The sequence below is a fragment of the Tachypleus tridentatus genome, chromosome 8 (assembly GCF_004210375.1).
Source record: "Tachypleus tridentatus isolate NWPU-2018 chromosome 8, ASM421037v1, whole genome shotgun sequence".
NCBI lineage: Eukaryota > Metazoa > Arthropoda > Merostomata > Xiphosura > Limulidae > Tachypleus > Tachypleus tridentatus.
In genome coordinates this window covers 124,056,682-124,117,529 of record NC_134832.1, presented here as the reverse complement: position 1 = coordinate 124,117,529, position 60,848 = coordinate 124,056,682, and the positions used below count along the sequence as shown (strand labels likewise).

At 33.6% G+C, this 60,848-nt stretch overlaps 1 protein-coding gene across 3 annotated transcripts; it reads left to right on the top strand.

The window, feature by feature from the left end:
• The first annotated feature begins 25,057 nt into the window (after nt 1–25,057).
• LOC143223400 (MOB kinase activator 3B-like) lies at nt 25,058–60,477 on the top strand. 3 transcript variants are annotated; one of them, XM_076451344.1, is made up of 8 exons: nt 25,060–25,356; nt 30,770–30,856; nt 32,794–32,944; nt 36,478–36,571; nt 37,685–37,818; nt 39,793–39,908; nt 52,063–52,149; nt 53,619–60,477. In XM_076451344.1, the coding sequence occupies exons 2-8, from the start codon at nt 30,854–30,856 to the stop codon at nt 53,664–53,666; spliced, it is 633 nt and encodes a 210-aa protein (XP_076307459.1). In that variant the 5' UTR covers nt 25,060–25,356; nt 30,770–30,853; the 3' UTR covers nt 53,667–60,477. The 3 variants fall into 3 exon arrangements, 2 of the variants coding, with proteins under 2 accessions (XP_076307459.1, XP_076307458.1); XR_013012901.1 differs by lacking the exon at nt 30,770–30,856 and having other exon boundaries at nt 25,058–25,356; nt 37,685–37,814; XM_076451343.1 differs by lacking the exon at nt 30,770–30,856 and having other exon boundaries at nt 25,061–25,356.
• The last annotated feature ends 371 nt before the right edge of the window (nt 60,478–60,848 follow it).

Below are 60,848 nucleotides of genomic sequence, written 5' to 3'. Positions count from 1 at the left end.
TGCTGGTTAAAAGTCACCACATAGACATATTGAAAAAGAAGTCTCCATGTGAGCCAGATATATCATGTCCCTGACACCTTATACTGACTTTTCTATACAGTAGAAATTATTAATCCAGTCGATTTAATTTTACCCATAATTATCTGGCCAGGTGTTTAAGGCACTCGACTTGTACACTGAGTGTCTCGGGTTTGAATCCCCCTCACACCAAACATGCTTGCCCTTTCAGCTGTAGGGATATTATAATATTGCAGTCAATCCCACTATTCGTTCGTAAAAGAGTAGCTCAAGAGTTGGCAATTGGTGGTGATGATTAGTTGCCTTCCCTCTAGTCTTACACTGCTAAATTAGGGACGGCTAGTGCAGATAGCCCTCGTGTAGCTTTGCGCTAAATTCAAACTAATAATTATCCTATAAATACGCCACGAATTCCCTTCCTGAATGATCTTAATTTTGATTGGCTCACAAAGGAATTTACCGACGTTTGACTGCTTCAACTGCACTCTTCTACCTCTTCGTTGGTGAAGCTTGATTTTGCAAAATGTATTTATTTCAGCTAGCTATGAAATATGAGGTTAGGGTATATGCTATGGGGTGGGAGTGGTATTAGTTGCCTAGTCATTTTTGACGAGTTATAGTGGGTACAAATAGGGTTCGGGCCACTACGTGTTTATTGTTTCCCAGCCGGCTTTAAGAGCTCTAGATTGAACGGAACACGTCGTTGGTAATAGACAGAACAAGTATAATGCGGTTGAAATACAATAATTATAAACTCTTCTATTTCTTAAAAATCCCGCGAGCGAATTAAGGATGAAGTGTTTAGTAATAAGCCTGATACGAATGTCTTATGACAAATATACTTGTAATGCAATACAATTATACAATTTTAATAAGAATCACTTTTATATTCTGTATTTCGAGAGCCCTGCATACTTTTTTAATTATTCATGGAATAAAGTAAGTAACCTTTGATATTGTATCAATATGACAATTGAGAATGTTGGTTTGTCATCAAAAAACTTGTATTTCAGGTAATTCTTAGGCTTACCGTTAAAAGCATTTTTCAAAAGTCAATCTATTATTTATAAATAACTTGCCAAAGTTCAGTTCTTCCTTTAATTAGTTGTTTGAAAATTAGTGCTAATAAGTGAATTGTAATGGTGTATATTACTCAGCAGAGAAGTAAATTTACTTCATGAAATGGAAAGTGTTGAGTTGTAAAGGTATTTTTATAATGAAGTTTTGTTTTCGAAGTTGCTGCCTATTCTATAAAGTTTCATCATGAATATTCTGAATCCATAAAAAAATACGTACTGGCTTTTCTATATATTAATATAATTTTTCACATAAAGCTAGATAAAGCATAAATAAACAACCGTCACTTTAAAAACTAAATTTTAAGGCAATTAGCTGTAAGTGTTTAAATGACAAACGAGTTCACTAAGTTTCATGCTAGAAAATTAACCTTCATTTTCGGTAATCTTATTTTATTACAAGCACTATGATTGTTGTTGTTGTTGTACATGCTCACTGGTCACTTTTCAACATCATCTTGTTTATTGATTTACTTCGACTATTTCTCACAATAACTCATGATTTCTTCAAGATAATTTGATATCATAAAGTAAACTTTTCCTGACATAATGCAGAGATGCCAATTATTTCAAATGACTGAGCGTAATGATTACAGACAGAACCCTTTATCATTTGCCGTTACTAGGCCTGACCAATGTCACTAAGGTGTTTATTATTATATTATTATTATAACTATTATTATTTATTACTGCTATAGACTGCTCATTTATGACTGTGTTTTGTGTATTTAATAAATAATTTTTTTTTAAATTCTTTTGAAATTAATTTTCATATTCTGAATTCTTACTGATAAATGTTATCATCTGCATCGTTTCTGTCTTAGCCTCAGCCTTTTATTGGTGAGATGCCGATTTTCTATGTTTGGAACAATCGTTTATTCCGCCATGCGCCACAGAAAAATTGATGTGACAAACTGTACAAAACGCATGACTTTCACTGACTTTCGATGCAATGACCGGATATTTTGCACTATACTCTTTCTTAAATTTTTGATTCACAGTTTTAGTCCTTTTATATTTGCCAGAAACAAGACAATCTGGAGAACGGGGTTTCTTTTTTTTCCATCTTGTGAACGATCGCATTAGTGTTTTTATACCACTTAGAAAACGAGAAATACCCATCTAGGCGAGCGCTGATTGGCTGACAAGCACTGATGACGTAACTATGGATTCCCCCCCACGTACCCAGTGTGGTGAAGCACCGCACTCAAACTATTGGTAGACGTCGGAGATACAAATATTTTTTATTATTTCAAGCAGAAACATGATTATCGCAAATAGCCATTTGGACTATGTCTTTCATTTATTATCAAAATTTATTTGTATCTCACTAGAAAATTTCCTTTCACCCCTTTCAAGCTCTGGGGGAACCATTTATTACTTTATTGTATAGGCCTATATAATATATAATAATTTGCAACAAGTCGTAATATTTGTCTGTATGAACGTATAGTCGTAATGTATACACCAAAATCGTAATGGTTGGCATCTCTGCATAATGTTTATGTATATCGTTATAAACTTTTTTAATTTTAAATCTTAGATACAAATTCTAGATAAACAATTTCTTCCAACCTTGAACTCAGCTAATCTTGATTTCAGGAATTGTCTCCCACAAGATGTCCTTTTACGCCTGATAGACTTGCCAGATAATTTAATGAATGAGTGTCAGAGGGTTGTCTGGTATAACGGTTATGTGTGTAATGAATGAGTGTCAGAGGGTTGTCTGGTATAACGGTGATGTGTGCAATGAGTAAGTAATGAATGAGTGTCAGAGGGTTGTCTGGTAAAACGGTGATGTGTGCAATAAGTAAGTAATGAATGAGTGTCAGAGGGTGGTCTGGTATAACGGTGATGTGTGCAATGAGTAAGTAATGAATGAGTGTCAGAGGGTTGTCTGGTAAAACGGTGATGTGTGCAATGAGTAAGTAATGAATGAGTGTCAGAGGGTGGTCTGGTATAACGGTGATGTGTGCAATAAGTAAGTAATGAATGAGTGTCAGAGGGTTGTCTGGGAAAACGGTGATGTGTGCAATGAGTAAGTAATGACTGAGTGTCAGAGGGTTGTCTGGTATAACGGTGATGTGTGCAATGAGTAAGTCTGAAAACTTAGTTTCCCTACTCTTTCTTAAGTCAATAAAATAACCAAAACACTTACAATAAAATATTATGCATAGAACAAAATAAAGGTAAGAAGAGACCATAAAAGATGAATTTTTTAAATATATATTATGAAAACATTTCAAAGAAAAATAATGATAAGTTGGGTAAAAACAGCAATAAAATATTGTTTTTTAAGACTTATAATGTAGGTACGTTAATAACTATAATTACATACGGACTTTTCTCAAATTATAAGACTCATAACATTCATGAGTAACTCAAAGGGGCTCATAAAAAGTGCCCATGAGTCATTCACGATACTCATGGACAATCCAATTCATTTATATGTATAAGGTTTGCTAGTTATGACATATTCAACCTTGTTATGGGCGATAAATTAAAAAAAAACTAATTCCAACGTGAGTGAATGTGGGCTCCAGTTTTCCAACACTGGAATGGAAAAATCCTGTAAAACTTAGTCTTAGTTTTCTTGACTTTGTTACATGAACCTCCCCCATGAGGACAGCATGTTTTGCGAATTACCTGGGTGCTGTGCAACGTGAATTTTACTTGAATTGACATTAAACAAAGCGACGTAGCCGTGTAACTTAAATATCTTATAGCACAAAGGAGTCTATATCTGAAGAAAATACAATTTCAAATCTGTCCTGTGACTACAGGTATCATAATTTCAGACACTCTTTTTTTTCTCAGTTTCTTTAAACTTCAAATAAATTCAATTCATAAACAATGCTCAGACCAGGGATATCTTATGTTTAATAAAATTGGAAACAAATGAATATGGATCACCTTGCAAAACAAGGAACAACCAGAAAGATACCTACAACGAGTCGTACCCCAGCCATGGTAGAGTCAAGTGTGGTGTCTTGTAACAGGTGAAAATCCAGTCGGTGGCACAACCCGTCCACGTGTCTCAGCCAACAATACACAACCTAATAAAGAAGGATCTCAATCTACAAAAAATGACAAAAGTGGTATGTACACAAGTTTTCATGACAAATCAATTCAGTTGTTGTATACTTTAGGCCAGTGGCGGATTTAAGGTTGTGTAGGCTCAGGGGCTAATAATTTTTGAAGGCCCTACATTCCGTGTAATTTTACATAGAATAAAATTATCTATGGATCCCCATTAAGATCATGGGCCCTTGGGCTGAGTTCCGTCTAGCCTCTACCTAAATACGTCACTGCCCTAGGCAGCTGAAAAATTAAATAGATACTTATGCCATTTCATGCAAATACACATTGGCTAAGTCACAAGATGTAATCCCTATGGCTTTCCGTGATACCAGACTTTTGAACTGGGTGCTGGGAAATCACGGTCATCATCATCATACACAGGTAGCAGTGGAAAAGAAAACAATGAGTACTTACGTGCTTTTGACATAATAACCTTATGACAGGGTTTTTTACAACAGAAATCACGCTGTAGTGTTATAGTCCAGATGTGTGATCATCAAATGGAGCATCGCTAGAAATGGTGACATGAACTGTAATGACGTATGAGGCTCTTAAAGCATTTTAACATAATATATTCAACTTTTGCATTTTAAACGTTTCACAAGCAGATAGTTTAGGTGGATGTGAAATGAAATTAATTTATACTGAAATTTACTATTTCAAATGAGTTATTTGATTTTTTCTCTCAAGAATAGTTTACTTTCAGTCTGTAGAAAACGTAAATGGAACAACAGAAATAAAAAAATTGTTCTTGTTATAAAGAATTACAAACATCACACAAAATGCATCATAATGAAACTGCAATATTTTGTAAAACCACGAGAAATATTAAGATAAAAATAACATTGAATAACAATTGTCAAACTTCCGTGTAGTCTCAACAAGCCTGAAAAGCTGTTTTTATGTTTCCAAAGATCAGTTATAAGAACTTTTGCATTATCTAACCTAATCCTATATGTAATTCATGTTTTACACTTTCAAATACTTGTGTAATCCTTGACTTTTTACAGTGCGCATTATCAAACCAACTTGTGCTGAAATTGTGTACATACGTCATTAAATATATGCTTTTGAGTGGTTTTGTAAAGAGAAAGCTTTGCTGACATTGTTTTAGCTAAAATCGCTACCAGCTTGGTACTTCCATAATTAATTTATGATATATCTTTATTCGTGTGTTTTAAGAAACAAGTTTTCATGCAGTTCCTGCAAGTAGTTATTTGTGTGCATATTAACCAGCTGTGAAAATGTTGTAAACGTACTAATCCTTTTACACAGGTAAAAGTTACATTACACGTTACAACCTTTGTTCATAAGTCTCAAACTAGTGTGTATGCATATCTGTATAGACTTCTAGGTAGGTAGTCTATTCAAACAGGTAAAGTAGCCTGTACATACTGGCTATGGGTGGTAAGTACTATTACATTGTACGTAGAATAATGATTGAAAGTATTACTAACATCAAGGGTTACCCAGCTAATAAAAAATGCATTATAATCTTTATAAGAAATATTGTGTGTAAGAATTGTGTATCATCATCAATGGGTTGAGTTTTAATTTTCATACATGTGAATTGTTTGCTTACACAACTACAATTTATGAAATACCACACTCAGGTTTTAGTTTAACTATAAAAGTGAAGTATTTCCTTGTCTATTTCTAGTTGCGTGTTTTCTTTATTGTTTCTCTCTTGCTTTCAGCTCTTTAACCTTTCCTCGATCAGAGTAGTCATTCAGATTAAAAGTTTGCCACTAAGTTGAAAGCATGCATATTGCTTTGTGATTAAAAGGTTTTCCTGGTTCACTTGCGATTGTTTTGTTTTTTTTCTCTTGATTTGTTCTAATTGTTCTTTACCTAATAGTCCTAAGCTTGCACTCGACACATATCCGTTAACTGCCTCTCAGATACCAGTTTATCTAAATACCACAAATTAATTAACAAATATAGTTTGACTGCCATTATAAATAATTACTAATTACATAACGTTGTAGAGCTATCACTGAACAAGGAGAGTGACAACGGAAGAAGGAACAGCAGGTGTTGTCTTGCTAGGATCCACTAAATTTTAGAGAAAGCTGAGAATTTCCAGCTAACACGTTATAAATGAAACTCCAGAAATGGAAATAAACCTGCAATGCAATGATAATATTGTTTTATCTTTTACAATATAATGATGGCAGTGATGGTGCACACTCCCACATATTGAGTCATTTCCTTGTTGACTTAACCCAAGGATGCAACAGTCATCAGGCTGTATGTATCTTTGTAAGAAGATGAAATGCTTTTTGGGTCATTTCTAGTAGATTTTAGTATATAATGTAGCAATATGAGCCATAATGTGAAAATCTGAAACTTATAAACCTACCAGCATTAAATAAAACATCAAAGAAGAAAGTTTAAAGCTAGCTTGAAATAGATGGGCTCAGGGAGAAACAATGCAATGCTTTTTGCTGAGTTTAAATGGTTCAGTATTTGATGCTCTAAAGTATTTGAACGAGGTTCAGTTTGGTAAGTGGAACATAACTGTGTCACAGATTTGATCCTGTGATGAACTGAGTGGTTCAGACGGTTGAGCTAAAAGCTTTAAGGTAAAAGTCCCAAGAGAACTTGGCTTCTTATGTGAATGCTTTGAGGAAACTGTATACGAAGGCATTTCCTACAATGTTTCATAAAGATCAATATTAGTTTCTTATTGATAGGTTTAGTGAATAATCACTGAGTAAACCCATGTGTCACTGTACTAGACTGATAGGCATCTTATTTTTCATGGAAGCAGTTTCAGTAGCGACATTGTTTCATGTAGTAACATCAATTTGCATGTCTGGATAAAAAAGGAAATCAGCAGCAGCAGTTGAAGTTAGAATGTAGCTCCAATCTAGCCTCCAGTTCCCCAGAGCACAAAAAATACATCAACCCATTGCTCCACCATCTCCTTTACAGAAAATACCACAAGACACTATGGTGCATGGTTTCACTAACCCATTTACCATGATTGCACCCATAATGTTTAAAATATAAAGCGTGTAATAAATTGGAAATAGGAGTAACTTATTCAACTGTGCAATGCATGATCACTGATTATGGGAATACCCATACTCTGTTTACAGACAGAACTATTGGATTCAAGCATCTTTCAGGTCAACACCACAAAAATGCAGAAAGACTGAACACAAGCATCGAATGAAGCAATTTGTACCGTTTTAACGAGTAGATCCTGAGTTAGCTTTGGCTGCTAACGTGATTGAATTCAGTAGACAACATGTGCATGATATTCTGGTCGCTGGTTTTTAGAACTATGCACGATATGTCACATACTATGTACTAATATGGTGCGTATATGCAACCTAAGTGTATTGGTTTATTGTGAATAATGGAGCAGCCAGGAATTTACTTGACAATGCAATGATTAGGAGCTCCTTGGAAAGCTACTACCTTAGCCATTTAGCACAAGCATTATTTTAGTGGATGGCAACAAACTAGGTAAGAAAACTATGACTTTTTATAACAATATCATGCACTGAATGAAAGTAGTTGTCTTTCAAAAGAGTTCAGGCATTAATATCTCAAAGGTAGATCTTTTTCTTCCAGTTTTGCATGATTTACAGGTGAACTCTGATTCTGTGACATGTCTATCAGAGTAAGCCTGCAAATAGTAGATTGAATTCATGCATCTTGAAAAGAATACAGTAATTTGAGAAGAGAAGAAGAGGAACAGACCTAGAGGAGTAATTTTATCTGCTTTCATGATTGGCTAAGACATCAACAACAATGATCTCCTGGCTATTATGTTTAAGATTAAGTACTTGATCAGCAGTTAGCGTGATCAAGTGATTGAAAATCAATTGCTGAAAGGGAGGAAGATTATTTTTTGTTTTTCGAGTTATTGAGTGGTAGTTAACTATCTCATGTCATTTCATCACTATTCAATTAGCTTATGGCTAGAACAGTTGGTTGGTTGAAAAATTTGAACTAAAACAGCATTGAGACCCGTATTTTCTGACTTATTAAACAATATTTCGTAACTCAGATGTCAGTCTTGCATCGAGCTGAGTTGCAGCAGGGCTTCTGTAGAGCAGATTGAGAGAAACTCTCTAAATACACAATTAGGACAGGTAAAGTTATCATATGAAAAGTTTAGGGAAAGTTATGTTGGATGCAATTATTAATGGTGACAGATGATTCTGATTAAGTTTTATAGGAAAAGTTGGCAGATATTTCAGATAAAAACTTACTAAGTAAACTTACAATATTGTAAGTACACTGACAGTATTTTAATTAGAGCTAATGTTCTACCTAGATGAAACGTAGGTTTCAAGCAAAAACTTTCATTTATATATGAATGTATGTGAAGGAAATAAAAAAAACCAACTGAAAACATAACCTTGATGACTTCATAATTGGCAATCGTATATATTGTGTTATGTCACTATACAACATCATGCCTAATGGTTTTGTGAGAATATACCAGTCTTCCTGAAGTGTAGTTAAAAGGTTGTAATATTTAACGACATGTGAAATTTACATAGAGTGTAAAAACAAAGTAAACTGTGTACTATTTTTGCTACGTGTTTGGTTGAGCTGTTTTATTTATATCTAATATGGTAGTTTTTCACAAGTTATAGATGGCACTGCTGAAGGGATAAAAATGGATATTTGGAGTGATTGCTGTGTTATAATTTTGTTGTTAGGCCCAGTGTGTGTAGTACTTTGAACAAATGACAAAATCACCGGTGGTCCGGGGTAGAAATCAGCTTAGCCCACCCACTCAGAGACTGATTGATGGCTCTCATGCCTGAATACACAATATATAGTGCTTTATTACACTCCCTGTAACTTTTTCCAAGGATTTGTATGCATCCTATTCATCCATTGTAACTCAACGCCCACCTAGAATTACTTACCTAGCTATGCCACTGTTTTGAACTGTATGTACGTACATGTATTTTATAATTTACAACTCGAAAGATTATCTGATGGATGTTTATAATGCCACTAATATAAAAAAAAAAAATGTCAAAAATGACGAGAAACCAAAACCCAACAAATCTGAGACCTTTAATATGCATTTGCACAGTAGTCTTGCCGGCTTTCCTATTGGATCCCACCTAGCTTGACGTCATGATGATATGGATGATGTGGTGTCACACACATTACACCATGCATGAGTTGGTCCTGCGATTTTCCTCCTTGACATGAAAGAAAAGGTTCAAACATTTAGGGGGTATTTATGCCTATATTTACGATTAAATTCAACTAAAATGTAAACGAGAAATCAAAAGAGAAAGTATTATAGGCTAAAAAGTAAAATTGAACTCGTGTAACTCACGAAATTCGGATAAATTGAGTGTGACCGACTGACTGACGAACCAGCACTTGGCTTTTATATACTTTGATAGTCTGCTACTGCTTATTTCTGCCTGTGATTATTATTTTTATTTTCATGAGATCACTGGACTTGAAATAATCCAAATTCAATAGGTGATGTATGCAGGTTTCGTTTTATTTTGCGCTGTTAGAATCACGTGTTGTAAACAACTGGCATATATTGCTAAATATTCGTCTTCTCGATATCGTTTTCAAACAAGGCAGCGGTTATTATTTATAAAATAATGTGTGATTTTGCTTATTTTTTCAAGTCAAACTTATCTTCACTCCTGCATTCGGGGTAGTCTAGATCAAAGGTAAAAAAGATTCAGATTCATTGCCCTCCAATGGCACAGCAATACGTCTGCAGACTTACAATACTAGAAACTGGGTTTCGATGCTCGCAGTGGGCATAACATAAATAGCCCATTGTGTATCTTTGTGTGTCCAACGTCAAACAAATAAACAAATCAGATTTATTCTACACCTACACACCCCCTCCAAGTGGACCTTAGCTCTGCTAGGGCAACTAGAAGGCTGTTTTTCTAAGATGGTTGGTGGCCAAATCATGATGGACTGGTGCAGCAAGACAACACAGTCTCTGGTACTGACCGGCTGAAAAATGTTGGATTTTACACCTAGGGGTTTTAAATAAGCATCTAGTGAGCAAACTGCGTATGCATTCACCTTGTTCGTGTGTGAGCAGCTAGTCGATTGCAACTTCAACTCTGTGTCAAAGGTTAAACTCCTGACCTTTTAGCCGCTGAACATCTTGAACATTTTCGTACTTGGCTTTTTACTGGAGCCACGAGTCATATGGAATACCCAGAAGTGTGCCACACTAAACAGACCTAAAGATGTCAGCGTAAAGCGTCGCTAAAACGTAACAGCATTGTGGGTGATGGTCATAGTCCAGTAACCACAACAAACAATGACGGGATTTTCAAGTCCCTGTTTCATCCGCTATTGGTAATGTGTTATGAGGCACAAGTAACACATTCAAGAAATATAAAGACCTACAGACACTTGTACCCTCCTTCAAGAACAGTGATGTGAGTGTGTACATAAGTCTACAGTTTAACGCTGTTTTGACTTGTGACATTTCTTGTATCTAGTTGTGTTATTATTTTGTTTCTCATTTAACCTTCTACTAATTTCCTTCTATCTGGTAACTTAATTTTGTTTGGCTTTATTTTGATTCTTTCAACTTTAAGATGTAATGTTTAAGTTTTGTTTTTAAAACCTAAATATAATGTCTAATTAGCCAGCTGCTATTGTGCTTTTTATCGAGTAATTTTACCAATATTTTACCAACTAGGCCAGTAATTTTTAGCTCCTAGGTGGCTGAGCAGTCAGTTTAAGAGCTTAATGACTCTAAAAATAGAGTTTCGATACTAGAAGTGGGCAAAGCTCAAGTAGCCCATTGTGTATCTTCGTACTGAACAATAAACAAAGTAACGTTTAAATTTAAGCTTCACGTCTAGATAGATGTAGGGAAAAGAGCATTGACATAGCCGAAACAGTTTCTAATTTCACCTTTTTATAACCAGCATAGAGCAGTGGTTTTCAACCACCGGTATGTAGGATTTCACGAAAATAGACAAACAGACAAAATATTCGTATGTAACTTGTAATGGTTTTCATGAACTTGCCACTTTTTAGCAGTCTGCGAGAGTTTTGGAAGACAATGAGTTGGTCCCTGGTCTCCAAGAGGTCGAGAAACGCTGTTACAGAATATATGCTTTATCACTACCATATAACTCATCGGTATTCAGGTATGTTAACAAAATTGTTTGTAAATTTCCGAACAGTTTCCGAATGTAGCTGGACAAATCTAACTTTACCGGATGACGCAAAATCGTAAACGTGAATTAATCCTATTACATTAATAAAGATTACACCCTGTTATCTTTGTTAGATAAATTTCTGGGAAGATAATCTATTCCTAGAGGCTTTGGATGGTTAGGGTTTATGTAGATAGTTCACTGTAATTGTTTTGTGATTAAATTCACCAGTCGATGGATTTGGGTTGAGTAAACCTTAAAATATTCAAAATCCTCTTCTGTTTGAAAAAGAGGAAGTGAATGTCGGATTCAACACTGGTTGATTTAAACTTGCTACGACTACATGTATTTGAACAATGCATAGCTACTAAACCAGACTGACGAGGTTTGTTTCCACTTACGTTATTTGATAACAGTAGTTAAGCATTGTCATGGTTAAAATATAGAACACTCCGATTAGTCTTTAACCGTTTGGAACAGTATAGTCACTTTTGTATAATGCGCTGACGCTATATGTCAATAATATCTTTCTGAAGTATGGCCTTCGTATGTATAAGTTAAACTCATTAATAGCTATTTTTCTTTTGTTCAATATAAACGTCCTATGATTAAGTTCATCTTAATAGCTTAAGTTACAGTACTTGTTGAAGTTTGATTGAAATCAACTCTTACTTGAAACTGCCCCCCATGGCTGTGGACTTAAATGCTATAAAACGGATTTCGATATCCGTGGTTGGCAGAGTACAGATAGCCCATTGTGTAGCTTTGAGCTCAACTTCAAACTAGTAAAAAACCTTACTTCGAACTATACAGCAATAAAACCCTACATAAATTGTATAATGGTCAGTAGAATTACTTAACAGATTGAGAAACGTCTAAATATAAAAAAAAATTCAATATGTCTTAAAGGAAAGTGGTGCTTGAAACCGACAAAAATTTGAAACAAATTTGACAAAAAGAAGGGTCTATATCTAAGTTATTATCCTTAAAGTAAACTGAAATAAACTCAGCACTGTTTAACAGAGACGGTTACTTTACACCCATGTTAATGATTGCTTTTAGTTGTTGACATGGTGTTTCCTTCCTATAGCAACAACTCCTTCATACTCTGTTGTACAGCTACAACTACATTTTTTTATCATTCAGACTTCTATTTGTCCTAGCACAGAAAAATAATTTTTATTCTACATTATGTGCTACATGGTGTGTTGTTTTAAATACTCTGTTTGTTACAACCAGTTTCCATTGTGTTTTATTCGCCTAGCTTAAAAACAGAAATATTTAAAATATATTTGTTCAATAATACATTTCGGTCTTGAGGTGATTAAAAATAAAGTTTTGTTAGATATACGAGTATATATATAAATCAGTAGGTTTTATATTTTAATACAATAATGAAATAAAAAGATTCGTTTATATTTATAATATAGACTACAGAAGCACGTTTAAAGTCCGCACCTTTACACAGAAAACAGTGGTGTGCATTTTCTTCCTTTCTGTTCTTAATAGAGAAGTTTTAAAATATTTCAGTTGGTCATGCATATATGTAATTTTCATATAATAAGTTATTTTCACTCTAGCTACCTATTGTTCTGTGTCTTCCTCAAGAATAACACTTCGTCTACCCGCAAAAGAAATAAATGTAAAGCTATACATTTTGTATGAAAGTAAAAAAAGGTTCTTTTTCCGCATTTGCCTGTCAGGTGACCAAATACTACGACGTGGACGCTCCATGAAATTTTTTCAGTTCAGAGCAGAAAAACAATCTCCAAGAAAAAAGCATAGACCAGCCTATAAACATAAGGCCTATTACATGTAATTTTAACATACCACTACCGAAACTACTTTCTGAATCGAAACTTCACATCGACCATTTCTCTACCCTCTACGACAGACCAGTAGATTCAAATATCAGCGAAAGGGGAAAAAAATCATTTTCATTTCCAGAGAAAAACCTCCCGCTTTTAACCGTCGGATCCAGACCAGATCAATAGCTTTAAGCAAGCAGACACAAACCAGTACACCCACAGATCATGCAAATAGAAAAATCTTCTAAAGTAGTTTAAACAAGGGATTTAAGCACAATTAATAATAAGTTTCGACCAGAGGAAACAATGTGCCTAGAGCAAAACTAAAATTCAAATTGACAATCAGTATAAATAATTAAATATACTTTTCTAATGTTTCCACTTATTAATATTAAAATATATTATTTCATCAATTGGGCTTCCTTGCTGTTAACGATGTTTTCGGCCATAATCCTAATAACGTACTATGAGGTTTGGTCAGCATAAATACATATATTAAGCTAACAATGCAAAATAATCTTTATTGTAAAAATATAATAATACATTGCATAAAATAGTATAACCAATAATGTTCGTGAAAATAATAATAAATAATGCAATATATCTTATTTAGAGAACATAGAGACACTAGTTGCTGTTTAAAATACTTTTGCAGACATAACTCTGTTTGGAAAATGTAACGGAAGTATATCATGCTCTTTTGTCTCAAATTCACTCTAACATGCCTTTTTACCAAAGAATATCCATTAAGCTACATTTTCTATGTAGTAGTAGAGACGAATGACAATTTATAAGCAACATGCTACTATTTAAACTCTGTTGAACTTGTAGAAATACTTGTTACATAGTACAACCCATAACTAATATTTATGAAGATACATTGTTTTTTTTAATAAGACCTGAATTGTTCATGAAAATGTAATAACGATAAATGTAATATAAAGAAAACAACATCCAAATATTATATACATTGTGTGTCTAAAGACTTTATTATTCTTACTATGAAATCACCAGTGGCAAAGCAGTATGTCTGCGGACTTGCAATGTTACAAATCAGGGTTCGATACCCATGGTGGGAAGAGCAAAGATAGTCTGCTGTGTACCCTTGTGCTTACCTACAAGTAATCAAAAACACTTACTTTGAGTGACTATGATGATAATTAGCTGAATGAAGACAACATTGGTGCAGATTATCAAGTTTTTGAACGATGATATCAATGACGCTTCCACCAGCCGAGTCTCAAGTCGATTTTTCTATTTTTATTAACTTCACCAAATGTTTTGAGTTTATGATCTTTTTTGTCTCACGCCCTCCATCTACAACGAACAGGTGGTTAAGACACTCGACTCGTAATTCGAGGTTCGCGGGTTCGAATCTCCGTCACACCAAACATGCTCGCCCTTTCAACTGTAGAGGCGTTATAAGGTTACAGTCAATCAAACTATTCGTTTGTAAAAGAGTAGCTCAAGAGTTGGCGGCGAGTGGTGATGACTAGCTGCCTTCCCTCTAGTCTTATACTGTTAAATTAGGAACTGCTAGCGCAGATAGCTCTCGTGTAGATCTGCGCGAAATTAAAAAAACAAACAAACCATCTACAGCGCTGGATTTTATAACCTCCCCTTTTTGTCACGAATACTTTCAATTGTAACTTTCATATTACGATTAGGCAAAGAGAAATTATTAAATTTCTGAGTACCCGTGGTCTTTAAACTTGAATCCCTACCGCGTTCAAACGAAAATCAAATAAACTCAAATTCTCAGTTTGGTAAGTGACGTTTGACTTCTTTCTTTAAATAGTGATATTCTCCTATAATATAACCTCTGACGCTAAGCAGGTCTTAGTGAATCTATTATTAAGTTCTTAGTGGAATTTAAAAAGGTTTTCTACTTGTTTCACTGATTGTTTGGGGATTTTAATAAATAATTGTTTTCATTGTGTCAAGTCTCTTTCTATTTCAAACTCAATCAATGTCGTAAAAACACATCTTAGTCGAATCTCCGGACCAATCTGATTAACTTATGGGGAAAGTAGTTTTATCTGCGAATGTTATAAAACTATAATAGAAAAGTGTACTATATACATTTTTTTTTCTGTATTAATATAATATTTGAAATGTTTTAAAATAGGTCTAATCTTAGCTGTAAACTGTCAAAATTTTGTGTTATGAAGTTCTGTAAGCCCTTAAGTGTTCTGAAAATGTAGAAAAAATAGAATATTAAATCATATTAAACTATAGCAACTTTTGATAAATTTTTGACAATTTAATCTTCTAACACTGTTTCGCGAGATTTTTTTATTTGTAAATTACAGCATGCTCAGTCCACAGAACCTTGTATTCTCACATTATACAAAAAAAAACATAGCGTGCGAATGTGGTACATAAAAGTGCAGACTGATAAACGGGCATCACACTCTAGATTCAAGAAAAAAGTCTACTTAAAAAAACAATTAAAGTACAGCAGAATAACACATAATGATAGCTCAGTAAGGTTGTGTAATTTAATGTTGTGTTAAGACTTTTATTGCCAAATCCTAATGGTTTAACGGTAAGCGTTCAATCTTACTACGCTAAAAATCAGGTTTCAATAACTGTGATGGACAGAAATATATATGCAAAAACGGCTCGTTTGAGTTGAGAAAATATTTTACATAGAAGAGCGAACAACGTTTCGACCTTCTATGTAAAATATTTTCTTAACCCAAACGAGTCGTTTTTGCATATATATTTCTCTACAAGTGGGTTTTCTCGACATCACTGATTGTGATGGACAGAGCCCATATTGTCCATTTTGTAGCTTTGCTCTTTACAACAACCAAATAAAGCTATTATTGCCATCTGTTGGCGAAACCCGTTAATATTAAACATGGCATGAGAGAGGATTGTTTGTTTGTTGCTGTTGAGCACAATCCTACAAAATGAGCTATCTGTACTCTGCCTACCATGAGTATCGAAACCTGATTTTTAGCGTTATAAGTTCGAAGACGTACCGCTGTGCCACTGGGAGGAGGCGAATACGGGTTTCAGAAAAGTCAATTGAAACTAATTGACTTATAATCATTGTTGTTACAAGAGCATACCAAACTATTGTAAAATAACAAATGTGTACATAATTGTTGCTTTCAACAATCTTGCAAGTAAATCCAATCGAATTCCCTTAGACCCAATGACTTTTCCCACTGCTAGTTAAACTTCAGCTTCAATTGAATGTTGTACGAACCGAAAATAAATAAATGAGCTGCAGGACAAATTATATTAAATAGAGAGGTTTGGTTTGTTTTGAATTTCGCGCAAAGTTACACGAGGGCTATCTGCGCTAGCCGTCCCTAATTTAGCAGTGAAAGACTAGAGGAAGGGCAGCTAGTCATTACCACCCACCGCCAACTCTTGGGGTACCTTTTTACCAACGAATAGTGGGGTTGGACGTCACATTATAACGTGTACAGGGCTGAAAGGACGAGCATGTTTGGTGAGAAGGGGATTCGAACCCGCGACCATGACATTACGAGTGTAGTGCCAAAGACAGAAGAAGAGTCTTCTAATAGTGTTCTTATTAAATATTAATTACAGTAAACTCTATAACTTTTACATAAATAACAAAATTATTTATTTTTATTTATTCTCCTTTTTGTGCGTAACTTTAATGCAGATGGGTAGGTTTTCCTTGTTCGTGATTAAGCACAAACTTCCACAATGGGATATCCGTACTCTGCCCATTACGGGTATCGAAACCAGGTTTCTAGCTTTGTAAGTCCGCAGATATACCTCTGCATTACTGGGGGAGGTTAGGTATGCATTGGATATGCTTCTCGCTAGTACAGCGGTAAGTCTACGGATTTAGGACTCTAAAATCAGGGGTTAAAATCTCCTCGGTGGGCTCAGCAGATAGCCCGAAGTGGTTTTGCTATAAGAAGACACATACACGCGCACCAGATATAAAGTGAGTGGGCACGCCCCTAACGGATGCAATTGGAACTGCTACTTTTAGGAATTTGTTTTTTGTTAATCGCAAAGCTGCATGAAAGCCATTTGTGTTGTATCCAGTACGGGTATCTAAACCCTAATTTTAGCGCCAAAAGTTCAGAGACTTGCGGCTGTGTTACTAACGAGTAGCTCATCAATAAAGCATATTACTAATTCATGGGGAATATTACTCGTTTTAACATTCCGTTTCTGAAAGGAATTTTGTTTCTAAGTATAAAAATAACTGGAGTATATGTAGAGGAACAATACTATCAAAATAAAATGCTTTAAATACATAGAATAATATCTGACAGTTGAGAAACTGTCAGAAAGAGAAACTAAAACTACAAATAATAATAATAATCTTGGAAATAAATAGTGCTCAATCATAACTGTTTGAATCTAAAGATAATAATAAATATTTGTGTATCATTTTATAGATTTAAATCGAATGACAAATTGAAATGTTATGAATGTGATGGGCCCCGGCATGGCTAGGTGGTTAGGGCATTCGACTCCTAATCTGAAGGTTGAGGGTTCGAATCCCCATCACATCAAACATGTTCACCCTTTCAGCCGGAGGATGTTATAATGTGATAGTTAATCATACTATTCGTTGGTAAAAGAGTAGCCCAAGAGTTGGAGGTGGGTGGGGATGCCTGGTTGTCTTCTCTCTAATCTTACACTGCGAAATTATGGACGGCTAGCGCAGATATCCCTCGTGTAGCTATGTGCGAAATTCAAAACTAACAAACAATGAAGAAATATTAAGAAAAATATCTATAGCAAAGCAATTAAAGACTAACATTTAATTCTTAGAACATTATGAAAGCCAGTTTGGAATTTCGTTACCTTCTTTTGGAATGCTGAAACCAAAAAGCAAAAAAAAATATCAGCTACTTGTACCTCATGTTTGATCCCCAGTGGCACATCGGTATGTCTGCAGACATACATCGCTAACAACTGGGTTTTGATACATATGTTGGGCAGAGCACAGATAACTCATTTTGTAGCTTTGAGTTTAAATTCAAACAAATCATCAAGTTTTTTCTAGACATAGTAACGACAGTACATTCTCATATACACGATATATAAGTTACTAGATCAACTCTTCTAGGAAGTTGTTTTCTGCTGGTTTAGTAAAACTGTTAATACCAATAACAGATGTCCTAAAATACATATTTACTTCTTAGTATTACACGTAAAGTTGTATTGATTGTATAGGCATGCATGTATTTATCACTAAGCTCAGTAGTGCCCAGTATGTAGCGATGGGCTAATACATATTATATATTGCTCATCATAGCATCAAAACTTAGGTTTCCAAGGGCTACTAAGAACTTCAATTTAACCAAAAACAAACAAAATACATCGCTAAAGAGGAGAAGAACTGGCTAGTAGTGTGACATCCATATGTTTTGCTGATTATTCTGATTCTGACGTCAGAAGGTTATGCCACCAATGACTGAATTGTTGTGATGACTTACAAACCAAAGTATTGCATTGTAACTTAGCTAGTTCAGTAGCAGTATCGCGCTACACTAATTTCAACGTATGATGTTCATGAAGACCACTCGTCAAGCTAGGCTAAAACCTTCATAGCGACTGCCATTCATTATAAGCTTTTCACTAGAACTATAGAACTATAAGACTGTCTCTGAAATCATAAGATACGTCATTTGATATTATTCCCAATGTTCGCACAATAAACCTCGTTATATTCTAACAGAATAGAAATTTGATAAATCGGCATGGCATGGCCAAATGATTAAGGCACTTGACTCGTAATCCGAAGGTCGCGGGTTCGAAATCACGTCACATCAAACATGCTCACCCTTTCAGCCGTGGAGGTGTTATAATGTGACGCTCAATCACATTATTCTTTGGTAAAAGAATAGCTCAAGAGTTGGTGGTGAATGGTGATAACTAGCTGCCTCCTCTCTAGACTTACACTGCTAACTTTGGGACAGCTAACGCAGATAGTTCTCGTGTAGCTTTGGGCAAAATTCCAAACAAACCAAAACTTTGATAACTTTAAAAGCATTATTCCTTATTTGTGGTTTACTTCCTTAATTTTATCTTTCTATCATTTCTTCAAAGGTATTTCGCCTTTTGACCTTTCTTAGGTTTACCATATATTAATTTTCCTTCTTTACTTCCTCCGCACTTGGTAATGGGTCTAGAATCCATCAAGGTTGTAATGTAACAATTAAAGACAGCATCTAAAAGTTACGGAATCATCAGATCAATTAATATATTGAAACATGAACTCACACTGATGATAGTTTACAAGTTCTAAAAGTATTTATTAGACAACTAGTTACATAAAATGGAAAAAGAAGAATCCATAAAACAACATTTGTGTCAAGTGTAACTTGAAAGGACATATTTTAAAGAACTGCAGATTAAAGTCGATGTGCGTACTAGAAAGGGAAAACTCTTATAATTTTTGGAAATATGGTCGTTACAGCTGCAGCTGTGAGGAATCAACAACTGTTTAAAATCAAAGAATTTGATGTATTTATAGGGAATAGTTCAGCTGAGAATACCTCTTTTATACCAAGTGAGATGAGAAGTTTATTGTTTAAAGAAACCAGTCCACGACTTGCACTGGTTTATTGATGAAAATCTTTGCAGTAGTCAGTCGACACTGGTTTTAAAAGTACAATGGTCCGATCCGACATGGTAATGAAAGACAGGAAAAAGTCTCCATATGTGAAAAAAAAAAGAAGAGTGTTGTGAAAATCAAATGGATAAAAATTTCCAGTGAGAAGAAAGTTAAAAGTTGCTTTTATTTTAGGAAACTCCTTTATGCCTCATAATGTGTGGGTAATAAACGTGGAGTAAGAGTGCATATTGGGAACTGACTTCATGCGGAAACAGATGCGAGATTAGGTTAATTTGAACAAGCTTTATCAGTCTATGATGTAAACATCCTTGTGCATTACATGATAATTATTACATCATAGGCTAACCTCCTCAAAACAACAAGAAAAGTGATTATTAACATAACAGAAATGGAATATCATACAGGAACTTGTTAAAAATAAATTCACATCTAACAACTATTTGTAATAAATAGAACCAAACATTCCAGTGTGTCCTTTTGAGGATTTGAAAGATAAAAATTTCATCATTAGGGCCATGAACGCAATAAACCATAAATTTTAAGTCAAATTTGAATGGAGTATTGCAAGATTCAGTTGTAGTATTTCCTCATCAAAGAGTAACAGAAGTAGTCACCTTAAAGGAATGATGTAAGATGTCTGATGCTAATCCTTTACATAAGGATAGCTTGTCAAATCATCCTACTCACAAGAGCTGTATGATCAGAACTGTGAAGATTGGATCATTTCTAACGGTTAGATAGCTTGCTCACAAAATATCAAAACCTTTTCCAGTGGAACTCATTACTTAGGCTGAACAAGTAAAATATCTCATGGGGTTTATACTAGAGATACATCCTCAATATGTCAGCTAGCCAGACGAATTCCATTTGCATAACATGCTGAGACTTTTAAAGGAATAGAAACCGTGAAAGAACAAGGAGTGACAAAAATGAGTACTACTTCTTGGGTATCAGTTATTGGTTTTATCTTGGATCCAACAAGCTCAATTGTTCCTTTAAGCATATCCATAATAATATTTCAATTTGAACTTTGAATCATGCTAAGTAATTAATTTCCACACATAACCTAAGGAAGCGCTCCCAGAAGGGTCACAGTTCTATTTTTATTCCTTAATATTTAAAGAATAACTTTGTAGCTTTAAGCAGTCCTTCTGTTTTACAATATACAATATCATATATTCCTACGTGCACTACAAAAAGAGATCGTTCCTTGATACCAGCAAGTACCTATCATATAATGTCCTGTATTTTAGCATTTGACAGCCAAATTATAGTTCTAGTCGTATTGTGTTTCTCTCTACAAATATCTTAATTAATGATTAATTAAGGTTAATTGATAAGACTTTTTCATTTTGTAAACCTCCTTGTCATCTCGTTTTTATTCAAACAGTTAATGATTCAAATCTATTAGAGACTGTTAACTGAGTGATGACTCACTCTGTCTCTCTATATATACAACCTTAACTCTTTGTTACTGTCCACCCTTGTAAATCCAGAACTTCCATTCTCACCATTTCTAAAATAACTTTTACCCGAACTACATTTATTACCTGTTTGCTTCCTTGATTTTTGTTTCTAATCGGTTGTTTCCCCCATCTAATAGCTCAGTCTTTACTAAAGGTAACTCTAATTTATCGTCAAATGAGCAAGCTCTGTCTTTCTGAGCCTTCTAAAAATAGTAGTAAATCACATAATTCTCAAATATAACCCAATACTGACACTCTGTAACACTCAATAAGTTCCACCTCACTAATCTCTGAACTACCTCTGACGAAAACTTATATTCTAGATATCACAAGCCGACAAACCAATGAGTGGGAATACGCCTATTGGTTGCACGCGTGAATTTTCAGATACAGTGGTTGTATATAGGGACGGACCATTTATTTAAACAAACAAAAACGAAAATAACTTATATATTTTTTTATTTCATCACTATTAAATTTAACTAGAAAAAGAAAGTTTGATGAGGGATGGCATATATATTGACAGCTTAGTAAATCAGTGATGTAAAGTGGCACTGATGTGAAGCCAAAAATGAAATGTGTAGTGACATTCATGCTTTAAGACACTAGATATATTGCGTTGGTATAAAAAGTTTATGAAAATAAAATATAAGTCAAAAGTGCAATTATAATCCAGCGTTTTTCATCTAAATAGACTATGTGGCATCGAATTGCCTATATATGGTAGTTCACTCGCAGCCTAAAACAGGACCGCGAGGTACATGCAAAATGAGATCTTAAAATTGCGTGGGAAACGTACAAGCGAAGCTATTTCAAATATATACATATATAAACTGATTTGATTTTAAATGGTTTGGTTTGTTTTGAATTTCGCGCAAAATTACTCTAGGGCTATCTGCGCTAGCCGTCCCTAATTTAGCAGTGTAAGACTAGAGGGAAAGCAGCTAGTCATCACCACCCAACGCCAGTTCTTGAACTACTCTTTTACCAACGAATGGTGGGATTGACCGTCGTATTATAACGCTTCCACGGCTGACAACTGAAAGGATGAGCATGTTTGGTGTGACGGGGATTCGAACCCACGACTCTTAGATTACGAGACGAGTGCCTTAACCACCAGGCGACTTAAAATGGATGTACATGTATATACTAATAGAAACCTGGTGGTAAAGTAATACTAATTACTCATTATAAGTAGTTAATATCAAGTAAAAGCAAGTTTCTCATTAAATTATAAGCAAATACGTACATTTTTATATATTAATATAAACTATATTTAGCATATTATTAAACCCCCTTTACTTTTCTTTTGTAAATTTGCTGTGTTTAGGATTTGGACCCTGGCTAGCGAAATAAATAGGTAGCGGATACCAACAAACCTTAAAAAACAAGTTGGGATGACTACAGTATGGTCTAAAAGAAGTGTACATACACACTGAAGTATGAAACATATGTTTGTGTGTGTGTAATTAAGCACAAAGCTGCACAATAGACTGTTTCTGCTTTGCCTACTACAGGTATCGAAACCAGGATTCTAGTGCCGTAAACCCGCAGATATACCGTTGTGTCATTGGGGACAAAACATATGTCATTTATAAATGTTGTTGTGCTCTTTTCTTTACCACGTTTCTTTGTTTGATTTGAATTTCGCGCAAAGCTACACGAAGGTTATCCGTGCTAGCAGTCCCGAATTTAGCAGTGGGAAGGCAGCTAGCCATCACTACCTACTGCCAATTCTTGGATTACTCTTTTACTAACGAAGAGTATGATTGACCATACATTATAACGCCTCCACAGCTAAAAGGGCGAGCATGTTTAGTGTGACTGGGAAACAAAACCGCAACCATCAGATTACAAGTCCCGTGCCCTAACCACCTGGACGCTCTTTAACACTTAAGGTTTTTTTAGTTATACTGATAAAATTCATGCAAGAATGGTAACAACTCTAACAAGGGTTTTATCAGAATAAATATTTCAGAGTCAGTCTCAATTTCTGACTTAATTGGGGTTAAGGAAAGAGACTGGACATAATATAAAACAATACATTAAACAGATATTTTACTTGCTTACAGAACAAGACAGCCCAGTGGTTCAATGGTAAGTCTAAAAGCTTATGACGCTAATATACTGTTTCCGATACCCGTGTTGGTCACAGTACAGAGAGATCATTCATAGTGTGTGTATGTACTTAACAGCAAAACAAATAAATAAAACAAGATAGACTTAATCCAGCATTCAGGTATTCTTAAACATCTAATGTAACCAGAAAATATAATAGTGTCAGACTAAGGAATTTTCTAGTGACACTTTTTGTAACACAGATAAGTAAATGACTGTCGATAATGTGTGGCTGCTTCAAGACTGGTTGCGACATTCTACAACGTTCAGCACAACACATGTGTCGAATGCGTGTAAACGTGAAAAACGTTTGGAAATTTTGGTGTTATATAGACTAAAAGAGAAAATATATAACATATGCTTATATATACAACATCTTCTAAGTGCTGGTTGCTTTTATACCTTTTACAACTGGAGGGTTTCAAGGGCAACACCATTGTGGGTAATTTCACATTTTTGCCTATGTAAAGAAACTACCCAAACATTTGAAGGTAGATACATAGTGGATGTCAGCAGGAATATGTGAATTTAAGTCTAATATCAGTGATATTTTTTTTATTCTTTTTGTATGTCTCGGATGTTGTTAGGAACTTTATAGCAACAAAATTAAACATCCAGAAGCAAATTAGTAAATGCGTTTAAAAAGAGGATGAAGTTCGATTCACTTGAAATCCTAAGGCTGAAACCACCTAACTTGCTCTATATTTAAAGGAGTGTGTTTTGTATTACTTACGAAAGCCGACTGTGACGTAACGGTTTACGTGATAAGCTACAATTTAGAGGGTTCTAGTCACGATATACCTCTAAACATGTACCGAATTTTAGCTATGTGAATGATATATAAAACACCTTCACACGGGCACCTGAAGAAAGGGGCAAGAGGAAATATTTACATATTATAACGTACCTTAACATCGTAGTTAAGTTAAATATTTTTAGTAAATTTTATTAAAGCTGTCAATCTTTGTTTGCATTTAAACACACATTACAGATACTATTTTAGTCTGTTGATTTACATTGAAAAAGCTGATCCCCTACATTCTCTTCGTCCCAGTAAACATGCTCGCTCTTTCAGCCGTGGGTGCGTTATAAAGTGACGGTCAGTTCCACTATTTGATGATAAAAGAGTAGCCTAAGAGTTAGCGGTAGTTGGTGATGACCTTCTTTCTAATAGTTCACTGCTAAATTATGGACAGCTAGCGCGGATAGCTCTTGTGTAGTTTTGCGCGAAATACAAAACAAGCCGAGCTCCTACATACATGTTTGGCCTCCTACAAATTATTTCTTTGGACATTCATGCCCTTACAGTCAATCTCCTTATAAACATAAAATGTGGACAACTAAGGATGACTTGGTATTTAAAGATTGTAGCTGAATATGTATATATATATCCACAAAACCCAAGAGAAAGAAAAGTAAAAAACACACATTTTATTTTTGAGGAAATAGTTGTTAAGTGTTGTCACTTTTGTAGCGTATGTTGCTATTGTTAGTGATAGTTTTCCCTTTTCCCATTGATTAGCAGTTCTAAATCAGGAATGATTTTACTTGAACATGAAAGGTGCTTGACCTGGCTCCTTAGTAATGCTTGCTAAAGTGTCTCAAGCGTGTCGTAGAATTTTTGCAATTATTAAGTAATTTTTATTTAGTAATGTTAGTGTGTTATAAATTTCATGAGTATTGTATATTTAAAATTCGATTTATTTTCTCCTGGATACATAGTATAACAACAATATCTGTCTGTCTTAATCACGGAGGGGGGAATGGCATCACTAGGCTTGCCATATGGACTTTTTTTAACATGTTTGGAACATTAAAAGTGTGAAAGGAGCTGAAAAATTTGGAAAGCACTGGTGCAAGGTGCTGTTTAATTTGAAAATACCAGTACTAGTAGACAATATATTACTTACAAATTGTGTGTATGTATATATATTTATATAACCACTTTTGAGTAATTGTGGAATATTAACATTAACGCCACCAACCGCACAGAACCTATCAAATATACTTCCTACGATGGCGAACTTTGTTGATATATTTCATAAGGAAAAAGTGAGGTTTAATTTTGTATCTTATTTTATACCTTTAGAATATATAATTAAGCCAAATTTGATGTTTTTATTTTTGAACATCAACATTAATGTAATGTGTAAGTTCACGACTTTTGCCTTAACTCAGTTGTCATATTAAAAAAAGACGTAAAGTGTAATTTCATTTGTGTTAAGTTCATTTTTATGTTTTGTTAATTAACATGCTTGTGTGAGAGGAAATTCAACCTCGTTTCGTTAGTGGTATTACCATTTTTAGTTTCCGTTCTTAGCCCGAATACTGAGGTACATACTAAATTTTGTATTTTGACATTGTTCTATCATTTTTCTTTCTTAATTTGGCGTGGTTCTGTTTGGGTTAATTTATATTTAATTACCAAGGGCAGTAGTTACAGCATAAAACAAAACCACAGCAGGTATCTTATATTTTTGGTGATCAGGTATGACTGACACTTGGTGTAAATACCAAAGTAAGTAAAACAAAAGATCATAAAAGAAAGTTTCATACTTAGTTACACATTGTGTGTATACATGGGAAATAAGTGGTGTACGTCAGTCAATTTTGATGTTTTCTAACCAAATGTGTCAAATGTTTACAGAAGTGTTAACTTACTATAACATAATAAAATATCATTGAACTTATTGTAAAAATGCTTGTATAGTACATGTACAAGGCTCATAAACAATGAAGAATTGCAATTATTTGAGGGCTTTATTATTGGTATAAAATATTATCATAGAAAATCCAAAAGGAAAGTGGATGTCCCAGGTTCAGAGAAGGTGCCAACTTGCCAACCAGTTACTTAATATTCTCTTGTAATTTTGAGTTTGGGAAAAGCTCCATATTTAGAATTGTGTACAACATAGACCACAACCCTTTATGAAGACTGTCTTGGGCTACTTACTTAAAGAAGGATTAAGTTGGAAAGGTTTCAGAGAAGGGCTACTACAGTGATAACTTAGCTAGAATGACTATTATATGAAGATGGGTTAACCTCCTTAAAATTAATTTCTAATGGGAAAATAATTGTTAAAGGGGATCTGAATATAATGTTCAAAATTATAAATGGGTTAAGTAGAATTAATGCATGATATTTTTCATGTATAATGGGAAAGAGTGCTAGGATAAAGAGATATCAATTAAAGATTTTGTGGTGTTGAAGCCATCTGAGATTTAGGCAATTTCATTTTTTGTTGAAACAGAGTAGTTTAACTTTGGAGTAAGTATCTTCAGAGGTAATAGATGAAATAAAATAGGGAGAGCAAAAGAGACAGTTTGATGAGTATATGGGAAGTCACAGTTGGATATAGACATACATATGCTTGATGAAATGAATGAGACAGCAGTTGTGGGCCAAGTGGTTCCTTGTTGTTTGTAGCTCGTATAATGTCAGAAAATTAGTACTTCACCAGAAAGCATCTTTTGCATGCCTTAAAATGTTTAATAAGCATGCAGGTCACACCATTCATTTAGTCTACAGTTTAAGTAATGTGCTGAATAGACATTATCATCAGTTAGGCTGAAGTAAGGGCAGATTGCATTAACATTTTGCAGCACAAAAGGTCCAGGTAATGGATGTCATTTGTGATACAATTCTATAGGATGTAGAGGTATGTAGATACAATGGCTGTCAGTCATGTCCTTGTATCATCAACATGTGCAGTATAAAAATAGTAGCATATTTTGTTCCATATTCTCTCCAAATGAATGTTGCCTGTTACATGTGCCTGGCGGTAGGTGTTATGTGATTTATCTGTAGGAAGAATATTGTTTTACATGTCATTTATAATTGAATATGTCTTTGGTACCAATACAGTTAAGCTGTTTTATGCATTGCTGTGACTATAATACATCAATTAGAATGTCTGGTATACTGGTTGGTTTTATTTAGTCTGTTTACTACTGCTGGTATATTGACCCACCTTCCTGTTATGGCTGTGAACATTTGTTGTGGCTGGTAATCATTTGCATGTGTTATGGATTATTGTCTATTGTGTTGTGGAAACAATTATGTATTTTGCTACCAACATTTTTCAGAGACTTGTAGCCAACTTGAATTATTCTGCTGTAATTGACAAGCTTCCATTATTCTGATGGTTCCTTATGAGAAAAATTAAGCTTTTATGTGCTTTAGCCATAATTCATAAGTACTCAGGACATTTTCAACTCTGTGACTTACTTCAGAGTGGACTATGACAAGATTCTGTAGACTACTGTCTGTAACATAGGCTAAATGACCAGTCATTTGCCTTTCAGATGATGTAATAGATCATCAGTTGTCTGATTTCCATAAAGGTGAACTTAAGGGAATGATTGAAATATTTGTACATTATGTTTCTTAACTTTTTTTAGTTATAATATTTTTGTACTAATTATTCTTTGTTATTCAAAATGTACAAAATAGTCTAGCAAATTGGCATTCTTACCATTGGAGAATATTTTGATTATTTAAGGTACTCTGGATACATTGAGGTGCATGCAAAAGTATTCTTGGTGCTTACTAAGCATGTGAGTGGTGAAGTTTTTAACATGTCCAGCTGCCATATTAACAAACTTCAGTTATTCTGAATACAAAAGTTTATAACAAAAGCAGTACCTTTATTTTTGAAATATAAAATTACACATCCATTACCTTCTTTAACATTCTTTTAAAAAGTGTTATTTCAATCTGGCAAGTAATAAAACAATTGCTTAAAATGTAAATTGGTTGACAAAACCTAATATGTTTATAATATGCTTATGTTTGTATTTTTCTTATGGATACTGTTGATTAAATGCATATACTCTAAGATTTTATTGGCCTTCGGTTGTCTTGCTATTACTTAAAATGAGCATTTCCTAAAACATTTTTAATGTGGCTTCTGATACAATATCTTACCTTGTTTCATGTCTTATACTGCCCTCTATCAGCACACATTTTCACTTGCCTCTAGCCTTGACACTCCCATTTATCTCTGCATACTAACATGCAAGTGATTATGTAGCAAATTTCCATTAGCAGGAGTGCAATATTACCCCTGTTGTAACTAATGCCCTATCTAATCTTGCATCTGTTAACAGATTCTTGATTGATAGTCTTATTGTATAGATGTGCTTTCACAAGTTTTTAATTTCTTCATTTTTCTACTTCAGTTATATTGTTTTTTATCAATTTCATTCTCTTTTGTGGCATGTTAAAAATTATTTATCTTCTCGTATCTTTCAATTTTGTAAATTTATGTACTTCTAATTTTAGGTAGTCACAACTACAACTGCTGTTACTGTGGTAGTGTGATTACAAACTCCATGAAATGAATTACCTTGTCATATATTAATTTTACTCTGATCACCCTTCTGGAGTCAAGGGTGGTGGTAGTGGGGCCCAGACTCCTCCAATTTGCCCACCTTTGGAGATCCCTGATGGCCAGTTCATGGGTTATAAAAGTTATTTTCAGTAAGTCTAGTCCTGTTTTTCCAGTTATTTCCACAGCTGTTTCACAATCCCATTTTCATCCCTCTTCAAGATTCCATTTTTTGCATGCCTGATTCATTCCAGAATCTTTCATTTCCACCTTTATATGAGCATTTAGCTGCTTCATGTCTCCTCAAAAGATGATGCATTCTTGCATCTTTTTTTTTTTTCTAGAATTATGTCATGGTGGATTAGCTTGTCAAAATGATGTTTTTTCTCACATCCACACAATTTTTTTTTTGTTCATTTCTGTGTGTTATTCAACTCCTTCCTTCTTCTGTGCCAAACCTATTTCACTTTGATTGTGAACTGTGGAATGTCTCATATGTAGCACCATATTCTCTCCCTCTCCCACTGTGTGAGAGGTTCTTTTGTTTAGTGACATAGGATTTTCTTGAAGCCCTCATTCCCTCTGGTCATGTCCTCATGTCATTGTCATTTGGTTTTGATAGACCTATGGAGCATTGCTCAGGATATTTTTAGATGCTCCTCTTTTTCCTCTGATCTTTTCTTCTGTCTGACAAGACAAGTTTAACTGGTGGTTGGGTCAAAATCATACTGTTGTAGGTGTTTCTCTTCCTCATCTGGATTGTTATGTTTTATAGATACTTCTTTTTTTCTGGTTTGTGAATGTATCTTGACACTCAGAAGGTTTTGGGGTGATGGTCTCTTTCTGGGTGCTCTCTTTATGTCAGTCTCTTGGAAATTCTTGCTGTTTGTCTAGCTGTACTTCATTTTTCATGGGCTCCAGAATTTATAATGTTTAGTCTTGTCTATCTCCATGCAAGGGGCAGTTGGTCTACAGCCCTCTGTTTTCAAACATTGATTCTTCTATGTTGGACCTACTGCTATCACTTTATTAGCATGCCAAATCTCTGTACTCTGAATCTTGTCATGGATCAGTTATCTCATCCTGACAAGATTCTCCCTGTGGAGTGGCATTTGGATTCATACGTTTTTTGGGTTTGTGTGCTCTGTGGGGTGTTTCAGATTTAGATGTTTTTGTCAATCTTCTCAGTAAACTACTTCCCTAATTTTAATGTCCTGCTTGTCATTGATGCATATGTTAAATTTTTTTCTTCTCCTATGTGTCCTTGCCATACTTTAATGCAATCTATGTAGCATTTTGCTGGTTGCTTCATATTGGCCACTTTTCTGTCACCCACTTTCTAACATGTATCATCCATCCAAACCTGTAATTTGTCTTCACAAGTGGCTTTATTTGGTCCCTCACTTGAAGGGCTGGACTTTCATGTGTAATTTTTTTTCATTTCTTATCCCATTAGTCCTTCCCCCATAGCAGTTTACCACTGTCCATAGTACACTTACTGCTGTTGGTCTGTCATGAGGAGTTTTAACTCTTCTTCTCTTGCAATTCCTCACATACTGTCATTTTGCCTTGGCTTTTTCAATGGGGCCTTTTGGTTTCTTCTGTTATTAACTACAAGGCTTGCATTTTCCAGTTATCAGTCTTACCTATGTTGTTTCATTCCTTCTGCTTTTCCCATCTACCCCACCCTACTTCCCTTCTGGATTAGTACCTCTACATGGTCTTCCATACTCTTCCCCCATCCTTCATTGGAACTTTTGTGTTCATTGTATCACCTTTCTTTGAAGTCCATGTTCATGCTGTTGTTTGTGTTCCAATATTTTCATTCAGATGCATTCATGACTGATGTTTGGTATGTTGTTTTATTAGTCCATATGTTCTTTTCTGATTATTCCTTTTTGCCAGGACCTCAGCTGCTCACGAGGATACTTCTATCTTCACACCCTTACCTTCCCTCCATCTCTCATCTTTATTGCCATTCTGATCCCATCTGCTTCTTTTGCCTGATTTGGGCTCTCCCTTCCACATTTTCTGAGTCCATTTGTTTCTTCTTTGGAATCCTGTTAATTTGCCTGGCATTTTTTTTTCTCTTGCTCCTAATGATTGCTGCCTTTTTCACGTTTTCTTCATTTCAGATTTGTCACCCTACCATGTCCATGACTGAACATTTTTGTCTTTCCTTGGGGGACATCATCAGTGCTATAACTATCTATTTGTAGATGGTAAGTAATTCACTCATTTTCTTTTTCTTTGCAGAGGCCTTTATCATATATTTCGTTCCCACTTTTCAGCAAGTGGTGCCTGACCAGGTATTACTTAGTTTTAAATTTGCACTGTATGACTTCTGATCATGTATCATGTCATGAGATTGTAACGTTGAAGCTCTTCCTACCTCAAACCTGATGTGCAATTCCAAATGCTGCCTGGTGTTGGTTGAGTAACTAAGTCAATGTGTTCTCTATGTTTTCAAAATACAATGTCATAACACATATCCAGGTTATATTATGTCCACCATTGAGATGGGGTGTCCTGCAGGACTGCTTGTAAGGTATACCTCATTGTGTTTTGGTCCACAATGTTTGTCCAAACTGTAAACTCATGGATTAATGTGGGTAAAGCAGATAAAACTATTGTCCATTTGTGAGGATCTGTAATATTTGAGGCTTTTCCTACCATAAACCTAATGTACAATTCAAAACACTTCTATATGTTGGTTAATTGCTCTGCTTTTCAAACTAGGTGTCATGGTCAACCATTGCACTTTCTCTGATGCTGTGGTCTTATGGGATCTCCAACACATTCCCCCACCCTCCTCTTCTAGTTGAGTTTGAAAGTACTTGTCACCTATCAGTTTCTAGCCATTAGGGTAATGAACCATGGAGGCCTATCTTCCTGAGTTTGCTCAATGCTACTCAGTTTTGAGTAGGGTAAGGATATTCTACTAGTGTAGAAAGTGTGAAGCACTTCCTACTACAGACCTGATGTACAGTTTTGAATGCTACGAGGTGTTTGAAATGGCACTCCACTATATATTGCAGTTTGTCTCTCCAGCACCCTTTTTTTCTCAAGATTAGGAGTTGGTTAGAGCCAAATCAACCGCATAAGTTCTCACATGTGTTATTTGGATGGTTACCCTCCTTCTACCATAGACTGAATTGAAAATTCCACATTTTGCAAGGTTTTGGACTGAGAATGGACACTCACCTGGGCCCTCCAACTTTCTGGTGGGTCTAGTATCAGTTGCGTTGGCAGTGGACTCTTGGTGCAGAAGCTCCTTTTACCTGTGCAAACTTGTTCTTGAGATGACAGATGAAGAAACCTCTTCCTATTGCAGAACTGATGTGTGATTCCAGTTGCCACTAGGCGTTGGTTGAGGTCAAACTCCCCTTTACAGTCTATTGCACCCTAGGCACTCTACATTGGGGAGGTCTTATCTTTTTCTGTAATTTTTATTGTGGTTCCCTTTCTTGGTATTTAAGTGAAACATTAGTAATGAGTAAATAGTATCCTATCTTGGAAGCTGTTTGTTCTCTCACAGAAGTATTGTTTGTAATTTCTTCTTGTACTCCATATTTTTCTTTTAGGCAATTTTTCGAGGGAATAACTTTCTCACTGGTCCTCCACCTGTTCAATGTGTAATTCTAGCTTTTTGTGAGGGAAAGATGAGATACAGTGTCGGAAGTTAAAATTTTCTTAAAGTGGAAATGTTTGTGGAGGGTTGCTGCATAATTACTTGGATGTTAGTATGTGGAAGTAAGTGGGATATGAAGGCTAGTGGCAAGGAAAAATTTGTACTGATAGAGGGCAGTGTAAATTGAAAGCTTTTAGTAAGTTGAGGTCAGTATCTATTAGAAATACATTTTCAGTTTAAGAAAATGATAACTTTACTGCAGTGTTGCACAATTTAATAATATTTTAAAACTTCTTTATGCATCTCACTTAGTTACTTCCCATCTAGTTGTTTAATGTTTTCCTAAACAATTTTTTTTCTGAAATTCCTTTACATTTCAGTTATTCTCTTAATTGTTACTAAAATTTAATTATTTTTTTTAGTTGTAACATAAATAAAAGTTTTCATCAAAGCAACACATGTTCATTCATTCATTGCATTGCTAGATGTAAAATGTATTATGTATTATGTCTGGTTTGTGTTCTATAGACTTTCAGGCCTAGGAAGAAGTTTGAGCCTGGAACTTTAAAGTTTTCTCTACACAAACAAGCCCAAGCATCACTGAAGTCAGGGATAGATTTGAAAGATGTAGTTAGACTTCCCCCTAGGGAAAGTTTAAATGACTGGGTGGCTGTTCATGGTAAGGATAGCTATTCTAGTATTTTTATTTACTTTAATTTTAAGCTCATATAGCATTAAAGTTTCACCTGGAATAAGTTCTAATGGTTGTTAATGTCGTATATTTTTAATTGTAAGGCATAACAGCACAGGGAATTTGGGACATAAATATATTTGAGAGGAACTTCAATAGTTAAGGGACATCTTAGCTTTAAATTATATTCCCTTCTTTCTCTCTTTAAGTTTATTTAATTAAAAACTTAAGTTCAATTTATCAGCATCAGCACATTACATTTTTTTAATGAACTTTTAATAATAGGCACAAATGTATGAAAATCCAAGATAGCAGAAGGTCATTTTACGTACTGAAGTTGGTGGTTATTGAAAAGTAAAGTCCCCCACTGGGACAGCTGTAAGTCTTTAGATTTATGATGTTAAAATCAGGGGTTTGATTCTCCTTGGTGGACACGGCAGATAGCCTGATGTGACTTTGCTAAACACGCACACACGCACAAGTAAAATTAAATGGTGAAAGAAGGATACTTTTTTAATTTTATTTATTATTCACTTTAATGTGCCTTGTTGAATTAGTTACTACTGAACAACATTTTAAAAGGATTCAGGCACAAATCACATTATATGACAAACCAGTTTTTCCATAAGGTACAACTCCAATCAAAAACAATTTTTGTCAAAGAACCATCTGAATCTAGGCTTCCAAAGCCTTTAATTTATTTCCTTTGTTATTCAAGTACATATTTTCAACCTTTTCTTTCTTCCTCTTAAACAGATAATCCATGGGAAACATTGATAAAATTATCAACACTTGATTCCTGAATCACGCCTCTCCTTGCCTTGTAGTTTTTATGTAGTCTATATAAACTCTAAGCCTTTCCTTAGCTTAAAACACTTGAACAACAAATTGTTGTAGTAGTCTCTCTCTGCACACGTAATTTGTCAGTATCCTTCCTGTTGTAAAGGGACTAAAACTACCTACACACAACTCCAAATTAGAAGACTTATAATCAATAACACAACAATTTTCTTGATTTAATTTCAAAATTATTATAAATAGAAAAATATCTGTAATTGATTTTTTTTTCACTAGATCTAAACTTTTTGCATAGGGATAAAAGATTTTGTCAGTAATAACTGTAAAATCTATTTTCCACTTTTCTCAGTACTGTTACTAACTTTGAAAAAAAAGAATTTTTTTTTTATATTTCAGTATCTAAAGTGCACAGTTTCATGTTTTTCTATTTTAGAATTCATCTTTCACATACAGGTCCATTTGCTTATATAAGAGAAGCATTTTCAGTAGTATCATTTCACAAAGTTCTTAAAACAGGCCCCACTAGTTACATTCTTCCAATTAGAAAAATCCCCATGCTTTTTATCACTAAACCAGTGTTTCTGCATTCAACTTTCGTACCATCCAATAAACATCTGTCTTTGCTCTCAATTTTTTCTTGGTGTAGTAAATACCCTTTGAAGGTTAAAATATACAACATTACAAGGTTTTATTCTTGAAAGAATGTAGATGCTATGTCTAAAAAAAAACAAACCAACAGATTGGTAAACAAGCAAAATCATTATTTAAATGCCAGCTTTTTAAATACTTTTCTAAATAAATTCTGATGACAGATTTCAACAGTAACAACAGAAGACAAGCCCCTAACAGGCATGTAATTTAACATATTTTCCCTAGGTTCTTTTCTTTTAAAAAAGATTCACAATGTTTATATTTTGGTCATAAAGAATTCCCTCATGCTTAAAAGACTTATGGAAAACTATTATTAAAGCCTCCACTGCCTTTTTGCTAAGGTTATTGAAGATTTTTATAATAAATCTAATAAAAACCAAAAACTTTGTTTTCTGAAAGTATTTCTTCAGTTGTAAAAATTACTGGGAAAAAATGTTTTCAATTTCAACCATGCTCCATTCTTCCATCATAAGATATCCTTTAAAATCTTTTAAGGGATTATTATTGTTTTGGATTTTTTTTAAAACTTAAAAAAATAGAACTGAATAGAACTTTTTTAGTCAAATTGAATATTTTAAACTTCAAAACTCTTATAAAGCTTTTTTAGTTTTATGAATAACTTTTTCAATTAAAAACAAACCCTCAACATTCACCATTTTTATAATTGAATTTCATGTTATTAGAAGTTTAATTCCTTTGTTCTTTCTTTAGAAGGGAGTTTAGCTGGAATGTAAACATTTTTGTAGAAATATATTATTTTTTCTTTTACTGCAGTGATTAAACTAACAAACAACATTGCATGGTTCATTATATTTGTTCTTCCTGTTCAGATTAGCACCCACTTTTTCAAAGTATTTTGTAGTTTTAGGAAGTTAGTTTTTCTAAAATAAGGAATGTGACTTGTATCTCAGAATGGCTGGTTATAGGTGTTAACACTTATTAATAAACCAGAGAAGAAAAAAACTGTTTGAAAAAATTATATGCACACACCTAGTTCAACAACAAACAGTAATAAATCCCAAGATACAACAAACTACAAAATCTTATGCTGCTGCATACCATATGTTTCCAACATTAGGGAAAAAATAACCAACATTTGGAAAAACTTGTAACAGAACACAACATTCCAGTAAACACGAGATTTATTCAAAAACCAGGCATAAAACTAAAGTCCATACTTTGTAAAAACTACACTGTCAAACACAACACTAATATTATTTATAAAATACAATGCAACAACTGCTATGACTTCTGTTTCAGAGAAACAAGCACAAAAATGGAAACTAGATTCAAAGAACACACAAAAAAAACACCTTCATGCCATTTTTGAACACTGCACATCAAATAAACACAACATAACCATAGAAAACACCCATATACTAAGTAGGGAAAGAAATATAAACAAATGTAAAATCAAAGAAGCACTAATACAACAACTAAAACCAAAATTAAACCCACAAAAAGGAACACCTTTATACCTATACTAATTAATAACTTAACATCTAACTGCAATGCCCTCTACAATCCTTTACCCATTATACTCTCATTCTTAAGGTGTGCCTGGCAACAGTAGGTTGCAAACTCTCTTTGTTAACCTGAAGATGACCTAGGAAGGTCAAAACATTGTTCTCTGCTTTATTAATAAGTGTTAATACCCATACCAGCTGTTCTGAGATACATTTTTATTTCAAGTGAGTTTCTCATCATCAAGGAATATAACTTTGTTTATTCTGCAGTTTGTTTCACTAAAAACATAAAAATTAGTAATGCTATGATAACTATTTTTCAAGTCCTCCTGTATGACTGAATTTCTATATATATTCCCTTTAGTTTGAAAAACAAAGCATAAAATTATATCTTTCACAGCAGGATTTATTACTTGTTGAGTAAAGAGGTATCTTACAATAAATACAATATTGAAAATAATACTTTTAATTTTAATCACTTTGCATTTCAAGTTGGAATAATGTTCGATAAAAAAAAAAAAAGTTAAAAATTCGACACCATGTTAATTAATATGACTTTACTTTTGTGTGTTTATATATAGTTGAATTTTGTATTTTGTTTTTTAGTGGTTGATTTCTTCAATCGTATCAATTTGATCTATGGCACTGTCACAGATTATTGCAAGGAAGACACATGCCCCACTATGTCAGGTGGACCAAAGTAAGGAAAAACCAAAATACTCAGCTAGTCTTGTAAGAGGCATGATATGACAAAGTAAATATAAAACTAGTCTAGCCAAACTATTGCTGTAATTTTATGTATGTAATAACCTTTTGAGAGGTTGTAATATCTCTTATTCTTGTATATTAATTACAGTTACATATATATTGTGAAGAATTAATTTAGCATTATTTCTTCCTTCAAATGCAGACATATATGGGTGCATAATCATTACACATATGCATACCATCTAGTAACAATAAGTTACATATCTCTCACTTAATAATCTTGTTTAAGTTTAAACTAGTATCTATAGTGAAACTAAACAGTTGCATGCTCTGTACTGTGTATTTGTTGTTTGGCTTGTAGCAGTGTTATGTTGATAATTATAATCCATGCATGCTTATCTGTGGTATATAAATATTTCACTCCCAAGTTGAGGAGTGAAACTTTGAATTAGTAGATTTTTTGTTGCTAATGCTTCTTCAGACTTTACCATGTAACTTTTAGTCTACTGATGTCTTAACTGAATTTACCACTAAGCATGTGAATGCCACTTGTTCACTTTTACTGAATTTCCTATTGATGTGTTATTTAACTAACTGTGGTTATTGTTCAATGAACCTAGTCATGCATGTTAAAGAACATGATATACTAGATCATTCCATCATATTCAAAATCAACTGTACCTCTGTCTAAATTAGCTGGACTTCAGTTTCTAAGTGCTGAGATAAAAGTGGTGTGTTTGAGTTATGAGGTTCAGCTTTTTTACTCTCAATAAAATATCAACAACTTTTAAAAGTAAAAGAAATTACATGATGAACTTAATTTTTAGTATTCAGGTTATAAATATAGCTACAGTTTCCAATGATGAATAATTATACTTTCTACACTTACAAATTAAAGCATAAATGTGATTGAGGTAATCATTTTATTTTCTTATCTTGTTATATAACTATGGATCTTTCAGTGACTTTGTGTACATTGTTTTTTCATGTACAGATGAACCTAAAAAACTAAGAGCATAACTAAAATTAATTAATATGTCATTAATTAGAAACTTTTTCATGTTGTAGGTAAAGAACCATTTTAAATTTTTTGCGGTTTTTATAGATTTGAATACCTTTGGGCTGATGGAAACAAGTACAAGAAGCCTACTCCTCTACCTGCAACACAGTACATTTCTCTTCTGATGGACTGGGTGGAAGTTCAGATAAATAATGATGAGGTTTTTCCTGTAACAGTCAGTAAGATTTACCAATCAAGTTGATACAAAGTACTATAAAACTAAGTTTAGTTGATCACTAAAAAAATTATGAACTTTGCAAGAAGAAAAGTTTGTTAGTAGCAGTTTTTATTCTGCTGGTTGTTCCTTGAATTAATAGATGCGTATCCACCTTGGTGTTTTACTTGATTTGAAATTGATAAAAGTAACTGACTTTGGACTTAAGTAATGAACATAGTCAAACATGAATATTAGTATGGAATAATGACTTGTATTTTAGGGTTGTTGACTTTTATTTCCAAAGGATAACAAAGGGTTCCATTGCTACTACCATTCAATTCCAACTTACACATGGAAACTTCTTTTTTGTTAAACTGTGATATGTAAAACAGTAATCCAATTCCTTCCCACACTACTTTGTTATTGTAGCCTCCACCACACCTAATGCAAACTATTCCCTAGGCTGACCACCCTATAAGAAAAGTAATGCTACATTAATTGGAGTCATCTCTGAGTTATCTAATAAAACTTGTCCTAATTTTTCTACAAGCAGAAGATTTTAAAAATATGAGGATTTATGTATTCCAATCTCCTAAACTTTTAAAAACATTAATATCAATAGATTTCAACTTATCCTATTAGGACAGTAATAATAATTATAACTAATAATAAGATAAAATCCAATGCAAATAGATAAAAATATTTTTAAGAAATTCAAACACTTGTACCTCCATTTTAGTTCAATGAATATTCATTTTGGATTTTTGGAATGTAGTGAAAGTATAATTCACTAGATTTAGTTGAGTATGATTCATCCAGTGTTTTTGATACTACACATTTTTGTTTTAATACATGGTTATAATGATAAGTTGTTCAATGAACATTAAATCTATGATAGTGCTTGATGGTAACAATTGTTTGTATTCCATAAGTAAGACATGCTGATTTTTTCATTAATGTTACTTTCTTTGATACTATTGGTTTGAGTGTTTTATATATCTGTTTTTAATTTTTCATTATTATCCTTTTGCATAGTTAGCTTGATGTATGGAGTATGGACTAACCTAAATCTTTTATGTTGGCTGAGCATTGCAAGTTATTATTGGGTTTATGTCCAAAAACATTGTTAACTACAGAAAAATGTATTATAATTTTTTATCTGCAAGAATGGTTTATTTAATTGGCTGTCTGTGTTATTTGTGTTTTTGTTGCTTTGTTTAATTTATGCAAGTAGTTTGGCTGATCAAGTTAATTGTAAAAAAACTAATAGTTCTAAAGGTTTTTATTAGGGTTATTGAAATGAGATAGAATTTAACTTTTGACTTGCTGTACATATTTGTTAATCTATAAGAGTAGCCTCCCTGTTGGGTAATTAAATCTTTGGTTAGTATGTGTCTATTAATTATTTTTAAACTGTAATGATTAATTAATAGTTCTTGACTTATTATAATGATGTTGATGTAAAATTATGTAGAACAATACATTACATCATTCCTCTTGGTTCTCATGTATACTAGCTAGTTACAAGGTCCATAGTGGCATATTAGTCACATATATAAATGTAAACAAAAAAATTCTTAATATTACCATTAATTTTACTGGAGTCTACTGTGTACTTTACAGTAACAATGAGTAATTTACTCATTTGGTCAATTCTTGGTCAATTTTTAAAAGTCAGAAACATAAAGTTACTCAGTGTTATGAAATATATGGATCCCATGTTGAACAATATTAAAAGAAGTTGGTAATTTGAGAGTTAGTTGGGGAGTCTTGGAATTCTAATAAGAATTAGAAAAGATGTGCACTCTTTTTTCTTTTAAACTGAGCTGATAAACCTAATTTGTGATATATGTTAATGATTATTTCGTATTCTGGAATTTCTTATACATAATAGCAAATAAACACATCTTAAAGTTTTATGTATTCATATATATATATTAAAAAAAAGAGAGTATGCAGATCGTCAACACTATTTTTTCAAATGTTTGTTTTTTAGATGTGCCATTTCCGAAGAACTTCATTTCCATATGTAAGAAGATTCTCACAAGATTGTTCAGGGTTTTTGTTCATGTCTACATACATCACTTTGAAAGTTTGGTGGCTATTGGAGCTGTAAGTGTGTGTGTCTATATGTATATATTTCTATTTTTATAATGTTGCACTGATTGAAAGGATTGCAGGGTACAAGCTATAATGTGGTATATAAAATGTACCCTAAGTTTTGGAGGTGACTGAAGAAGTAGGACTCGTATTGTGGTGGGGATAGACTGTCTATCAGTCTTACCCTCCATTCATCAGTCTCATATATTTATTTATATATAATATATAACTTGTTTACAAAAGCAGGTAGCTTTTGATTTGATTATATATATATATAAAAAATAAATTAATTAAAGGAACAGCAACAGAAATTAAAATAATAGATTCAGAAATAGAAATTAGGAGAGTGAGATGTGGGTGCTCAAGCTCATTATGTTCCACATCTATTTCAATCTTCACTACCTGCATATGCATGTGGGAAGGTGACTGCTCTCCAAAGTAAAGAAGAAAAAAAAAAGGTACTACCATTTGGAAGTAAGCTAAATAAACTTACATCTTGAAGTTAGCATTCCAGCTCCTATTATGGTAGAAAAGCATTATTTGGTAGCCCAGCACCAAAGTACAAAGGATCCCATTCAGTTATATAAATTAACTAGTATAGCTCACAACCACCACCAAGAAATAACTGGATGGGACCCTTCATACTAGTATAATTCATGTACTGGGCTATCAGTTAGTGCCTTTCTACCATATTGGGGGCTGAAATGCTAACTTTAAAAGGTAAGTTTTCAACTTACTTACCTGCAAATGGTAGCACTTTATTTTTATTTTTTCAGCATGTTTTTGGTTATAACAAACTATTATAAATAGTCAGAGATTTGGATTCGCTGTTTGTAATGCAGTCCTTCATTTTGATCTTGTCTAAATTTAATTACCTCTTTTAGTTTTAATATTCCAGTAATAAACAAAGCGTCATTGCTTGTGATAGATAGAGTAAATCAAAATTTAATATTGTGTTTTTAATTTTACACCAGTTTATCTAAGGTTACCTATTTATAATTTTTACCTCTGGTTACAACAGTGTTGAAAGATATTACCATACTTTGAATTTGCAAAGTGAAAGTAACTCTTTCTTCAAAGAAAGTGTACTCTTTCATTTTTTAAGAATAATAATTACTAATAATCAATTTTGTTTCTTGAAAAGCATACTTAGAAAACTAATACTGTGGTTCCCCTACCAAACTTCACTTCTTTTTATTTTGAGAAGGGGGAGTATTTAAAACAATTTTAGCACTACTTTTATACTTTCCTTTGGTTAAAGCAGCCCTCTTTTTAATACTTGGATTTTAAATTTCATGCCTGTATCTCATTACTCATTTTATGGAGTTAGTTTCTACATTTGCCATCCAAAGTCACTGTTTTAACATATACTGGATGAAAGCAAGTTTTTGGTTTTTTCTCTGAATGTTTTATTACGATTGTCTGAAATGAAACTTGAAATATATGTTGTTATCAAAGGTTTTGCTTTTGTGTTTTGTTGAATGGTGATTTCAGTTTCTTGGTTCAGGAAATAACTTTTTTTGCTTTCTTTTAGTTTTTTTATATTTGGTAGAGATAAACTAAGAATATAAATGCAAACTACATCAAACATAATGCAACATCTTTTGTTGTATTTTATTAAACCATGCTTCTTTTTTGTTTAGCTTTGTCTAAATTTTGGTATGATACTATATCTATTCTCACATCGTAGCTTTCTTTAATTTCTGCTGGCCTCTATATGCATAATTTTTCATCTCCATTAGTCTTAGTGTTCCTGTGTACCCTCATATGTTTTACATAGTTTAGTTTCACAATAGCATGCAAATGAGCATATGGCAACCCTCCATCAATAGGATTGATATACACACCCTTCTAGTATAGCTCTTCCTATACTAGAACGATTTGACGTTCTTGATTGCATTTGTGCTTAGTTTTTTCTCAGCTCTTTTTGTTTACATTAATTTTTTGCAACATTTTTGACAGTTTTATATTTGTGGTTGTTTATATTTTAACTTTTCCTGTGGAAAGTTTTGTTTTTTTTTTGCACATGATGAATTCCTATTACAACTACAGTTTCTGGTATAGAACCAACCACACTTAGTTGTACTGTGGTTTCAGGCTCCACATTTGTGGCAAAGGATGTCTTGACCATGATGTGTTTATAAATTAGAGTCTCAAATGCAGTCTCAACATTTCCTTTACCAAGATCAGGTCTCCAATTTAATGGAGAATCTATTGTTCATCCTAATAAGCTTCTAGTGATAGAGTGGTCTCTTGCTCCTCAGGTGTTCTGGTATTATGTTCTCAGCTGAGTACCCATCTTTGGGTGCCTTTGTCATCTAGCTCAATACCTAGTTTTTCTTCTGCATCCTTTGGATTTGGATGCATTCAGTCAAGTGTTTGTTCCAATCTCTACGTGTATGTTTATCCTTCCATCTGTCTTCTCTAGATTCTCACTCTGACTCAAACCACTCTATGTTAAGTCCTTATTGCTCTTCTTGCCTGCACAACTATGGTATTCACCCTTAAACCTGCTTTCTTAATCCATAATATGACAATTTCTTTCCTCCATCTTTCATTCTGTTGTAGCCACACTTTATCTCCTTGTTTGGTTTTAGTTAAGTCCCTTGCAAAGTGTTCTGAAGTCTCTATGCAAGTAGTTTTCTTGTTTTTTTAACTCTGTTTTTCTTCTTTCTTTCTGAATTACCAATATAAAATAACCCCTTGGTGTGTGGATGTATGTATGTAGGTGGTGAAGAGATCTGTTGGAGAAGGTTCTGTCTTGTCAGTTTACTTTCTCTGGGATCTGAATGTCCACCCACATGTTTGCCATGTGTGGTGACTCATTCGTGATGGAGAGGAGACAATCTTGTTAGTTGAGGGGCTCAACTCCAACATTCCACTTTAAACAGGTGGTCTTGGAGTGGCCTCCCAGGGTCAATCAGCTGGTCCTGTTGAGCAAGATCAACCAAGTACTAGCATTGGGCATTCTCAACAGGTGTTGTGAACATTGTCTAAAGCTGGTGAAACAATGTCATTGCTGCAGTGTCCTTGGTTGGCAATGTAGTGCATTCCCATGTTAGGACCTTATGGTGGGTGTGGTCATTGAATTATTATTCTTTTAATATGGATCCCCACATCCAAATAAAATTAAAGTAATAAAAAATAACTCATCTGTAAATGACCAAGTCTTGCATAGAGAGGCTTGTTGGTTGTCCTAAGTTTGTAAAGAAGCTGTGTTCTGGGATTATCTTCATGTAAACATCTACATCAACACACACTGAACTCCTCCTGAATTCTAAGGCCATTGAGGGATATTCCCATTGAGGTTACTTCTCATTCTACTATTAAATCCTCCTGAAGAGTGATCATTGAAAGTAATTTTAAGAATATCCCTGAGTCAGAGATTTTTGCTGGTTTCTTAAAACAAGGTGTTTTTGCTGTGCACTGTATCTCTACTAGTGAATATGGAATTATACTGCTGACTGACATGTTAATTTTTATGTTTACATTGCCATGTCCACCTGCCTCTGTCAAGGTAGGTTATCTGAACTGTAAGGTACAACCATACATTCCTAACCCTCTACAATATTTCCAGTACCAGTGGTTGGGATAGTCAAAGGTGTCATGTTATGGTTCTTGATATGTGCTCGTTGCATTGGCAAAGACAACAATGCCAATGGGTGTGAACTATAACCTCACTACATCTAATGTAGGGAATCCCACCCCCTTACTTTTATTCTTATCTTAGGTGGGTGAAGTAGAAAGATGTATAGCATTTAAAGACTATTAACATTTCTTACCCTGAGGCTTAGAAGTTTTTGTCCCCAACTCTGTATGAGACAGATGCTGCTGTACAACGTGCCACTGCAACAATGAGTGCAAACAGATCTTTACGTGATTCCATCAGAGTTATTCTAAAACCACATGAAGTGTGTTTCACCCTCTGTGGTTAAGTGAGTTGACTATTTGGCATTTACTCACATCTATATTTCTATTAATCCTTCTAGTGACTGCCTGGATTCACTTCCTTTGGCCCTGATTTCTGACATATGCTCATGTCTACCTTCTCCAGCCTGAAGATGTAGAATAAGTATTTTTGTTCACACCCTCAGTCTCTGGGATCTACATCTACTGATGGAGATCTGTCCACTTGATCCAGTGCAGAATTCATGGAGATCAATAGATATCCTTCTAATAAAGAAAAATGACATGATTTTAAACTGAAGGGTTCTCCACCCATTTCTTTTCTATACAAATAAAAATGGCCACTTTGGAACTGTCAAGGTTTCTATTCAAATGTGGATGACATTAAGGTCTTGTTGATTCTTATCATTCTGTGTGTCTTTCCTTAGAGGAAACATTTCTGAAACCTGTTGATACAGTAATCATTCAGTAGTTGTGTGATGAATGAGTGCATGGAGGGGTGATACTGGTGGTCAACCAACATGTGCATACTGTGTCTTTGCAACTCAATACACCCTTTGAAGCTGTTACCATCCATACTTCCTTGGATTGTACCATCAATGTTTGTTCTCTGTACTTGTCTGATGGAGAGAGTTATGATAAATCAGACCTTAATGCTCTCACTGGACAGTTGTCGTCTCCATTTTTAATCTTGGGAGACATTAATGGACACAATCCTCTCTGGGATGGTGCCGATATTGATGGGAGAGGTTGTTCCATTGAGCCTATGCTCTCGAATTATGAACTTTCTCTTTTCAGTACTGGTTTTTATACTTATTTTTACACACCTAGTCAGTTTTTACTGCCATTTGATCTATGTGTCTGCTTTTTTCACTTTTTTTGTTGATTTGACAATTACCTGCAGGGCAATAGCAGTTTTCCTATTGTCCTGAGGGAGATTGGCCATGGTTGATGCCACCCAACCCATGTGCATTGGTGGAAGTTAGACCAGACCAACTGGTTTTTTTCCCCACTCTCCCGAACTTGATCCTACCATTTTCTGCTATTGATTGACCACTACATGGTAGCACTGACTGACTGTATCATCCAGGCAGTTGCTTGATACATTCATAAGACTAACATGATTTCTCCATTATCCCCATCCATGATAGTCCTGCATACTAGGAGGCATGGAAAGCCTAAAAACAGACCTGGGATATTTTTACAAATATTCCACTCTTTTGAACCACGTTGCATTCCAGTGGTCCATGCACTGCAGGCTAGATGTCAAAGCCAAAAGCTCACAACTATCATCTCTTCTACAACCAGTTCCAAAATCATATCAGAAAAGACTTGGAAAGTCTTGCCCTCCAGTGGCTAGGAAGTTGATGTCCAGAGCATCATCTGCATTCTTGGCTACAGCTTTTTTCGTGAATCTAACACTTCTTCCCCTGTGTTCTTGGTTCCACAAAACATTTGCCTCTCTCCTTTCAGGCTGATTGTTTCTATGATTATAATTGTCCTTTTACACTGCTGTAACTACAGCTTGCTTGTCATCAGTCTGGCAATAAACCAGTCTGATTTGATGATGTTTACTATGAGATGCTCTGTCATCTCTTTCCTGCTTCTCTTGCTATTCTTTTGGTTGTTTTTAATTGGATCTAGCAAGAGAATGTTTCTCCAAATGCTTGGTGCTGGCCTTCTGTCCTTCCTTTCTCTAAGCCTGAGAGGGATATCCCAAGATTCCTTCTAACTATCATCCAATTGCTTTGATTAGCTGTCTCTATAAGGTCTTACAAAAGATAGTTAATGCTTGCCTTGTTTGGTTTCTTGAACCTAGCTGCTGTTTCTTGCCTACTCAGTGTGGGTTTCATCAGCAGCACTCCACAGCACATAATTTAACTTGAAACATCAGTCAGGGAAGCCTTCAAGAAGGATCATCTTGTTTTTTTGTTATTTGATTTTGAGAGGGTTTACAATACTAAATTGAGGTATAGCATTTTGCAGGATCTCTGCTTCTATAGGTTGTGTGTCCATTTACCCATTTTTATCTGGAAATTTTTACTGGATAGGCGATTCGAAGTTCATGTGAGTTCAACATTTTCCCATTTTTTTCCACTGGAATTTGGAGTCCCTTAGGATTGTGTCTTGAGTGTCACACTTTTCACTATCAAGATTAATGCTATCACTACACAATTTTCTCCAACTGTTGAAAAATGGGCTCTTGTCGACAACTTTCACACCTCATGTTGGTTGTTGAACATGAGATTTATTGAGCAACAGCTTCAGGCTGCCCTCAGTTGCTTGTTGAAGTGGAGCACAGCAAATGGTTTTATCTTTTCTTTCTCCAAAACCATTTGCTTGTACTTTTGCCACCAACAGGGTATACATCTGATTCCAAGCTCCATCTCTGTGATTTTGTGCTTTCTGTGGTCTCTGAGTCAAAATTCTGGAGCTTGTCTTTGGTCATAAACTGACTTTCTTTCCTCATATCAAACAACTAAGCATCAAGTGTATGAAGGCACTGAAAATCCTCTGTCTTCTCTTCTACCTCTTGGGGAGAGATTTGATGTCCTGTGCTCAGGATCTATCATGTTTTCATTTGCTCCAAACTGGACCATGGGTTTCTGGTCTATGGCTCTTCCAGGACCTCAACCTTGAAGATTATAGACCCCATTCACTACCTATGACTTTAGCTCTGCATGGGGGGCTTGCCACACTTGTCTAGTACAGAGTCCCACAAACTTCATATTTGCTATTTTCAAATTTCACTTCTTATCACAGCATCTCACCTGAGGTTGTTTTTTCCTTCTGCACTGTGCTTTATGCTTTCAGAATAGATAGTCTGCTATTCTCCCCTTTTGGTTTTCGTATCAAGGTGCAGCTGACTGAGCTTGATGTGTCATTGGATGATTCTGCTGTCTCTTCTTATCAGCCCATCCAACAATAGCTTATTGCCATTCCCACCTGCAGCCCTTATTTTGTCATTTGAGAAAGGTAGGTACTCCTGATTAGAAGTACCATTTTCTCTTTACCAAACGTCTTTTTAACCATTCTTCCATTTATACTGATGGTTCAAAATAAGGAGACTCTGTGGGATCTTCCATAGTTTGTTGTGACTTGATGGTTACTCACAGGATTCTCTCTACAGTTTCTGTGCTCACTGCAAGTTGTATGCCATTTCTTATACCATGGATCACATAGAAGCTGGGCAGTACATCAGTTGCACTATTTTCACCAACTCTCTTAGCTCTCTGCTGGCCCTGGAATTGCTTAGCATTAGTTCTCACCTGTTCTCTTCAGTATTCTAAAATGTCTGGCCCATTTTTCTTTATCTTCTGGTTCTGTTTAGTTTTTCTGGATATCTAGCCATGTCATTATTTGCAGGAATGAGTTTGCTGACATCACAGCTAAGTCTGTTTGCTTTGATGCCATCACAGCTGTGCCTATCCCGTACATGGACTACAGTTGTATATTGAAGCTTTGGCTTCACACCAGTTGGCAGTCAACACAGAGTGAGGAACATTATAATGAGCTTTTCCTGATCAAACCTTCTGTTCTTTGATCATTTTGTTTCAGTGAGGATCAGAAGGAGGAAGTTGTCCTGGCTAGGCTATACATTGGTAACAGTTTTTTAACCCATTGGTTTCTTTTATCTGAGACTGGTCCACCAATATGTGACCTTTCTGACACTTAAGTCATAAAAGCCCATGCTTTACTCTCATGCCATTGTTATGACCATGAGCAGCAGCACTACTTTAGGCATGCTTTTTCTATAGGTTTTATCGCCTGATGTTGGATAGTATTAATGCTGATGGTGACACTAAGTTCTCTGCATTTTTAACTTTTTATGAGCCAGTGACCTTTTTAATTCTATTTAAATTTTTATCCAAATTTTGAACATTGGTTTGTTTAAACTTGATTTACTTTTACCTTTCATAACAATTTCACATTTCCATTTTCTTACTGCATGTTTGGCACCTAGTTCCTTTGAACTGGTAAATGCCAAACAATCAACTAGCCTATGTAAATGGTGCATTTTTTGTCTCTGGTCTTTGTGTCATGGTTTCTTATCTTCCCAACCATTCTCTGTATTTCTGGTTTTAGTACTTATTTCTTTGACAGTGGCTTATCTCTTTATATCATTACTGGATATAAGATGGCCTTGTCCAATACTTTTCATTTTTACTGTCTCTGCAATATATTTTCCTCTCCTGTCATTTTTTTCCTACTTTCATTATTTTTGCCTTTATTTTACTATGTCCTGTTGCCCTATTAGATTGAAACCTCAATGTTGTCCTTCATGCCTTAACTCTCCCCCCTTTAACCTCTTACTCTTTTGACCATTTCTCCCTTAAGACTTATTTTTTCACACCTTGTGCTCATCTTAGATCTAGTATGAATTTGCTGTTGATGTTTTTTGCTTTGTTTATAATTATTAATATTTTCTTTATTCTGATCTTAATTTTTTTACCAAAACACTGATGCATGAACAGAACAGTATCTTGATCCTGATTCCCTTCTGTCTATTTCTTCCTTATACTCCCATTCTGATTCTGGTCATGTTCTTTGTTTTGTGCTGCTGCTTCATTGTTATGTTGCCTATATGGCTTCTTTTCGTAGCTCCAGTTTTCACCTTTTTATCTCATGGAACTCCTCCTCTGTCCAGGATCTTTCTCCTCTTACCTTTATCAGATGGTTTCATCAACTTGTTTATCAGGCTTTTGTATCATTGTCTGAAGATTCTCATTACCTCTTTGAAGTTTTTTCTAACCAAATTGATCATCTCAACTCTTCCCAGGCTGCTCTCTTTCATTGTCATTTATTAGAGATAGAGCAGGCTTGTGCATGGACTACACCTCAAATGTTTGTTGCACACTACCTACATTATTTGTCACTCTTCCTCATCTAGCTATAGCTTAATGCCTGTTGCCATTCTCCCTACCCCATATAGGCTTTGACAGGATAAGTTCTCACTTTTTTTATTTCTTACCTTTACAGTGGCCCATTTCTACATCTGTGGATTCTGCTCTGTGATGAGTGGTTCCTGTCTAGGTATACTTAATTTTAAATCTGCACCATATAGTCATACAAGTCTGCAACATTCACTGAAGAGATAAGGTGTTCAACGAAACCTCTAGAGGTTCCCTTGTGATATCTTGCTTTATAAATAAGGACTGTGCCAACTCATGGACTAGAATGAGTAAAGTAGTGTCAGGATTGATGCCTTTCCCTGTGATCTTAGTTGAGTAAACTGGTAGCAGCCTACTTTTCAAAATAGGGGTTTCTTAGTCACCTGTTATATATGTAAAAACGGCTCGTTTGGGTTGAGAAAATTTTTTACGTAGAGGAGATGACCAAAGAAGGTCGAAACGTTGTTTGCTCCTTTACTTAAAATTTTCTCAACCCAAACGAACCATTTTTACACATATATTTTTCTCTACAAATGGTTTTTTTTTACATCACTGATTAGTCACCTATTGCACTGTCTTTATAATGCTGCATTTCCTCTGAACTTCCCCACTGCCATACCAGTTCCTAGCCACTAAACTGGTAGATAATGGAGACTTTCTCCTCTCTGTGACCTATTCTACTCAGTCAAGAGTAAGGTGGTAGTGTTCTTTTGGTGTAGATGGTGAGTATTTTCTTTCTACTGCAGACCAGAAGATAAATACCACCTGATTTTACACTGAATGTTGGTTTCTGGGTGATCTAGTGTTGGATCAGCATAGGACAAGCCAATGTAAGTTTTCACACATATGGTTGATAGGAACTCTCCTCCTACCACAGAATAGATACAAAATCCCACAAGCTGCCTGATTTTGGGATAGAGTTTATCCACCATGTTTGCCTTTCCCTTTCCTGTAGTTAGTTTTTCAGGTGTACTGGTGTTGCTCATGTACTGAGTCTGCACGTGTCCTGGCTGAGTTGTTGGAAAGGAAGATACTTTCCCTTCTGCTTCCTAGTCTTGAGATAGAAGACAGATGGGACTCTCTTGCTACCGTGGACTGAAGACAAATACTCAGTGCTGCATGGTTTTAAACTGGAACTGAACCACCTAATATGGTCTGATGCACCCTAGCTGCTCTACACTATTTTATGACACATCCAATTACAAGTTGGTAGTCTCTCTTCTCCACTGATGAAGCAACACGTTTTGACAACAGATGAATAGTATACGTGGTCCAGATGAGGTGTGGTCTCCCATGAGTGTGACCTTCTACACAAAGGTATCACACTCCAAGGATGCTCTTTAGATGTCTTCGAAAGATTGGTCATCTAGGTAACTCTTACACTGGTCTCTCCTCCATTTCATTGTGGGATAGTATCTGTTATGTGAGAAGATATAAGGTATTGTATCAATATTAACATTTTCCTGCATTGCAAATGTATTTATTTCTAATAGATGCTTATCTCCACTGACACATCTCACCTGTCCTCCTCACTTCTGGTACATCTTCTCTTACTTAATCTTGAAGTGACAACAGTGCTCTACATTATACGAGTTGGCTGTGCTGTAAGGATGTGCTGCACTCCTGTTGGTAGAGGCTTGTGGCATACTCATTTGCACACTACAGCACAACTATATCATGTGTAAACATGTGAAAGTATGTGGGAGCATCAAGATTAGTGACAAGTAAAAACTAAAAGACAGCACAAATCAAAGAAAGCCGTTATGTAAGGAAAGGAAGCATCTTTCAGAAAGTCTTTATCAATACCAACCATCCACAAGAACCAAAACTTGTTTTTGTTCCAAATGTCAACAACTTAAATACTGTTTAAAAATTCTTAGTAAGCAATATCACTATTTACTTCTTTGCACCAGTATGATAATGTACTAAAGTAATGTGTGCATATGAAGGCTAAAAACCTTGATTCACATGTATTTAGCCTTTTACCACATAAGTGTTTTTCAAATTTGAAAGGTAAGCTAAATCTGCATCTCAGTCATGTTACACAATTCCTTCACAATAAATTCTTTATTCAATTTTTTTTATAACAATGATCCTGTTGGAGAGGTACCTGGTATCATGCCTTTTTGAAAGTTTGCTCTCTTCTGTTGTTTTGCAGTCCTAAGATATGACTACATAATCACATCTAGAGGGCTCATACATTCACCTGACAAAGTATATAATTGGTATTTTATGAATACAAGCAAAATACAGTGCTGTATTAATGCATATGTGTTTAAGGAGAATTCTAATAAATGTTCTAGTTAGATATTGCTAAATCTTTTATATGCCCCATCAAGGAAGCTAGTATAAGGTATACTTCTGTATTTTGAGGTGTCAAGTCTCAAGAATAATGAGCTGCTTGAAATACAGTCAAAGACTTATCTACACTTTGAGATTTTTAGAAGTAATGTTAATTAAATCATGCTTGTATACATTGAATGTTAAGATTAATATACTGTAGAAAGATGTGTACTCTGATGTGACTCTTTAAGGATAATTTGATTTAGGAAGCTACTATCAAAATATAGTGTATATCATTTAACATCAGATTTTCAAAAAGTTTCAGGATGTTATGAATAAAAACTACTAAAAGCCATGTGAAATGTGAAATATAAAGAACTAAATGATTTGCAGAAAAAAATATGAATCTAGACTATTAACTGGCCTGCTGCTTTCAACCAGAAGTAGGTTTCTCATCATCATGAAAAGTGAATATTGTTTGAGTAGACTATCTGATGTTATATTTTAGTGGAATTCATTAAACTCCAAGAATGACTCTTTGTAACACAGACTCCATGCAATGTGAGTTACTTTGCTTAAAAAATATATATCAGTTAAAATTGATACTAACAAGATGTGATATTAAAGACACTGTTTGGGTTTTACCTTAATTTGTAAAATGCAGTTTGTTGTGGATATAAGTTAATGTAAATACTACACTTGTTATATGGAGCAATTCTGCATTTTTTGTTGTAATATCTTGGTTATATATTTTGTGTTACTGCAACAATAATTGAGTATAGAAGCACATTAGGATTTTATATTAATAAATTAGCAAACAACAGTTTATAAATATAATGAAGTGGTTTGTTTTGAGGTAACATTCTACCTGAAGAAGACAGACCAATGTTCTGTCAAAACATATAATATGTTCCCTAAAAAATGAACCATTTCATTATATTTATAAATTGTTTGCCAGTTTGTTATTGTTGCAACAATACCGTGTTGTTTCAAGTTTGTTATGCTCCTCATAATACAACAAGCTTTGTTCTATGTTTCATTGTATAATGATGATATTATATGTCATTCTCTTAATGTCATTTCAGGAAGCCCATGTGAACACGTGCTACAAACATTTCTATTATTTTGTCACTGAATTCGGACTTGTAAGTGAACGAGAATTAGAACCATTAGTAAGTAAACTATAACATTATTAGTTATTTTATTCCAGTTTGCTTAGTAGAGCCTGTAATGTAAGATTTATAAGGTGACTTTGTTGTTACCTGTAGTCTCAAGAGTTGAATAAAAATAAACAAATATTGGCAGAATGTTTGGTACTACTATGTGACTTCAGAAATATAACTATAAGGATTAACTCAACACCATTATACCTGATTAATATCATGAAAGCTCATATTTAGTTACATACCATCACAATTTCAGTTTTTATACTATTAGAATATATAAAATGGCTTACAATCAAATGCTTTGAATTTCAGTATGTTTAATATCTACATGTAATTTGAAATGGACTAAGTTTACATAGCACAAATAATTATGATGTTAAATATATTTCATATATATAACCATGGAAATAAGTAGGAGAATACAAGTTTTTCAAGGAAATTCGTTTTAGAATTAGGTGCATGGCTGTAACGCATTCAGTGAAGATGTTAGCAATAAATCAAAAAAAGATAAATTAAGTGTCATAAATTTTAAACTTGTTGGGTGTTTAGACTTCAGTATGAGATAAAATACTCCAGTGAAATTCCCTGATCTCTTTAAGTAATGATTCTCTAACTCGGGGCACAAATACAACAGATGTAATTTGACTTTTTTGTTGTCTTCCATAATCACATTTAAATAATAAGACACAAGTATTTAGTTTCAAAACATTTATACCTTAAATAATGGAAGTTAACATTTTTTGTTTAATTTTCTTCCTAATAAAATTGTTTGTGTATGATAAGCAAACCATCTCGATTAAAAACGATGGTTGATGCATAAAATGACAATACAGTATACTTTTAGGCTATGTAGTTAAAGTTCAAATGACAATGTATTCTGTACATTATTCTGTACATTGTTCTGTACTTTATTTTAATTAAAGTTTTAATACCAATACTATCCATTTTTAGAATACATTTTTACTTCAAGTGGGTTTCTCGTCATCACAAATGACTAAGTGTTCTCTTGACTTCATGAGTTCTGGTTAGGAACAAGATTCTTTTTAAATAGTTTTTTTGTTTAAGTGTGAAACACTGAAATCATATATGAATGTGTTTTGGAACATGAATCTGTAAAGGGTTTATGAAGTCTGGAAACTTCAGTTACTTCAATATTTTATTGTACTCTTGTAATGCTTTCTTTGTCTGTTTGTAGTTTTATTTTACTTCATTTAAATATATAAACAGTTGCCATAATATGAGTCTTTGTGGTGAAATGTGTGTCTTATAAATATGTTTGAGGGAAGTTCTTTTTTTTTATGTAAAAATGTATATATATTTCCACAAAACTGGATTTTTTTTGCATTGTATGAAAGGTTTCTATCCGAGTAATTCCATATTACCTTTTTAGTATAGATTATAGACAATTAGAGTTATGTTTAGAACTTAGTCAAATGTAACATTTCTCACTTGACAGGTTTTTTTTTTATTAACAGGCAGAAATGACAGAAAGGATTTGTAAGGAACATCTTTACAACAGATGAGGGTATAATGTGAGAAATGTGGACCTGTGTGAGCCCTCATGACTTTAGCTCCATTGTTACTACATCAGAATGTTATCTAAGCCTATACATCCAGGGCAAATGGTTTAACATGGAATATTTATAAGTCAATATCAAAATATGCCTCTTAATACTTAAGATATTGAATACTTAAATATTTAAATGTGTATGTTTACTTTAATACCAAAGCTGAAATGCAGTACAAACAACAGGTGTATAATTCTAGTCCTGTACTTTTTTTTGTCCTTTGTGACATTTCTATTTACTGTGTTCATGTTGATATGTTGGTATTTATAAATAACTCAGGGCTGGGTGGTGTTATATTTTTCTATTTTGGTACTGACAATTCTTAATGTGATATACAGGAAGTTAATGTGTAGTTGTTTTCTTGTTTTATTGAACTCTGGCATTGATTGTAATGAAACTTGTAGAATCCTGTTGAGTTAGTTTTGGGCCAGAATATTTCTAAGTCATTTTACAATTATGAATAACCCATGGAGTGTTTGAATTATATGTTTGTAGAAATGAGTTGGCAAGCAATTATTGTAGAAATCAATGTTGAATAACAATAGAGATGTGTTAAATTAGTGGCAAACATAAACTGAACCTCCAAATGTACAGAAAATTGTTCTGTAACATTTCTGGTAGTCTGATACTTACTCTCCACTGAGGTCTTTACATGAAAATGTACTATAAAATATTGTATGGGACAAAAGCTGTTTGTAGCTAGTATGACTGGAATTAAAAACTGTCTTTGAGATTTAGTATTTTAGAAATATTTGTGGATTTTTGTTGAGATGCTGTTATTTCTTATTGTAATTGATATATAGGTATATTACATCTAGAGTAAGATTTAATGCCAATAGATGTTGCATATTTTTTCTTAGATGATAAGATTTTTATTAGGATTGTTGATATATGTTCTTCATTTAAAAAGCAGTTTCAGCTAGTACTCTATGTAATTTTTTTCTCCAAAGTTGTATGTTCTTGTATTGTATCCTTTTAAAACATATTTTCAAAGTCTCCTCTAGTTTTGCATAAACCTTTTAAGATAAGAAAATCCATAGTTTCATCAGTGACTATCTTGAGTTAATCTAGTCATATGCATTATTCATACTTAATCCACCAAGAAGATAAAACACAAACTTCTGTTTACATAATTTTCAATCAAGTAAGTTTTTTTACCTGTAGTTTTCAAGATATGTGACACTAATTTTGAGAACTTGACCAAAATTTAAGTCCACCTCATGTACAATCATCGAAGTTCATGTTATAGTACTTTCACAATTGAAAAAGTTGTGGTATCATACTCATCTTGTGGTTATGAACCAGTTTTCTTAGTTGATGACAAGAAATTTAGAATTCTAATGTAATATTATTTCCACAAATGGTGATTGAAGAAAAAAAAATGGAAATAGACAAACATCACATTTGTTTGTACACTGGTTGGTAATATTACTGATTTTGTAGGTTTCAATATTACAGTGTTTTTTTTATTCATGTACAGAGCCTGCTAGTAGTTATTTCAATACATTTCTGGTTGTATGTTTGGCACATGAACTGAAATGCCACTAATAAGATACTTAATGGATATTATTTGTCTTTAGCCCATTGACTGCTGATTCACCACATAGGGTATGATCTGCCTCTGGCAATTGAATACAAGTGTGCCATATATGGTGTAGGACTTGAAACATTCTCTGTGCATTTAGAGTAAACATAGTCAGTGGGTTCAAGATGAAGAGCCCTTTTTAATAGAGGATACTTTATAAAGACATTTTAAATTGAACCTAAAAATATAACTGTCAGTTAATGTTCTAAAGGTTTGTTGTTTTTCTTGCATCATATATAAAATAGTGCTTAAGCAGGCTATGACTAAAGTAACAGTTTTCTGTGGAACATTTTACATAATAATAAATGGGACATTGTATTTTCAGTATTTATGTGGTTATTCTAGTGGTTACTAACCATTAATCTACAGAAAGTGCCCCATTGTAGGACAGTGGTAAATATATGGACTAACAATTCTAAAACTGGTTTTACACTAAAACAAACAAACCACAGGGAGGTTTCAGCTGGTTCACAAGTTTGCTGAACTATAATATTTTACAATGTAATTTAAAAGTATTTTAAAAAGATTGGAAACCACTAGCTGATTTTATTTAAGTAGGGACAAAAACAGAAGGAAATTTGTTTATTTGATGTCTTAAAGATCTGTGTAATGGGATCTTAACTAGAGGTTTTTTAAGAACTGAAAGAGTAAGTTTTTAAATTTAAATTAAGTCTGGTCAAAGTTAATGATACACTTTAGTGGTAAATATGACTGTTATTCAAGATGTTGATGTTTGAGAATGAGAGTTTGTCATTGTGTTGATTTTCAGCAGTAAACTATATCATGGAGGGTTTATAATTAAAAACTAGAGACATCTGATAACCAACTCAACATTGTCAAAGACCACAAAAGTTTTATCAACATAACTTTTTTTGATAGACAAGGTTAAAATGTTTATGACAGGACTGTAGAAAAAGGTAAGCAAAGTTGGAGCCCATAGCAACTATATCAGTGTGTTAATAGACTTTACATGGAACATAAAATGTGATTGTTCTGTCACAAACTGTAAAAATCGTTTTAAAAATATCTCTTGTGACACCTCCGTAAAAAGTTTATTCTCGGCAAACACAAGGTTAAAACAAAGATCAGTGATTTTGTCTAGAGGTAAAAATTAATTTGATATCATGACTAGCACAATGAAATGTTATTTATAAAACATACATCAGCTTTAAGGTAGCTAGCTGCTCCAATCTTTTAAAAGTTACATTTTTCAACTTTAGCCTAAATTCAGTGTTTAACCTCTTTTCTACGTAAATAACTTATTTTTGTCTTAAAATATTCACAAGTTAAACTATGGTAAGTGATTAAAAATGTAAGTCTAGTTTGTTTTCATTCTGTTTCCATTTCACCATTAAAGCAAATATCAACATGAAATTTAGGACAATTATTGACATTACTGTCTTACTTAGCCAATATTCTTGTATGAGTCTAATTACCACTAATGAAGGCATTAATTAAAATTAACTTCCCATAGATTGTTAACATTTGGAGAAAATTTGCAAAGTATTTAATTCAAGCTATTAAGATATTCGCAAATAATATGTATCAATTTTTACATGTTTTTATCATTCATAAGTAATGTTATGGTGTTAAACAGTTTATGTTTTTCTTTATCCCTACAACATTAATTATACATATGACAGAAAGTGTATTTTTAGAGATTGTAACATCATACTTTTGGTTCATACTCAACTTAAAGATTATAAGAAATGTTTAATAGTGTTTCCTCAGGATGTAAGTTTGCCCAGTTTTAAGCATCAGTGCTATCATATGCTATTAAAAAATATCCTTAACAGAATATTCATTTTGTACAAAAAATCCTGCTGATGCACCAGAAAAAGTTAGTCTGACTTCACACCCAGGTTTGAACTTTTGATAAATCCATATAAAACTCCACATTGTGAGCTAGGTGGTCTAATTTAGGTATATTTCTTCCACTACCCTGACATTTTTATTTAACTTCAGAAGATATCTTGTAAGCTTAGCTTCTTTGACTGCCAGTAGATCATTCATAGTTTGTATAAACCTATACATATTACTTAGAATGGATGCCACTTTATGATCCACTTACCTTTAAATGGTTCAGTGGTTTCAAGATCATTACAGTTTTTAAAACTTTCAAAACTAGGTGTCATCCTTGCTTAACTTGATGTTAATTTTTAGGTATAAGATATTATAATATCCTTAGAACAAAGCCAAGTACTTGAATTTTAATCTTTTCAAAAATGCTACCTCAAATTTACCTAGAAAATAATATTCTGTACTAACTTTCTTGAGGGGGGAGGTATAGAAGATTGTAACTCCTCTGGCTTGTATGTGTTTTTATCACCAGATAAATGGTAGTCTCATAAATTGTGAATAACATCATCTGAATGTTCTATGATTATGTGCACTCACCAGTAGTATCACCAACCACTGTCTAAACAAATATTATATCATGTCTACCTTGAGTTTGTCTGCATCACTCTTTATTCCTGGAACAAATTCTCTTTGTCATTAACCTAAGAAAACACACTCATGACTAAAAAATGAGCATGCTACCATGACATTTTCAGTTTTCAAAACGTAAAGAAAATAACAAACATGAATTACAGTAGTTGAATTTTGAAAATGGTTAAAAGTTCCTTTTTAACTACAAACCTGTGTTTGGTGATATATTTTAAATATAAAATGGTATTGTGTTCATTTCTTGTGCACAAGTTTAACATGTTGTCGAACAAATATAACTACACTAAGATTTTAAATAGCGTTCTCTTAAATAAAACAACTAACTTTATCATCTAAACATTTGGCATACATTTATGTAAGATGTAACAGGTTTCTGAGGTAGATTTGTATTTATTTCCATCTTTGGTAATGTATATTGAGTTATATGTAAATAATCAGATAGAAACTAAAGTATGTAGAATTAATCATTAATAGTATGTTTCTGATAATTTTAAAACTGCAAAAAATGAAACAATACTTTTGAGAAGGAATTAGTGTAGTCATTGTTGGTTTAATTAGGTATCTTATAACTAGTGTAACTTTCATACATTTATTTGGACAAAATTTGGCATTAAATTAATGAAGAACAAATTACAAACATCTAAGGCCTTTTATAGTTTGTTTTTAACAGTTGGTCTATTTATTGCTGGAGAAAACTTGATTATTTAATTTCTGTAGTGCATATTAGTGTATAGAAGATATATTAATATTAGAAATAGACTACCTTAAGACACCAAAATGTTGTTATTTAATTAAACACTCAGTGTTATACTTTATAGCTTCCTCAGGAGTGTTTACTGAAACACAAAACTCACAGTACAAATCTTCAAAAATCTTTGTCAGTTTCACATTTTACTGTTATCAGGTTATTTATTTGTAGAAAAATTCTGAACTTAAAATTAGTATAACAGTATTTTATTAATATTATATATTAAATTGTTAAGTTTATGGAGAATGTAACATCACTGTATAAAATAATTTTTGTTTTGATGTAAATAATGTGCAAGATGACTGAAGTTTTGTTGGAATAAATTGTATGACTTGTTGATAATTGGTTGCAGTTGGAGTCCTAGAAGTCGTAACTAGCTTCGGTTAACATTGATTAAAATGTATAGTTAAACACAACAAGTGATTTTAAACTGCATGACTTCAATCATAGTTCAGGTTTTGAAACTTCTTTCAACATTTTATTGTTATTTGTCGAATGAAAGTGAAATTAAAGACATCTAATGAAATGTTATGAAACTTTAAATCTTCATATGTTTAGTCCAGGATTTGTAAGATTCCCTTTTGTGAATGTTTAATGATAAATGTAGGCAAGTTAACAAAACTGCCAATATTTGTTTTTCTGTCTTAAAACAAATGTAATAATTTAGATGATGATAGAAATGTTTCTGTGGTTGAAAAATCCAAAAACTGTTCATATTATTCTTGACTTTTTGTAATGCAAAATGGAGTTTGTTATGAGATATTTTGGTGAAGGTAAATAAAATTATAACAGATCTCCAAAATGTTACTTTATTAGCTCAATGTTTTGCTATTACAGCTTCATCTAGAGCTGTTGGTATCCTACAAGTTCACTAATCCAGTTGAATCCTAAGTTGGAACACTCATTTCTAAATAGAATGTTGATATCTGAGTTTAGAAAGTTCAGATGACATTTAAAATAATATCAAACATTCTTGAATTTAAAATTTTGAAGCTAATGAACAATGCTAAGTATGTAATATATAAACAACAAGTAAACTACTAAAATCATAGGGTTTAGAACAGGATACATTGCTTATTAAAAAAAAATATTTGTACTTGTATCCAAGAGTATTATTTCATCCTATTATATTAATACATATACAAAACTGTCTTAATATATATTTTAACTGTTATGAGTGTATATAAAGACTTTGTCAGAGTTCTAGATGTGAAGAATGCTTTTAACGTCTCTTCACTAAAGGCTTTTCTTAAAATTTGTTAATTCACTTTAGATGTTTTTTTGTTTTTCTTGATTAAAATGGATTATTTAGTTTCCAAAAAAATATGGCATTTTGACAAGATCTTGACATCTGATGAAATCTTATCTGCTTGCAGTATCATGTTTTTCTCCATAATGTTCTTCAATAGCATTGTTAGTCTTAGAGTTCTGGATGTTGCACACGTGTTTTGATATCCTATCACGTAAAGACTGGCAATTTGTTCTTATATACATTGATGATGCAACTAGATTAGTGAACCTTTAGGGTATAAATAGCTCCTGTAAAAGCAAAATATTGAGATAATACACATTCATTTTGGAACTATAGATAATTATATATGTTAAAAGAAAAAAGTTGCATGTGCATTGAATTGCTAATACTTATAAATGAAATTGGAGTGTGCTATTTAAAATAATAAGCATTGTTTATGAAGTAAATATGACAAGTCGTTGTAGGACTTCAGTTAGTCCTTTTGAGTTCAAACATCAGTACATTATGGTTGTTAGAGTTTTACAAGTATTCTCTTCCTTGAGGAATTTGGTTAATCTGAAGATCTGTAAAAAGGATTTAAGTGTTTGTGAAATATTCGTGTTATATGATGGACTCCAAATCATTCCTTATCAAGCATCAATACACTTGTAAGTAACTTAATGCAGACCTAATTTGTTTCTTCTGAAGGTTGCATTGTAGAAGCTCGAATAATAAAGTAGAATTGTTAATGGCAGTGCTTCTTGGCCATTTATTTAACTTAGGTTTTATAATTTTTAATAAGTATAACATTCATTAAAATAACCTTATTTGCCAAGATACAGTAACATAAAAGATTATAGTGTAATAATCGATATTTCATATACGCTATAGAATAAAGTGAAATTTTAATTTCTTACTTATTACAGGTTTTTGTACCAGTCAACTCCTTTTGTTGTCTAAAGTATTCTAAAGTTCTGAATCGTTTTATATTTCGTAAGAAAGCTATTAGTCCAAAATTGTACTTTAAAGATGAAAACATGAGTTGGTTTGTAATTTTATATTGAACGTCACCACTGGGTTGTAAGTGTAAAAACAATGTAAAGATCGAATATGTATTAGTCGTTT

What these genes read in the sequence shown, in the direction of transcription:
- LOC143223400 (XM_076451343.1), top strand. Translation starts at nt 25,321, where the DNA reads ATGGCGAACTTTGTTGATATATTTCATAAGGAAAAA. An exon ending in GGTTTTTCCTGTAACAGTCA is followed by an intron (nt 37,819 to 39,792) that starts GTAAGATTTACC and finishes TTTGTTTTTTAG; the next exon opens with ATGTGCCATTTCCGAAGAAC. An exon ending in AACGAGAATTAGAACCATTA is followed by an intron (nt 52,150 to 53,618) that starts GTAAGTAAACTA and finishes TTTTATTAACAG; the next exon opens with GCAGAAATGACAGAAAGGAT.